At 41.1% G+C, this 70,627-nt stretch overlaps 5 protein-coding genes across 7 annotated transcripts in view; all 5 read left to right on the forward strand.

Annotated features, from left to right (window-relative positions):
* Positions 1 to 2,986: 2,986 nt before the first annotated feature.
* Positions 2,987 to 6,850, forward strand: LOC132765531 (retinol dehydrogenase 7-like). Its single transcript, XM_067465555.1, has 4 exons — positions 2,987 to 3,352; positions 4,795 to 5,053; positions 5,289 to 5,446; positions 6,630 to 6,850. Exons 1-4 carry the CDS (start codon positions 3,040 to 3,042, stop codon positions 6,848 to 6,850), a joined length of 951 nt encoding a protein of 316 aa, XP_067321656.1. The 5' UTR covers positions 2,987 to 3,039.
* A 10,481-nt stretch (positions 6,851 to 17,331) lies between these two features.
* LOC132768366 (retinol dehydrogenase 16-like) lies at positions 17,332 to 29,090 on the forward strand. Its single transcript, XM_060764183.2, has 5 exons — positions 17,332 to 17,436; positions 21,382 to 21,709; positions 23,567 to 23,825; positions 25,103 to 25,260; positions 28,633 to 29,090. The coding sequence occupies exons 2-5, from the start codon at positions 21,397 to 21,399 to the stop codon at positions 28,848 to 28,850; spliced, it is 948 nt and encodes a 315-aa protein (XP_060620166.2). The 5' UTR covers positions 17,332 to 17,436; positions 21,382 to 21,396; the 3' UTR covers positions 28,851 to 29,090.
* Positions 29,091 to 35,902: 6,812 nt separating this feature from the next.
* On the forward strand, positions 35,903 to 48,970 carry LOC132768364 (retinol dehydrogenase 16-like). Its single transcript, XM_060764179.2, has 5 exons — positions 35,903 to 36,074; positions 39,312 to 39,629; positions 42,687 to 42,945; positions 46,054 to 46,211; positions 47,803 to 48,970. The coding sequence occupies exons 2-5, from the start codon at positions 39,317 to 39,319 to the stop codon at positions 48,018 to 48,020; spliced, it is 948 nt and encodes a 315-aa protein (XP_060620162.2). The 5' UTR covers positions 35,903 to 36,074; positions 39,312 to 39,316; the 3' UTR covers positions 48,021 to 48,970.
* A 1,760-nt stretch (positions 48,971 to 50,730) lies between these two features.
* On the forward strand, positions 50,731 to 64,119 carry LOC132768363 (retinol dehydrogenase 7-like). 3 transcript variants are annotated; one of them, XM_060764177.2, is made up of 6 exons: positions 52,566 to 52,653; positions 52,988 to 53,055; positions 53,944 to 54,270; positions 56,772 to 57,030; positions 57,844 to 58,001; positions 62,058 to 64,118. In XM_060764177.2, the coding sequence occupies exons 3-6, from the start codon at positions 53,958 to 53,960 to the stop codon at positions 62,273 to 62,275; spliced, it is 948 nt and encodes a 315-aa protein (XP_060620160.2). In that variant the 5' UTR covers positions 52,566 to 52,653; positions 52,988 to 53,055; positions 53,944 to 53,957; the 3' UTR covers positions 62,276 to 64,118. The 3 variants fall into 3 exon arrangements, with proteins under 3 accessions (XP_060620159.2, XP_060620160.2, XP_060620161.2); XM_060764176.2 differs by lacking the exon at positions 52,988 to 53,055 and having other exon boundaries at positions 50,731 to 52,653; positions 62,058 to 64,119; XM_060764178.2 differs by lacking the exons at positions 52,566 to 52,653; positions 52,988 to 53,055 and adding an exon at positions 53,075 to 53,183 and having other exon boundaries at positions 62,058 to 64,119.
* Positions 64,120 to 68,667: 4,548 nt separating this feature from the next.
* LOC132768365 (retinol dehydrogenase 7-like) overlaps positions 68,668 to 70,627 on the forward strand; it is a 6,784-nt gene continuing 4,824 nt past the window's right edge. The window contains exons 1-2 of the mRNA XM_060764182.2: positions 68,668 to 69,076; positions 70,247 to 70,573. Of these exons, the coding sequence (XP_060620165.2) occupies positions 70,261 to 70,573 (313 nt within the window). The 5' untranslated portion in view covers positions 68,668 to 69,076; positions 70,247 to 70,260. The remainder of the gene's footprint in view (positions 69,077 to 70,246; positions 70,574 to 70,627) is intronic.

Raw genomic sequence — 70,627 nt, forward strand, 5'->3', positions numbered from 1 at the left:
TAGGACACTGCGCCACCAACACAGTAGTCTCCCCATGTTCCATTAGAAAAAAACAGGGCTACTGCAGGATTAAGCCATGTGGTGACACTTCCCCACATGAAATTGGGAAGCGTCAGCTGCCAGTCAGGATGCTGGGATTGCCAGGGAGGCTGGTGAATCGTAACACTGGTCTTCATTCATGTGATGAGGTCCACAGTCTCTTTCAGGCCACAAAGTGGACTGAAACTGGCATCCCGGACATCAGTTCCAGCCCACTTTATTTAGAATCATAGAATCAAAGAGTTGGAAGAGACCTCATGGGACATCCAGTCCAACCCCCTGCCAAGAAGCAGGAATATTGCATTCAAATAACCCCTGACAGATGGCCATCCAGCCTCTGTTTAAAAGCCTCCAAAGAAGGAGCCTCCACCACACTCTGGGGCAGAGAGTTCCACTGCTGAACGGCTCTCACAGTCAGGAAGTTCTTCCTCATGTTCAGATGGAATCTCCTTTCTTGTAGTTTGAAGCCATTGTTTCGTGTCCTAGTCTCCAGGGAAGCAGAAAACAAACTTGCTCCCTCCTCCATGTGGCTTCCTCTCACATATTTATACATGGCTATCATATCCCCTCTCAGCCTTCTCTTCTTCAGGCTAAACATGCCTAGCTCCTTAAGCCACTCCTCATAGGCCTTGTTCTCCAGACCCTTGATCATTTGAGTCGCCCTCCTCTGGACACATTCCAGCTTGTCAATATCTCTCTTGAATTGTGGACACAATATTCCAGATGTGGTCTAACCAAAGCGGAATAGAGGGGTAGCGTTACTTCCCTAGATCTAGACAGTATGCTCTTATTGATACAGGCCAAAATCCCATTGGCTTTTTTTGCCACCACATCACATTGTTGGCTCATGTTTAACTTATTGTCCACGAGGACTCCAAGATCTTTTTCACACGTACTGCTCTCGAGCCAGGCATCGTCCCCGATTCTGTATCTTTGCATTTTGTTTTTGTCTGTGTAGAACTGCCCTCAAGATAGCACTGACCTCCACTCATGACCTCTCTTGTTCTTCCAGTACTTCTTCTTTTGTCTTTCTGCCGAAATCAGAGAAAAGGCCAAATAACTGCTCTGTCCCCTCTAATTGCTAGTACAAGGACAGCTCTGACCAGGAAGATTCCTCACACAGCCTTTTCTTTGGTGCTGGTAGCACAAGAGTTGGTCCCAGCAAAAGAGGTGAAAGAAGCACAGGAACTTCAGAGATACAGGAAAATCTAAAAGGTAAGAAATTAAAGAATCACTAAAAATGAAAGAATCGTAGATAAGTGGCCGGGGCCTTTAAAAGGAGAATGTTGAACTGATCCTGGATAGATGGTCTTCCCTTACCCACTTCACTATTCCACTACCTCTGGGTTCCTTTCCCCTGATCCCACTCACTACACCAAATGTAGATTTTTCTAAATGGCCTCATAGATTCTATATAGGAGACCTCACTTCTTTTAGCCTCAAAACTGGGCTCTGCCATGAGGCACACATACAACCTCGCCATGAGGCACACATACAACATAGATTTGCTGTTTGGGGGTACACCTAGATTCATCTCTGAACCTGGATGCCCAGGCATCAGCAATGTCCAGGACTGCTTTTACACAATTAAAGTTCATGCACCAACTCTGCCTGTTCCTGGAGAAGTCAGATCTGGTCACAACGGTACATGCCTTGGTTGCATCCTGGTTGGACTACTGTAATGTGTTCTACATGCGCTGCCTTTGAAAAGTGCTCAGAAACTTCAGTCAGTCCAAAGAGCTGGAACTGTCTACAGGGAGCATACAACTCCTGCGTTGCAATAGCTCCACTGGATGCCAACATGTTTCTGGACATAATATTGCTAATATTGACCAACAGTGCCCCATATGGCTCTGGTTCAAGTTATCTGAAGGACCGTATCTCTTTCTATGAACCTTGTAGGCATCTATTCTCTTCTCTTGGTCCCACCTCCTGCTCAAGCACATTTGGTGGGAATGTGGGAGAAGGCCTTTTCTGTGATTGCTCCCAGACTGTTAAACTCCCCCAAGACAAATAAGGAGGACCCCATCTCCGCTGACTTTCCACAAGCAAGTCAAGACCTTTCTTTTGCCAGCAGGCCGCTAGGGAAGTGTGGGTGGGATAGGGGGGTAGGTTATGAGCTTTAAATGCTATTTTAAATATATGTATTATATTTTAATCTGTTTTTACCTTTACCCATACTGTATTATTTAATTGCTTTTTAAAAACATTGTATTGCATTTTTAAACTATGAGCAAAGTATGGGATTGTTAGCCACTTTGAGTGCCCACAAGGAGAAAAGCGAGGTATAAATCAAGTAAATAAATAATATAAATCTAAATAAAACTGTATGATTAAATGAGCTCAAAATATAGATATACATATTGAGCTGGAACAATGAGAAAAGGTTTGGACAAAGAGTCTAAAGTTGACTTTGAGTAATGATTTGAAAGGAAAAAAATTATATGATTATGTGCAGGTGGTACTTAATGCCAGAGAGATTTTCTAAGATATACGAAGGCAATTCTAACAAATTTTGGAAATGTGAGAAAAAGTTGGAAATTCTGAATGAAGTCTCACAACCTCTGAGGATGCTTGCCATAGATGCAGGTGAAATGTAAGGAGAGAATGCTTCTAGAACATGGCCATGCAGCCCGAAAAACCTACAACAATCCAGTGCCTCCGGCCATGAAAGCCTTCGACAATACATTTCTTCGTATTGTTTTTGTTTTATTTACTTCTGAATAAAAATATTACTTTAAAAAGAAATCATCTTTAGGAGTGGTCAGTTGTGGTTGGCCCTGTTGTTGTTGTTTGTCTTCCTGTAACCAATATAGCCTTTAGCTGTTCTGTTCTTCCTGGTAGATCCAGTGAAGCCATAACCAGGCGAAATGAGATTTGTTCACAAGAGAATCAAACATTTTCTAAGTCTCATATTATATTTTTTTGAAACTTGATGGAGACAAAATAATGCAACTCTGACTCTCAACTTATATATTTTGTTCCTTGCAGGTTACAGACATGTGGCTCTACCTGGCTGTCCTCGTAGGGTTTTACTTCTTCTGCCGATGGTACCGGGAAAGACAGACTGTGGACAAACTGACAGAGAAATATGTCTTCATCACTGGCTGTGACTCTGGCTTTGGGAACCAGCTTGCCAGGCAGCTGGATACCCAGGGCATGCGAGTATTGGCAGCTTGTCTCACCCAGAAAGGGGCAGAAGAGCTAGACAGGATCTCCTCAGAACGGCTGAAAACCATCATTTTGGATATCACCAAAACAGAAAGTGTGGAAGCAGCAACTGAGTGGGTGAGAGAACAAGTAGAGGGCAAAGGTATAGTACAAATACAGTTTCTACATTCCAGATATTGGCTCTTCCACACAGCCCTATATCCCAGAATATCAAGGCAGAAAATTCCACATTATCTGAGTGTGGTCTCAGACAACCAGTTCAAAGCAGATATTGTGGGATTTTCTGCCCTGATATTCTGTGATATAGGGCTGTGTAGAAGGGCCCTCAGTGGAAATTGCTCACAATGTTTTGAGGCGTTTGGGCAATCTGGCAGATAAATAAAGGACTACGACGACGGCTAGGAATAGAAATGTGGAATGAAATATGGACTCTGAGTTGGTGAACGCTGTGCATGAGATTAGCTTATTGATTGTGATATATATTGTTGTTTTAATTGTTATAACTGTTTAACTGTTGTTTTTATACGTTTATTGTATTATTGTGTAGGCATCGAATTGTGCCATTTTGTAAGCTGCCCTGAGTCCCCCCTCGGGGGTTGAGAAGGGCGGGGTAGAAGTATACGAAATAAATAAATAAACTAGTCATGAGCTTGTGCGACTAACATGTTTATGATGATGTGGGGTGGATAAAGTTTCAACATCTTAACCTGTCATGATCTCATGATCTCAATATTAATGTTTGAAACTATGTGACAAATACAACAACATGTAACACTTTGGGTGACACCATTGCCAATATGTGCCATATGTTGTTGCTGGATGATTCAAAAGTGCTCTTTTAGATGTCTTCTAAACTTGTCATTTTCTAGATCCTTACATATCCCACAATCCCACTGCTGACTGGAGATGGAGGATTTCGAAACCAAAACAGTTGGGAAAGGCTTTTCTTTAATCAAAAATGGGAATTTTGCTGAAGTTAATGCTAAATGAAGAAATGGACAATATTTCCCTGTTTTAAAAAAATCTTTCATTGTTTTAAATCCTACAATTTTAAATGTTTCAGAGATCAAATGAAAGTGTTAACCATCTCCCAGTCTTTTAAAATCTCTCAGAGAGAGTTTTCAGATAGTCCAGACAATTCATTTTAGTCCAAATAGATGTATATGCTGTTGGACATGATCTCTGCAGGAAATGAATCTGTAGCATTCATATTTGAGTGGGGGGGGGGGCTTACAATGTCTGTGGCTTTCCTACTTTCACAAGCATCCTGGGCAACTAACCCCCAGGAATGTGGGGACTCAAGTTATCTGTTATCCATGTATGGTTTTTATATGTATCTTCTACAGAAGGCCTTTAAAGTGTTTGCAAACTGCAATTCACTGGACTTCTTAGCTGAAAAAAAGACTTTTTAAGCAACCTATAAGTGCTAACTTTATAAACAATACAAGGTTGCATGTACCAGGTTACTGGGCTTGGTATTCAGCGGATTCATAAATGAAATGGGTCTCCTTCTCTATGGGGAGCCATAATAGAAATGCCTGAGGAGAAGGTATGCTTAAACATGTCCCGTGTTTTTCTCTGCAGAGCTCTGGGGCTTGGTGAACAATGCAGGAATTGTAAGCCCAATGGCTCCCAATGAGTGGCTGACCAAGGATGACTTTATGAAGGTGCTGGAGGTCAACCTTCTTGGAACGATCGACGTGACTCTGCACATGCTGCCGTTAGTGAGAAAAGCCCAAGGAAGGGTAGTCAATGTGACCAGCACTGCTGGAAGGATTGCTTTTTCTGGAGGAGGCTACAGTCCCTCAAAATTTGCCTTGGAGGCATTCTCTGATAGTCTCAGGTAATTACACAATTCATTTGATACTTGGAGTTGAGGATTAGGGCTAGACAGAACATGTGACAGCCATTGTGTCTTTAGATGACCTTTGGTGCAAATCAGTCTAGAATCTGAGAACAATTTGTGAATGGGAATTATGTAACACGTAGCAGCCAAAGCCCCATCCCCCCCCCCCCCCCCGCGCAAAGAAAGCTCAGGAGAGACTATTCATTCCTTATTTATTCTATTTTCATTCTAGGCGTGAATTACATCCATTTGGTGTCAAAGTGAGCATCATTGAGCCAGGTGCCTTTAATACCGGAATTGGTGATATTATAGTTGAGAACTCCAGAATCCTATGGAGCAGATTGCCTGATGAGGTCAAAAAAATCTATGGAGAGAAGTACATAGAAGAGTGTAAGTTGTTTGTTTGATTGTGGTTTTTTGGTTTGTTGGTGTGTCTGTTTCTTTGTTTGTTTTTTGGGAGAAGGGGAGAGACAGAGTGCTAATAACTGGGACTGATATTGTTGCAACTCAGGATAGATTCACCTTGCTCAGAACAACACCACACACCAAGGCTGTAGGTTTTGTAATTTATTGAAGAAAAAGCAAAATCATAAACATAGAATTAAGGATGCAAACGTTCAATAGCCAAAACAGAGTCTTAAATGCAAAGGCAGAGTTTCCAAGGTCCAAGGCAAATAACATGAAGTATAATCCACAAGCATTGGTCAAACAAGAATCCATGGCAGCATGACAAAGTCCCCAGAAACCAAGGTCAAAACCAAAGTCCCAAAGAGCCAAAAGCTTTCCCCAAAAGCCGAGGCAATTTCAGAGAAGTTAATAGGGTGTAAGCAAAGTTGCACTGACAAAGAGTTGACTTCAATCAGATCGCTAAATATGCTTTCCTAGCATGAAAGCATTACGTTGACCTCGAACTTCCCGTTTGTTAGCAAGCCGAGCACTTCGGTATACCCTTAATTGCAAATGGTCCTCCTTAACTAAAGCCCCATCACCTTCAAGGCCAAATAACTCATTATCCTGGGACTGGCCAGCCTGGGAATCGACAGGCACTGAGCTCACAGATGGAGCAGTCGACTCCTCCACCTGCAGCGGTGAAGTTTCACCCAAATCATGACCATCTTCTAAAACAACATTCCTTTCCCTGGGAAACTGAAACGCCGTCTCGTCTTCAGTATCAACACTGTCTGCCTCAACAACAGGGACATGTTCCGAAATCTGTAACCCATCATCCTCCTCGTCCTAAGGAAACTCAGGCTCCGAAAGCTCAGGCTCAGACTGAGCCACAACAGATATAGTGAAACTAGGAGGACTGCTGTTATTCAATAGGCCCAGCTTTAAAAACACTGCCAAATATAATCTATTCTGCAGCCTAGGAATTGGGCAGAAAAGATATGGGCTTCAGTAAGGAGCAGCTAGTACCCTCAGCACTCAACTACCTGAACTAACTGGCTTTTACAGAGCTTCATGGTATGTCCAGTTTTATAGAAAGGCTTTATTTCTGCCAAAAATGTCATCACTATTACAACCGATTTCTCTTTCTCTCTTTCTCCCTTTCTTTCCCTCTTTCTGCATATAGTTCTCAAATCATTCACTCAATACAAGTACGGCGTGAGCAGCAACTTATATCCAGTGACGGATGCCATGGAGCACGCGCTGACCTCCTGCTATCCCCGCAGTCGCTATGCTGTAGGTTGGGATGCCAAATGCGTCTTCATCCCACTTACATACTTGCCAGCCTCATTGGGGGACTATGTTACAACTCTTCATCTTCCAAAACCATCTGGAACTCTCTATTAATTGCAGATGCCCCGCACAGAAATAAGATCATAGGAAATTATAGATATAAGAATGAGTTCCTATGCTCAGTTAGCTCAAATTGTCAATTTAATATGAGTTCTAAATGATAAAGCAATCAAAGATTTTCTGAAAGATTGGTAACCTTTTTGAACAGTAAAAAAAATCATGATGCAGATATATGGTTAAGGCTATTAGTAGTGATGAAGTATCTCTTATTCAAAATACTTAGGACCAGAAGAATTTTGGATTTTGATTATTTTCCAATTTTGGAAAATCTATATTTGCATATAGATACATGATGAGATATCCTGGAGATGCGGCCCAAGCATGAGCATGACATTCATTTGTTTCATATAGTCCAAATATACATAGCCTGAAGGTAATTTTAAGTACAGTATTTTGGTGCATGAAACAAAGTTTGTGTACACTGAACCATACTAAAGCTAAGGTATCTCACTCACTCATGTGGACAATATTGGATTTTGGAATTCCAGGTATACTACATTTTAGATATGTCTTTTTCTAACATTACTTTCTCTGAATGCACATTAATTTGTTTGTGAATTAAATCTGAAATGTTAAAAATCAAACAAACAAGCAAAGAATAAAAGGCCACAAGGAATTATCAGTGCATCTTAATTTTGTGTTCATTTCTTTAATAGATGGATAAAAATTGTGTCTGTTGCCTTATACTTTTCTCTGATGGTTTGGCAAATATGAGAAAGCTGGACTAACCCCATTGTATCCACTGGAGCCAGAGACCTTCCATATCAAAAACATAAAATATCAGGAGAATACCACCACTTGTACAAGGCCCACTAGCAGGAAAATGTAGAAAGACTTTTTTCCACACATGTACTGTCTTTCAGGTCCCACTCTTATTGTCTTTGAGAAGAATGTAAAGAATCATCCTTTCTATCCAGGATTTTAACATTGCACCTACATGGCAGAATTTATGCAGTTTAACACCACTTTAACTATCCATGGCTCAATGCTGTGGAATCATAAGGATTGCAGTTTTTGTGTGATTTCAGCTTCCTCAAGAACTGTGGGTTTAGAGCCCAGCTTATCAAGCTTCCAGAAGGCCAGAGGAGACACAGATGGATTGAAGACAAAATCAGAGATTTTTTCTCAATGGCCAGAGAGGATGTCAGCAGAAAAAACACTAAAAAAAACCCGACGTGCCACAATTGCAAATACAGAGCATATTTATTACATTTAACAGTTATTCAACAGTACCACGCTAGACTCTGATTGACTCAGAAAATATCTGGCTAGGATCTATCTCATTGTTGGTCCGGGATTCCCTCCAACATAATTGCTGGTTAGTCCTTGTTGTGGCAGGAACTTTAAATAAAATTTCATTGGATTTGAAAAATATATCTGTTTATTGCTCCGCCCTGGAAAGAGATACAATCAGAAAGGAATGTGGTGTGGCAATCGATATTGGGTTTAATATCCTGGCTCCAGTGTATACAATGAAGTTAGTCCAGATTTATATTTTTATATAAATAAAAATGTTCGTTTGTGGGATTAACAGAACTCAGAAACTACTGGACGAACTGACAACAAATTTGAACACAAGACAACAACTACAGCAATCTATGTCCTTCACTCAAAAAAACAAAAAAAAATAACCAGAAAGAACTTAAACCCCCCCACAAGCCTAAATGACTATCAGAGCATGTGTTAAAAGAACATCCTCCCCCACCCCTCCCTCCTGCACGAGGGGAAAACAACTCAACAGCTGAGAGGCAGCTTGAGAGAGGGAGGGAAAGGTGGCCAGTATATCCCTCTTGCTACCCCCTGCCTCTCTCTTCCCAAAGGATTCAGAGAGGGATGGAGGGAAGGAGGGAGAGAGGGAGGGAGAGGGAGAGAGAGAGAGAGAGAGAGAGAGAGAGAGAGAGAACACCCTCCTCCAGATCTACCCCACCTCTATCACAAGTGAGGTTGGCGGGGACAAGCAGCAGGGCCTTCTCGGTGGTGGCCCCCCACCTGTGGAATTCGCTCCCTGGGGAGATTAGATCGGCAACATCACTCCTTTCCTTTAGGAAAAAACTGAAGACATGGATTTGGGACCAGGCATTCGGATAATCGGGCAGATAAAGAAAGGACTTTGACAATGGTCAGGAAATGACTAATGGAATGGAATAATGGAACTCTGAAAGATGAACGCTGAGCATGTGAATAGTTTTTATATGATGTGCTATATACTGATTGTTTTTATTGTTTTAACTGTGATAATTGTTTTAACTATGGTTTTGTACATTATGTGTAATTTGTATAGGCATCAAATTGTGCCTTTTTGTAAACCGCCCTGAGTCCCCCCTCGGGGGTTGAGAAGGGCGGGGTAAAAGTACCCGAAATAAATAAATAAATCTAACCCCTCCCTTTCCTTCTTTTCTTTTCCTTTCCTTTCCTTTTTTTTTTCTTCCCCTCTTGGGTCTTGGCTGTCGGCAGCATTGAGGTACCTGCTGGGAACTCACACAAGAGGGATTCTGTGTGTGTGTGTGTGAGCCGAGAAAGCTAATCCATATTGAGTTATGGGAAGGAATTCTGGGAAATGACGTCCAGTATTCAAAGAAAGGACAAAAAGGCACGCTCTGTGCAGATAAAGGCTGTCCAGGAAGGCACAATCAAAACAATCCCGAAAGATGGCCATCCATTTTTTACTTTATAGCAACTGTGGACTATACTATATCTACAATAATAATATCTATATATCAATAATAATAACAACAATAATAATACCTAGATAATATATTTGAATTGGGTTATATGGCAGTGGACTCAGGTAACCCAAGGCCCTTCCACACATCCATATAACCCTTTGCCTCAAGGAGACTGAAATGGGCCTATATTAGGTTGACAGTAGGACTTCAGTTGTGTATTGATAGCTTAGAAACCAGCTCTTCCTCTTTTCTTTCTTTCCCATTTCTCCACAATGGGCCACAGCAATGCGTGGCCAGGTCCAGCTAGTAAACAATAAAAGCTTTAGAGTGAAGGCTATCTCAAGGAGCATTGCAGGATGAGTCTGGCTTGGGGCACAAGAAAGGACACGTTTCCAGATCATATCAGGTGAAATAGAGAAAAAAGACCCAAGTGTTCTGACGCAAGCCCATTGTGTGTTTCCCCCCTTGTCTCCCAGGTCATTGTAAAAGGATTATGATTTCAGGGATTCTCTCCTGGAGTCTGATGTGTGTTGGGCAATATTCCAAGGTAACTCACGAAAGGTTAATGCAGGACAAAGACAAGATGGGCTCTCTGTCTCAATGGAGCCATGTTTCATAATTCATAATTTAGGGTCCTATTTTACCAAGAACTATAGCTTTCTCTCCAAAGCATGTTGGTGCCTCTCAAAAATACAAGTCCCAGGGTTCCATAGCATTAAGTCATGGCAGTTAAAGTGATGTTAAACTGCATTAATTCTATAGTGTAGAGCTGCCCTAGCTTGACTGGTAATTTTGATAATTGTATTGATTACATTGCCTTTGTATATGAGTTGTATAGTTTAATCTTGGATTTTTGTTAAAAATAGTTTTCCAATCACGTTGTCAGGACCATGAATCTTTAACAATAGAAAGATGGGATAATATTGATTTAAAACATATTGACAAGTATACATGCTTGTTTGTGAGGGAAAAGTGGGATAAAATAAGTAGAAGAAGACCTACCAGAATATTTTCAGGGGAAAAAAAATATTGATTAGGGAGGAGAGAGGGGAAAGAAGGGAGCCAAGCCAAGGAGATTTGCACCAATTTAGATGAGAGAGCCTCTCCTGCTTCCTCCCCAACCCCCCTCAAGTTCACTCTTTGCACTTTAGAAGGTAAGCAAGCCCAGGAAGGGTACAGAAAAGCAGACCTGAAAGAATGGGACTCTTCTTACTCAGCCTCAGCCCCCTCTGCTTTAGGCTGAAGAACTGGGTTTGCATGTATTGTCGAAGGCTTTCATGGCCGGAATCACTGGGTTGTTGTAGGTTTTTTCGGGGTGTATGGCCATAGTCTAGATTGGGTTTGCACTTTTAGAAGGGAAACAAGCCCAGGAATGGTACAGGAAAGCAGGCCTGGAGGAATGGGACTCTTCTTACTCAGGGCCCTTCCAAACAGCCATAAAACCCAGGCAGAAAATCCCACAATATCTGCTTTGAACTGGAATATATGGCAGTGTGGACTCAGATAACACAGTTCAAAGCAGATATTGTGAGATTTTCTGCCTTGATATTCTGGTATACAGGGCTATGTGGAAAGGCCCTCAGCTAGCTCTTCTTTAGGCTTGAAGGAGGAGGGGAATTGGATTTGCATGTTCAGAAGGGAAACAAGCCCAGGGAAGGAACACGAAGCATACATGGGACTCCTCCTCCTCAGTCTCAGTCCGCTTTTCTTTAGGCTGAAGGAGAGAAGGTAATTGGGGAAAGGGGGGGGGGGGGGGTTGTCCTTCTCTCTTTTATTCTTCTACACTGCCATTTAAAATCCAGCATGATCTGCTTTGAACCGGATTGTAGAGCAGTGTGGACTCATTTAATCCGGTTCAAAGCAGATAATCTGGATTATATGACCATGTAGAAGGGGCCTGATATTGTAAAAGCGTGCTGTATTGGACTTCAGAATTTCAGGCCCCTTCCACACAAGTGTATAAAATCCACACTGAACTGGGTTATATGGCAGTGTGGACTCAGATAACCCAGTTCAATGCAGATATTGTGGGATTTTTTTGCCTTGATAATTCTGGGTTATATGGCTGTGTGGAAGGGCCCTGAGTCTGCTTCTACACTGCCATTCAAAATGCAGCATGATCTGCTTTGAACCGGATCATACGGCAGTGTAGACTCATATAATCCTGTTCAAAGCAGATAATCCGGATTATATGGCAGTGTAGAAGGGGCCTGATATTGTAAAAGCGTGCTGTATTGGACTTCAGAATTTCAGGCCTCTTCCACACAAGTGTTTAAAATCCACACTGAACTGGATTATTTGGCAGTGTGGACTCAGATAACACAGTTCAAAGCAGATATTGTGGATTATTTGCCTTGATATTCTGGGTTATATGGTTGCGTGGAAGGGCCCTCAGATTTTTTTAAAAATGTATATATATGTGTGTGTGCACGTATATGTGTGTGTATATGTATGTTTATATATGTGTGTGTGTGTGTGTGTGTGTATATATATATATATATATATATATGAGAGAGAGACTGGTAGTATTCTGCACAACACTTTGAAATAACCTTGTTCTGAAAACTTCAGCCCTCCAGATGTTTTGATTTCAATTCTGGGAGTTGAAGTCCAAAACATCTGGAGGGCCGAAGTTTGCCCATGCTTGCCCTAAACAATAAATAAATAAATAACCTCTTCTCCAAAATTATGGAAACACTTCTTCATATAAAATCCAGATTATCTGCTTTGAGCTGGAGGCCCTTCCACACAGCTCAGAATATTAAAGCAGAAAATCCCAAAATATCTGTTTAGAACTGGGTTATTTGAGTCCACAGTCAGATGTGGGATTTCCTGCCTTAATATTCTGGGATATAGGACCGCATGAAGGGCCCCCAGTTATGAGTCCACATGCAGATAATGTGTTATTTTCTGCTTTGATATTCTGAGATATAGGGCTGTGTGGAAGGGCCCAAATTGTATGGCAGTGTAGACTCACATAATCCAGTTCAAATGTGGATTGGTCTGATAATCTGAATTGTATGGCAGTGTTGAAAGGACCACAATTTTTTTGCAACCAGTTACTTATGACATCTTGTTGGTTTTTCTGTATATTGAAGTCATTTTTGATGTATGGTGACCCCCAAGGTGATTTGAAGAACGTGGCTTCGCTGTCCTTAGGGTTCTTATTCTACGCTGTGGAGTGAATGCAAGTTGGCACCACTTTGACTGCTATCGTTCATGGAATTTGTCCTTTGATATGCGGCACCAGCACTCTTTGGCCCCTTCTACACTGCCATATAACATCCAGATTATCTGCTTTGAATTGTGTTATTTGGCAGTATAGACTCATATAATCCAGTTCAAAGCAGATAGTGTTGATTATCTTTTTTGATAGAAGGGGCTTATGGCCCCTTCCACCCAGCCCTATATCCCAAAATATCAAGGCAGAAAATCCCTCAATATCTGCTTTGCACTGGTTATCTGAGTCCACACTCAGATAATGTGGAATTTTCTGCCTTGAAATGCTGGGATATAGGCTTTTCCATGTTTCCATAACAGTGAGTCGTAGTTAAAATGGAACCAAATCGCTTTGAATGCTCTTTGATGGAAGGGGAACTATGAATCCACACAACTGCAACTCCCAAATACCAGGGTTTATTTTCCCTAAACCCCTCCAGTATTTTCTGTTGATCATGGGAGTACTGTATGCCAAGTTTGGTTCAACTCCATTGCTGTTGAAGTTCAGAATGCTCTTTGATCGAAGGAGAACTATAAATCCACACAACTGCAACTCCCAAATATCAGGGTCTGTTTTCCCCAAACCCCTCCAGTATTTTCTGTTGGTCATGGGAGGAAGCAGGGTTCATTTTTGTTTTCAGTGTTAGGCTGGATCTACACCGCCCTGTATCCTAGGATCTGTTCCCATTGCCAAATAATCCACATTGCCAAATAATGCATTATATGATCAATATAGACCAGGCATGGGCAAACTTCGGCCCTCCAGGTGTTTGGACTTTTAAACCGGATACAAGTCTCCAGTTTTAAACCAGAGTATATGAGTCTCCTCTGTTCTAAATCGGAGTATATGAGTCTCCAGTTTTTATACCAGAGTATATTAGTCTTCATGGTTTTAAACTGGAGTATATGAGTCTAGAGTGCTTTAAACCGGAGTATATGAGTCTCCAGTTTTAAACTAGAGTATATCAGTCTCCACTGTTTTAAACTGGAGTATATTAGTCTCCATTGTTTTAAACTGGAGTATATGAGTCTCCAGTTTTTAAAACCGGAGTATATGAGTCTCCACTGCTTTAAACCAGAGTATATGCATCTTCACTGCTTTAAACCGGAGTATATGAGTCTCCACTGTTTTAAACTGGAGCCTATGCGTCTCCACTGCCAGATAATCTAGGATCAAATTCTGGGAAATAGGGACCATATAAAATCTACGCTGCCATAATAAATCCAGATTATCTGCTTTGCCCCGGATTATATAGCATTACAGTATTATTTCTTCTTCGCCTCTTTCTCTCTCCAATCCATGGAAAGATTTCAGCAAGAGACTCAATGGAATTAAATGGGCTTCCTTCCAATGAAATCAGATTGATTTGGGGTCTTGCCCAATGGAGGTGGAAGCTCAAGTGCTTAGGACTCTCTGCATTTGTCTTTTCACCTGAAAGGCAAATCAGTGGATTTGGAAATCCAATGGGAAGTGCATTCGGGTGCATCTACACTAGTATAAACTCTCCCCCTGCTTCCTTCCCTCCTTCCTCCTTGCCTGGTGACCACCTACTGCTTTATGGTGGCTTTGTTCGAACTATAGAGAGAAGCTTTATTTACCGTTAGGCCTCGCAATTCATCAATGAGATGGGTCCCCTCCTTTCTGTTTCCTGTGCTCCCCCCTCCCTTCACTTTTGGGGAGAATTTGGGAGAATTTGAAGGCAAAGGGATTGAGTTTTGGGAAAGAAAGGAGCTGGTCAAGGTCTGTTGGGGACAACTGAATCCTATTTGACAACAGTGTTGGGGAATCTGAGCTGTTAGGCTCAAAATAACCCTCAGTTGGAGTGGTTCTACCTTAAATATAAATTATATTTATTCAGTGATTGGTTTGGTTTTTTTGGGGGGGGGGCACCAAAATACTGTTTGCTTACACTTGAAAACTACCTAGGGCCGGCCCTGAGGAGAGTACATGGTGAGACCAGATTCATGCATGTAGCAGGAGATGCTAAGAAGGATTATGTAACTTCAGATTGCACACTGTCTGTATTTACAGCAGTTGTTTTCCGAGTTTCCTGAATTGACAGGTAAAAAAAGTCAGTACTACCAATGAGAAAACCTGGCTAACGTGCCTCTCATGAGTCAGTGTACAAGCCCTGCTGAAATGACTGAGACAGAAAATGTAGCTACCAGCAGCAGAGGGCAGCACACACAGAAATATTACACTTAAATACATTTGTTGCTGGGAAATAAAATACTATTAAGGTGAAATTTACAATGAGACCAGAGTTTTATCTGTTGGGGAAGCTGGACAACGATATAGGAGGGGAAATTGGAAGGTTATTACAATATATGTCAATTGCAACAAGAATTACATTGTGTAACAAATTTTGAAAAAAAAGTTCTGTTTCTGGTTTGAATGTGTTATTTCCTATTTAATTGTGTGGTACTTATTTTGAAAGTTGTTGTTATACTTCAGAAACTTGTTTTTTTGTGAGGTTTTTGGGTTTTTTTGTGGCAGAAGGTACTATTATTTTCTTCAGTCTAAGCACTTTGTAATTTTCCTTACTGAAAATGCACTATCTTTCAGTGTGCAGACCGCAAAAACAAAGTTTTTGCAGTTTAATAAACGTTTTTCATGTTTTTATGATACGACCAATAAGAAAATGACATTTATAACCTAGGAACAAAAAATGTGTTACATAGTGTTGTCTATGCTCAGAGTTGAAAGGAACAAGAATAATTGCTGATGAACATTTACGAAATAGCCAAGATAGATAAATTGACTATGATGATTAAGGAGAAACCTTTGACCAACTTTAAGAAAGATCAGGTCTTGTTCATTATCTTTTCAAAACAATTGAGAGATTGGGTTGCTATGAGTTTTCCAGGCTGTATGGCCATGTTCCAGAAGCATTCTCTCCTGACATTTTGCCCACATCTATGGCAGGCATCCTCGGAGGTTATGAGGTCTCTTGGAAACTAGGCAAGTAAGATTTATATATCTGTGGAATGTCCAGGGTGGGAAAAAGAGGCAAGTGTGAATGTTGTAATTGGCCACCTTGATTAGCATTGAATGAATGGCCTTGTAGCTTCAATGCTCAGAGGATTCATGAATCGGTAAAGTGCTACCAAAAATAGAAATATGACTATATAATAAATCTGTCCATCATTATAAAAGTCAAAGTGTGTGTGTGTGTGTGTGTATGTTTCTACCACAAAGACTGTTGTTTGGTAAAGAGGCCCTCTGTGATGTCACTGGATTGATTGTTGCTAGCTGAAGGCCCTCTTTGCTGTCACTGGGAAAGAAAGGTGACTTGTATGAGAAAAAGGAAGGAGGGAAGAAATGAAATGAAAGGAAAGGACAGGACGGAGGGGGGGAGAAAGTAAAAAAAGGGAAGAAAGAGAAAGAATAGGGAAACGGTTATGGAGGAGGAAAGAAAAAGAAAGAAGGGATGAAAAGTGGGGTACAGCAGCCCCTCGAACACTTGGGTAACCATGTTAGTATCATTTAAATGACTAATAAGGGGTAAATAAACATCAGAAAGAGAAAGGGAAATGTGTAGATCTGGATCTTCACATTTTGCATGTATGTGTAGATGTTTCATTTTTGTTTTTCTGTTATTTTCAACAGATGTTTAGTTGCAGCCTTGAAGTAGTTGATAGAACGTAACTGTCTAATTTTAATGTTACATATCCAAATAAACCTCCCTTGTATGAGTGTTTTTCTTGAATAAAAGTGACTTTTTAAAAAAGGGGGACTGTTGAATTGATCATGCTTTAGTTTCTCTTTGCTTTTTTCTAATCCTAAATTTGGTTTGCTTTGAACTTTAAAAAAAACTCACATGAAAATTTGCAAATACTTATGTGTGAATTTTCCTTAATACATTTGCTTTTCTATGTAACTGTGCATAATATGCTATCTTTGCTACCAATTTTCTTAATATTACATGTTTTTAAATCATTGGTCTTTTCTATACACCTTACTCCTCTGTGTGTGTGTGTACGCGCATGCATGCGCATGTACACACTTGTGTTATAATGCATATTTCAAAAGATTACTTAGTTTCAGCAAGTCATGCATTCCTCTGAAAATGTGAAAAAGTAGTTTGGAAACGACATTTTCCTGCATAATCTTGTTTAGTAGGGGGACTAAAAGCTAAGTAATAGCTCCTGCATTTGTCTACGGTGAGTAATGAGGAAATTGGAACTGATGATCTACCTATTGAGCACCTACAAGGCATCTTGGGTGCAGGCTAACTGTGGAGTTGGCATTTTGAATTGTATGGAGGTTGAGTCTTTGAGGCTCAATTTGAACATATTTCTTTCAAGCTCAAGATTTGGCAGTGATTATGGCCAGGGCTGGTGTCATTGGGACCTCTAATTTCATATTTAATCCTTACTAGAAATGCCCCAGTGAAGAATAAGCATTCACAGAAACTGTTAGATTGGATGGTCCTGAGCCAAACCCATCCCTGTGTCCCTCTTCTTGTTTCCCAAGTGAATGTGCCCCTTCTCCTCCTGGCCAAATCTGTTCCCTCTGTTGCAGGATCTCAAAGGTACTGGTAGATAACAAAAGTGAACTCCCTCCATGCCAATAAGCCAATGAAAAAGCACCTTCTCCGAATTGTAACTAGAGTGTCCAAAGTTCATCAAAGTCTTTTGGAAACTGAACCTGCATCAGCTCAGCTGTTGGAATTTTAAACAACTGGAGGAAAGGTAAGAAAGTAATGCATATGGCTGCTGAGTTTTCTTTAACCTTTAAATGGAATATACAAAAGGATATGTTTCTACTGTCGAAGTTGCCTAGCCTTGGAACCTATCAATACAACTATGTCTATTGCTCAGGATTACTTTTAAAACCGTTTTAATAGAAAACCTTTTAAATTTTCACTCTCACTCCCCCTGAGAAGAATGAATGAGACATTTAATTTAAGTTCTTCCTTATTACATCCTTTGCCTGACTTACTGGGTCGGGTACTTGCACAGCAGGCTTTTCTCTCCACTCACTATCTTCCTGGCTAAGCCCTCCTTCCCAGGCTCCTGCACACGTCACGCACCCAGTCTAGGGAGCAGGGGAGTTGCAGCCAATCAGATTGAACCACTGTGGTTTGCTCTGATTGGCTGGAAGGGGCAGATCTGAGGGAAGACCTTTTCCCTCTGGTCAGCCAGCCAGGTGTTTATTCCAGCCTGGCTGCTGCTCCAGCTCTGATACCTTTGAGCTCTCCTCTCTTAGTTTTTTGCTTTCGGTTCTGCATTTGGTTATCTATCACAACTTGGGGCCAGTCTCCATGGGACCTAGATCTGCTTCCACTATCAAGAGGCAGGAGCAAGCTGCACAGGGAGCTGTTGGATGGGTGCCTATGCAGCACCCCTATTGTTGTAATACCATGAGGGTGAGGCAGTGGATTACATGGGTGTTTGTCTCACCCTCTTGGTGTCATTGGCTTAGCAGATGGGCTGACCAATGCCATGATCCAGAACCCATGTTTGGCTGCCAACATTACTTCAGCTATAACTAATAAAAATTATGTTGTGGCCTTCTACCCCTATTTATGTCTGGTTAGTGTTCTTTGAGTTGGCAGGGGGATTTGTCACCCTGCACTCACAAATAATCTACCCATTTCTTATAATGAACACAGTGTCATAACGTACGAGTCACAACCAATTATTCTGCCTGATAATAACATTCTGATTTTAGATTTCCCTGACTTTGAAATAGTGTGAAAGCTGCAATACAATACATAGTTCTGACATGTACAGTAAGGATGCTTAAAAAATCAGTGTGGCAAATATTCAGATTTATTGCTATTACAGAAATTGATGAACTTATCTAACTTCTCCAACTGACCCTTTTACACTTGTCACTCTACACCCCTTGCTTTTATCTTGTAATTCAATTTCATTTTACCAAACAGCATGGTTTCATTATCCTGCCGGAGGCCACAAGAGGGTGCAAAGGAGAGAAGGATAGCTCTGGCCTCAGGGTCTCTCCTGCAGCAGGGCCCAATAAAGCTCTCCCAGGCCTCTAGGTCAGACCTTTTATGTTCTCTCTTGGAGGCTGCTGGGTCAGCTGGTTGGAATGAGGGTATGGCTGCAGGTCTCCTCGTGGATAAGCCCAGGGCCAAGCAAGACAGCAAAGCTGGATAACAAATGCTCTGGCCCCAGGGTCTCTCCTGCAGCAAGGCCCAACAAAGCTCCTATTAGATATTGGTGGTAAGTTTAGGGAGGGAGGTAGTTTTTCTGAGAATGAGGCTTCACTGTTTCCTATAAGTATTCCTATAAGTATTAATAACAATAAACTTTAAAAAGTACTACTTTGATGAAAGAGAGGAGGGAGGAGTGATAAGAGAAGAAGCTAAAGGCTTTAGTAAAGGCTAAAGGGTGACTCAAAACTCAGAGCCACCCTTTTAAAAAGCACACCCACAAATGCCATGCAACACGTTCAAACTCCCAGTGCCACTAAATAAAGAATCCAGAAAATAAAAAAGATTCAATGCTAGAGAGAGGTCAAGCTGAGCCAAAAATTAAAGCTGAGGGCAATTGGTGGCAAGGCAATTAGACTGGAGCACCTCTCTCTAGATCCAGGACGCAACTGAGCAATGGAGGCACTTTCCCCATTAAATAGACACAGCTTGTGTAAGACACATCACAGCTGTTTCTTCTACTCTGATTGGCTCAACAGGCAAAGTCTCACAGGGAAACAAATCCATGCACAAGTCTACTCTCTAGTTCCCCTTTGTGGTCTTCACTCAGATAATGGAACAGTGCCTATTAAACATATTATTTTATCAAGTTTCATTGTGTTTTAATTTGTCTTAGTTAGCTATTACAGGAGTTTTAGCATAGTGATTAGTGTCTATATGTCTGTGTGGTTTTTTTGTCTTTTATTGTCAATATGGTCAGTGGACTAAGCAATAAACAGATCTATCTATTTACAGAAAGTGATATGTCTCGCAACTCAGGGTAGTTTTCACTTTGCTCAAGACACTACCACACACCAAAGCTGTAGGTTTTGTAGTTTATTGAGAAAAAGGAAAAAGCAAAACAGAGAAATAAAGAGGCAAAAGTTCAATAGGCAAAACAGAGTCTTAAATGCAAGGCAAGGTTCCCAAGAACCACAAGCAAATAACATGAACCCTAATCCCTTAGCAATAGTCAAACAATAGTCCATGATAGACAGGTAAAATCAGGATCAGAATGAAGTCTCAAAGAAGCCAGAAGTGTTCCGCAAAAGCCAAGGTAATTCCACAGAAGTTAACGGGTAAGAAGCAACATTGGACTGACAAGAAATGCCTGTCAGCCACATCATTAAATAAGTTTCCCTGACATGAAAGCATTGCGTTGACCTTTGGCTTCCCTCTTGCTGGCAAGGCGTGTGCTTCTGCGAAGCCTTAATTGCAAATGATCCTGTCTGCTCATTAATTCACCATTATCTTCAAGGATATACAACTCCTTATCTTGGCCCAACTGGGCTGGATCACTCTGGGAACCGAAAGGAGTCTCCACTTGCACTTGTGGGATTTCACTATCTCCATCTAAAGGCACATTCCTTTCCCCGGGGAACAGACCTGCTGTTTCTTCTTCAGAAGACACTCTATCAGCCCTGTCTGGAACATGTACAGGAATGTGTAACCCATCAGCCTCCTTGTCATCCTGCAGAAAGTCAGGCTCAGAAGGCCCAGCAGGCCCAAAAGACCCAAACAGTTCAGTTTCAGATTCAGACTGAGCCACACCAATATGTTGTTTGCAAGGTTAGATACTTAAGGGCTTGGAACAGAAAACTTTTATGAACTTCAGCCATCCAAAGAAGAGAAAAAATCATTTCCAAGTAGCTAGGGTTGCAAGGTTTTCAATGCAGGATCAATAATTGGAAAGTCCTGCTACAAGTTGTTTAGCTGTACTCTATTTGCCTATATATTATTTATTGTTCGATTGGCTTGCTTTATATACAATTTTTCTCCCAAATGGAACTCAAAGCAACTACTCAGCTTAATATAATTAAAGTATTAGACTTTAAGATAACTTGATTAGTCATTTATATCTATACAATTGACAATCCACTTAGAATATGCCTCAATGTGGACCTTAGGATTGTAATTCTCTGTTAATTTTATTTTTTAAAGGAGTAAAATATAATTTTAGCTATTATCTTCCACTGCAAGAATACTTTCAAAAATGTCAACTTTCCAAGATAGTTTGTAGTTTGGGACTTATTCTACACAAAACTTATACTTTATTGCAGAAAAAAATATTATTGATGTAGAAAGTTTTCCTTTTTGGAAAAAATGTCATTGCTCAGGACTTGTTTTGTTGTCAAATTTGCATGTTTTTTTTTAAAAAAAGAAAACTACATTTCTTTTGCAGGAAACAGCCTTTTCTAAATAGAAAATAAAAATGCTGGTTCCTATGGAGAAAATGTGAAGATGCTCATCAGTTTAGTAATGCATTGAATTTGATGAATGATGTGGCTTTGTTCTGAATTTGTGGAAAGGGCTCAGATCACAGCATCCAGAGCTTGATAACTTTATTATTGGAATTGCATACCACCACCGTTTCCCAATCTACTCAGATGCCCTGTGAAAGCCCTTAGGAGCCAGTTAGAGAATTAAAAAAAGAAAATATTAAGAAATCTGATCAAACAAATGTTCTTTTTGCTGTTAGTTGTAGGTTTTAGCTATGTGGCTCTACCTGGCTGCCCTCTTGGGGTTTTACTTCCTCCGCCGATGGTACCGGGAAAGACAGACTGTGGACAAACTGACAGAGAAATATGTCTTCATCACTGGCTGTGACTCTGGCTTTGGAAACCAGCTCGCCAGGCAGCTGGATGCCCGTGGCATGCGAGTGTTGGCAGCTTGCTTTACCCAGAAAGGAGCAGAGCTGCTGGAGCGTGCCACATCAGAACGGCTAAAAACCACCATTTTGGATGTCACCAGCACAGAAAGCATAGCAGCAGCGACTGAGTGGGTGAAAGGATGCACTGATAAAAAAGGTACGGTAATTTTCCATTACAAGCCTATATTAAAAAAGGAAAACAAAATACGTTTTCGCACACAAGAGTCAGCCTGGGGTCTTCGATGTCTCTGGTGTCTCCTCCTTTTCTCTCAGTTTTGCTGAGTATGGAATACCAAGGATCTAGTGTTTCCCTGCCTTCTTTGTGTGTCTAAACTTTGTAAAAAAAAGAAGAAATTTTTTTTAGAAGTCTTCCTAATTTAACCTGTTAGAATCGGTGTAGGGAATTTATAAATAATAAAAATCAGGCCAGAAACTATGTAATAGGAAGGAAGAATGGAATAATACATGGATGTCTCCAACCTAAGGGATGGGTTGGAGACATCCATGTATTATTCCATTCTTCCTTCCTAAATTGGTCGGGCGGAAGAAGAGGGGAGAGTATAACCAAGTACAAATATTATATAGATGTTAGGAAGTATTATACTGGTTCATGCATATATACATGTATATAGTTTTCACTGGTTTTTTATGAATATGTAAATTGAAATTAAAAAATAACATTGAAAGAAAAAGTCACGTGCCTACATTTTATCCAAAGGCACAAAATAAATAAAATAAATCCAAAGGCAATGGGGAAAGGCTTAGTATTGCTAGCAGTCTTGGTGGCAGTAGCAGTAACGCTAGCAGTAAATTTAATACAGAAAAAATTGGTAGGTGCAAGATGGCTAGGCAAAACATCCGGTGGTGCTGTAGTGGCTTCAAAAGTAGACATCTATCCAGATTTAGGCAAATTGTAGTATTTTTTCTGCATTTTACTTAACTGGTGTTTATAAAAGGACACACTGGCTCACTTAATCCAACAATGGGAATAGTTTCTTTACCACAGCTATTTTTTAGAAGAGGACTCTGTCTGAATATAGAGCATCTGTGTAGCTATTGTGACTAATAATTATAACTAAGCATAGATCTTGGAAAGTTATTTGGGGAGGGGAGGGATACCATTCTCATAAAGCTCCAACTATCATGACCAGGAGTTATACCAACAGGGGAGCTTGGAAGTATTCAAAAAGCGTAAGTGTTCCAGATTTCATCCAGGATTATGTGCCAGTTAATTAACCCTCACCCAGACAGAGGGTCTCTGCCTAGATCCAGGGCAAACCTTGGTCTGGAGACCAAAGGATGAGATTGCATGCAACCTGTAAATCACACTTTTCCCACACCCGATTCAAACATTTTTCAAAGGTGATTCATCTTTCTTGGAAACTCTTAGCAGAAAAATTTCAGAGTAGTGTGTGGCAGAAAAGGACCTATCCAAAAAGTCTTGTAGAAATCAGTGGCTGCTCTCTTGGCGGCTCTTTCTACTCACCACACAGAAAAGCTCTACTAAGTGGCTGAGGAAAGGATGATGATGACAGAAACATAAAAATATTTTATAAGCTTCACCACTCCAAAATATTTCCAAAATGTGCTTCATTTCCATATATTTATAGGGTTTAAACTGATTGCTTTTTAGTCATTCTTCTTCTCATTTCTTATGTTGCTGGACAGGAAGTTTGGGACTAGCTATCTCAACAACAATTTCCTTCAAACTAGTTCATAGTAAGACCCAAGTTTCATCAAGAAAGTCAGTCAAGTCAACCAGGAAATTCTCCAGACCACTGAATAATCCAACAAATTCCCTAAATCCTTAAGGGCAGGTCAACTTGATATAGCAATCTTGCTCAGAAGAAAGCTAAATTTTGCCAGTATGTGGATTGATAGTGGTGTAACAGATATCTTGGGAACAAATGTCAATGTATTCAGACACAGTAATGGAGACCATTTCAAAATACTGTTATTTGAGAAACATCAACACATAGTCCATTAAAGATAGAAAATTCATTTTTCTCCACAGGGCTCTGGGGCTTGGTGAACAATGCAGGAATCTTGTACCCAATAGGCCCCAACGAATGGATGACCAAGGCTGATTTCGCAAAGGTGTTAGAGGTCAACCTTCTTGGACCAATTGACGTAACACTGCACCTGCTGCCTCTTGTCAGGAAGGCCCAAGGAAGGGTGGTCAATGTAAGCAGCATTGCTGGAAGGTTTGCTTATTGTGGAGGAGGCTATAGCCCTTCAAAATTTGGCTTGGAAGCATTCTCTGACACTCTCAGGTAAATCCTCTTCCTGGATTCCTTCTCCATTCAGCTTCCAGTGCTACCAAGGGGAAAGGCAGATGGGTCTGACAACACTTGGCTATTGAGCATCTTTAGAATATGCCTTCTAACAATTTCCTAAAGCAGACACTGACTATCCTGACCTTTTTATTAGTACCACTTCTGAGCCTGAGTGTGGTCCTCATTGCATAAGCAGCAGGAAAGTAGAGGAAACCGTCTTACCACAGACCCTCACATCTTTCCTAGTCTTTGTCCATCTTCTGGGATGGCTACCTCCTTGTCACATGCATGCCTGCCTTTCCCCAGCCTTTCCCCACTTTCTGCCATTTGGAGTCAGGTGACACCCAACATCTGAAAGTGGCTTCAAGATTCCATTTCCATGCACTGTGGAAACAGAGCCCCAGGAGTCCCCCAGAAGTGCTCTTACATCATAGGATGGCTCCCATGAGATTCTCATGGAGCTTCATTTCCAAAGCACATGGAAACAGAGCCTAGAAACCATGGTATGAAGTCCTAGGTGTTGCATTCTAAATTCAGAATTGTAAATGGGGAAATCCTGTAACACAGGATACTGTCTCTTCCAGGGAGGCTCCTTGTTGTTATTGTGTGCCTTTAAGTAATTTTCAACTGAAGGTGAATCAATCACAGACTCTTCCGGGGCTGACTGTGTGTCACTCCCTCAAGAAGGCCCAAATCTGTTTTCATGACCAAGTGGGGGATTGAATCCTGGTCTCCACAATCACAGTCCAATGATTAAACTGTGCACCATAATTCCAAATGAGGGATTGGCAGTCTTTTCACAAGCTCTAACAGAGGCTTCCCTAAAAATTACCATCAAATATTTTGGATTTTTGGTTTTTCTTAATTTTGTTTTAATTCACAGTTTGTTGTTACAAAAATTATATTGCACTATTCCTATAATTTTATCTATGATAATTACCAATTAGCAATAATTAAAGCAGCAGTGAATAATAAGATCAGAATAATATCACATTGATTCTATTTGTGTTATTTTCACATATTCCATAGTCATTGTGATGATGTTGTTGGCCTCTGCTTTGTGCTCCTGATTCATGCAGCTTTTCTACTAAGAAATCCTATTCCCCTTGACAAGATACAATCTGGACAATGATTCTTACATTCTGTTGCTTTGGCTCATTTATCAGGAAGTCTTAATTGAACAGTCATTACCAGGAGGATGGCAAGAAGGAACCCTAAAGACCCCAGCCCATAAGAAAGGACTCTCTCTCTTTTAACACTGATTTACCTTCTAGGCGTGACTTACGACCTTTTGGAGTCAGCGTCAGCATCATTGAACCAAGTGGCTTTAACACAAAAATAAATGAAGATGCAAGCGGTTCCTTCGGCAATGTATGGAGCAAGTTGCCTGCTGAGATAAGAGAACTCTATGGAGAGAAGTACTTCAGAAACAGTGAGTGAAAAACAGCCAGACTCTCAATGTACTATAGTATTTATTTATTTATTTACAGCTTTTATATTCCACCCTTCTCACCCTGCAGGGGAGTCAGGGCGGATTACAGTGTACACATATATGGCAAACATTCAATGCCAATTTTTGACATACAAACATATACAGACATACACAGAGGCTATTTAACTTTTTCTGGCCACCAGGGGAGCTGTCGCTTTCATCATCCATCTGCGACTCTAATGAAGCACTTCCGCATTCCCCGCATACTTCCCCACTGGAATGCTTTGCTGGAATCTTCTTTATGGCCTCATAAATCAGTTAATTTAGCCTCCCCACACTTTAAGGTGGTACCTAATTTTCTTACCTGACAGATGCAACTGTCTTTCGGGTTGCAATGGTCGACAACAGGCTACACAATTGGTTGGAAACCCACTCCAACCGAGGCTGGCTTCGAACTCATGACCTTTTGGTCAGAGTGATCTTAATGCAGCTGATACTCAGCCAGCTGCACCACAATCCCGGTACTGAAGTCTGGATGAAGATGGGCTAGAAATGAACAAAACTGTGTCTTGTCACATATCATTAATCTGGAAGGGTTTTTTAAAAAAATGAAAAGCAAAAAAACAAGTACATTCTAAATTCTTTAAGGTTCTGCACATTACTTATTGTGTAATACATCCTGGTTGTGCCCTTTGATGGAATCTTTCTGAGCTGGCTCCATTCCAAGTAGATTATACTATGACTTTAATCAAAAGTTGCCAAGTCTAGTAAAGGACCCAACACTGCCAAGCTGCACAGTCTTAAGTTCATTATGCTTGCTTGCTTGGGCGCACACAGGCTAAAGGAAAATGACTCCCAGATCAAAGGGCCTACTCCTTTTCTTCTGGACCTCAAGGCAAGGCGATAAATCTTAGGGCAAGAGTGATGCCTTAAACACTGTTATTTTACTCTGTGCTGCTGCCATTTGCCATGCAAGTCACTTTAAAGATGCCACTATATTATCCAAGGATGTTGCTGCAGCCTGGCCATTTCTCTCTCTCTCTTTCCTCCCCATCATTTTTTTCAAGCTTTAACCAGTATGAGGTTTCAACAGGCGTAATTAGCATGAAGAAATTCCATGTTTCTTCCATATTTACTATCTCCGGCACCACGGAATATAGCATTTCTTCTTACTTTCTTTATCAGGTCTCCATTTCTGTTCTACAAATCGATTAAACACTTTATAGAGTTTGCTCGACCCTGTTGTTCTATCATCATCATCATCGCCACCTCCTCCAAAAAATGTTCTAGTATTGATGGCAGGCTGATTGGACAGCAATTATTTGGGTCCTTTTTCCCCCTTGTTGAAAATAAGGACATGTGCCGTCTTCCACTCTGCTGGGACTTCTCCTGTTTTTCAAGAATTTGCTACAATAATTACCCGGGTTGTGATATTACTTCTACCAGTTCTTTTAATGCCCTTGGATGTAGATCAACTTGCCTTGGAGTCTTGAATTTATTTAGAGCTAGATATTCCTGTACTGCCTCTTTACCTATTATGTGCTGCATTTCCCCTCTGCTCCATCCTTCCCAAACTGAGCACTGAACACTTTTGTGAGAAGATTGTGGCAAAGAAGGTGCCCAGTAGTTCTACCTTTTCTGTCTCCTGTTAACTTTTTGCCAGCAGAGTCATCCACAAGGCTACCTGAACTTTTTCCTCTTTTGAAGTTCTATTCCTGTTCATTTGACACTCTTGGCATTTTTCACTCACGTATGAAATGAATTAAGTTGAATTAACTCGAATAGCTTTTCGGTCACTGTTTCTTCTGAGTTCTGCAATATTCACACCAAATCCTGAGTGCCTTTCTAGCCAGTGATAGAAAGTTGGACCTATGTGTCAAAGTGTCAAGGTAAAGAGAAGTTAATCATACACATGAGTTCAGAATCTGCAGAAGTTTAGCAAGAATGGGGAGGAGCCTAGAGAAATTAATCAATCTCTGCCTGTGTTCTGCTGTCATATAACTTACTTTTTTAAGCTATATAAATAGAAAGCCACCAGACTAATGGGCTATCCAGAGCATAGCCCTTTTGGACATGCAGCTATCAGACTTTTCAGTTCCTGGCCACCAGTGGATGATGCAAGTTCCTTAAAACTGATGTTTTCCAAGTTTCCTGAGTGAAGTTTCCACTTCACATTCTTCGTCATTTGAAGAAATTGTAGTTCTTCTTCAAGTTTGTCTGGGATCCCAGTAACCCCCTTATTCCTAGGAATAGATCCAGTGCAGTAAATAAAATGTGTTCTGATGACAATCTGCAGGGATTCATAAACATATTTGAGTGAATAGCTCAGGCTGTATTGAATAGAATATTTGTTAATTGTCCCTCAGTTCACCAGACTCCCAATACAGCGCCACACACATAAAACAGACTTTAAAATATTTTTAAAATGTTTTTAAAGGGGTTGACAGATACTATCAAGGTCACAGAAGTAGTGATGCATATGTAAGGGCAATCAGTGGGATTGAGCTAAGGTATAGAAGGTAATATACCAAACAGAACCATCAATGTGCGGTTTTGAGTTAGCAAGGGGGATTTCCTTGCTTGAGGGGATAAAAGTCTTACCATTACTAAATCAAAGGGCCTTCCTGCTTACTTTTGGAATATTAGAAGAAATCCAAGGCAAAACTATGATAGCTGGGACCCTGTGCTGGTTGCGCAACGGGGGTCTGAATTAATGAGGGGAACATGTGTGCAAGACAGCTCAGTAAGTGAGAGACGCAGCTGTAACAGAGTTGTGGCAACATCGTTCATCAGAAAGGGGGACAGGTTACATTTCTATCCCATTTACCATCTTCGTAAGCCATTGTTTATCATTTAGCATTAAATAACTCTTACATTGCTTCACTCTTATCCTGTCGCTTCTGAGTTAAATTACTTCACTGCTATCCTGTCACAGCTGCATCTCTCACTCGCTCCACTGTCTCACGAATGTCTTCCCTTCATTAATTCTGACCCGCGTTGCGCAATTAGCATAGCTTAGGGTCCCAACTATCATACTTTTGCCGAAATCCAACTTGTCACATGTTTTATATTCCATATATTGTGAATTTATCTTCTTCAGGGTAGACATTGCTATGGAATGGGGAAATGCAAAGCTCAGTGATGTTGAGAGTCAACAACGTTGCCATTTTCAGGAGCAGCTTCATGTTTCTCCTCATCAGCCTTTTAAATTCAAAAAATGTCAGCTATTCTGTTCAGACAAGAGATTTATGTAGTTCAGAAATCTGTCAGTAATACCCTGAGAACAAAGTAAAAGAAAACCCTGTTTCACAGAAATCATAAAAACTTACAAGGAAATGTGACTAATCTATGCTTCCTTTCTCCCAATTGCAGTTTCCAAGACATTTTTTGGGGCCAAATGGGAGAAGAAAAACCTCTCTCTTGTCACAGACTGTATGGAGCATGCACTGACTGCCTGCTATCCTCGCAGCCGCTATGCTGTTGGTTGGGATGCTAAATTGGTCTACATTCCCCTTTCTTATTTGCCAGCTTCAATTGTGGATTATATTGTAACTTATGGCAGCCCCAAACCGGACAAAGCCCTTTACTGATCTTTGGCACGCAACATTTACAAGTGCCAAGGCATACAACTTGTGAAAAATGTTGGGTGCTACAAAGTCTTCTGATTACTTTTTTTAAAACTGCTGGACAAGCAGAAGGCTGAAGCTGTTTAGTAGTGTCACATCCTTATTTGCATAACACTGAGATTTGAAACTGAGATTCGGAAGTATTGGAAAGGAATTGAAATGTGTATGTCGCACACCCCAAAATAAACTTTATCCTATCCACTTCATATGTCTCCAGGTTGTAATTCCATTTTTTTTCCAAATCCACAACAATTCCCTCCAGATAGAATGATTCTTTTATGCATGATGATCCCAGATGGCAATTATAAAAGAATACTTGGGGGTTGCACTCATCACAAATTCTATACACAAATCTCCAGGAAAATGTATTCTGAGGCACACCCAGCCCTGTGCCTGCCCCAATACTTTGTTTGGTTCATGAGGTAGTCAAACCTAGTACCCAAATCAGCCAATGTAGATTGAAATGAATAAGCAACTGGGTATGAGCCTCATGCCAGATTCTTGGAAGTAGGGCTCTCCTCACAGGGACACCTGAATTTGAATGGCTGAGCTTTGAGTAGGTTCACCAACAAAAACAGCATATAAGTGCTGGCCAGCCACAATCTTGTGTGAGACATTGCTTGTTGATTCTTGTAAACTTGTTTTGCTGGTGCTTGGCCCAAGACTGTATTAACTTTCAATTATTACTGAGTTGTTTTTTTAAAGTACACTTCAACAAAAAAATCTACCATTAGTAAATTGATAATCTGTGGTTGGGAAACCAAGAAAGGAGCAAGGTACATTATGGTTATTTAATGTTTCTTAGGCACTTACAACACTGTCTTCTTTTTGCCCTGAACTTCTTTGAGCAGATAAGGTTTTGTTGTAGTCTTGTAAATATACTTGAAGCAATTTTGTGTTGTGCCTGAGATCTACCTTATACTTTTGTAATTTTATCAGGAACCTATGCGAAATACCTGGATTGTGGCCAAATATAGCAAATTACTACACTCACAAAAAAAGCAAAAACACTACACCAGTGGTTCTCAACCTGTAGGTCCCCAGATATTCTGGCTTTCATCTCCCAGAAATCCTAACAGTTGGTAAACTGGCTGGGATTTCTGGGAGTTGTAGACCAAAACACCTGGGAAACCACAGCTTGAGATCCACTGTACTACACAGTATATATATATTTTTAGTACAGTCTAAAAAGGATTTGTTTTAAGCTGTAAACTGAGTTGTGCTTTTTGTGTGATTTTGGTGAAAATAACTACAGTTCTGTAGAGAAACCCATCTTGGCAACAGAAATTTGTTGACCTAGCAAGAACATGCTTTTCAACATTTCACAGATAAAAACCAGAGTGCAATGACCAAGCAATTTCACAGTTTGGTCAAGAGGGCAAAAGTTATTTATAACAAAGAAGAGGCAAGTGCTGCATAGTGATCAAACCAGCAAAACCAGAGGAAGAAGGGGAATGTTTCCCTTCCCAGTAGACTTTGGTAAAAGCCAAATGCTGCAGCCATTCTTAATTTATAGATGTCATCACATGGAGGTCCTTAAGTCAGGGGGCAGTGGGGCAAATCTGTGGGGCAGAGTTGGAACCCGGCAGTGCCCTGCATCACTCCCCTACCATCACCCATAGTTTTCTCTTTGTCCCCAGCTAGGTCCCACACTGTCCCCAGCTTACTCTATGAGAGCACAGGTAGTAGTCACCTGTGTTCTCAGGGCAGCCTCGTAGCACAGAACTCCATTGGAAGTAGCCCTGTGTCATGTGAAGGGCTCCAGCAGGCTCCATTCTGGCTGTGTCTCCACTGCGTTCTAGGACAGGTGTTTTTGTCTATGTGATGAGGTCCTTAGCATTCTTCCTCATTGATAACTGCCCACTTCGATCGCACTCTTGATGACGCTTGCCCATATATGTATCCAAGTTTTCATATGTGAAATTATAGAGGGTGTTCTATCTTTTTAAAAGAACTCCTTAGTATATTAATTGCAATGCTAGGAGAAGCCTAGGTATAGCCAGAACAAGATAGTTGAAGTTTAGATGATCGCTAGCTAGGACATTCACCAGGCAAAAAAGAACAATCTCCATACATGCGAAAATATAAGAGGATATATGTTGGATGATGCCTCTGAAAGCCAAGCAGTTGCCTGTCAAAACCCACATACATAACACAAAGAACCTAAATGCAATAACTCACTCACTCCTTCCTGCTTTAGCTTTTTTAATCAACAAAAACACATTGAGATTTTGATTCTTGAATATATAATACCATATATATCCAACATGACTAGTACCCATTGATAAGCTTATCCTTCACCAAGCTGCCTAATCTCCTTTTAAAGCAATTGGCAAATATCATCACACCTTCTAATAGCAAATTCCAGTTCAAGTGTGTTTTATTAGCCCTACCATTATGAGAAGGGAGAAAAAAATAGTTTCCTATTTGCTTTTTCCACTTCATGCATAGGTGTATGTGCACTCCCAATGGTCATGTTTTGTCTTTATGTATGTTTAAAAAAACCAAAGTACCCACAGGGCAGGGTTTATTTTGCAGTGTTTATTTTCTATTGCTTCCTGGATAAGGGTGAGGGCACTAGAATTCCTCACAATATCTCAAATGTGATTGTGCTATAGATTTCTAGACATGCAATATGATATAGGCCATTTTATTTTGTATTAGTGACCCCTTGAAACACAGAAGGTATGTTCCCAGACTTTGCATGGATCCACAAAACCGCAGATACTGCCCATCACAGAAACTCCCTTTTGCTCCATTCCAGACAAGTCAACACATTGGGTTTACAACATTTTCAAGGAGCTGCCCACCATAAACCTAAAATTTCTTTCTTAATCAATCATCCCAGCTGAAGATTTCTTCACAATGTGGCTGAAGTTGAGATTAGTTGGCCCCAATATGCCTCTTTCTATACTTGCTCACACTGAACCCAATTTATCATTTTAATCTCCATTTTCCCACAGCTTGGAGAGATCCCTTTAGCACTCCTCACAGTGTGTTTTTAGTTCTACCCACTCCCAATAATTGGATAGGTAAAAGTTTTCTCTTGACATTAAGTCCAGTCGTGTCCGACTCTGGGAGCTGGTGCTCATCTCCATTTCTAAGCCGAAGCGCCAGAGTTGTCTGTAGACACCTCCAAGATCATGTGGCCAGCATGACTGCATGGTGCGCCATTACCTTCCCGCTGGAGTGGCACCTATTGTTCTACTTACATTTGAATGTTTTCGAACTGCTAGGCTGGCAGAAGTTAGGCCTAACAGTGGGAGCTCCCGTTGCTCCCCGGATTCGAACCTGTGACCTTTCGGTAAGCAAATTCAACAGCTCAGCAGTTTAACCCGCTGTGCCACCAGGGGCTCCCAATGATTTGGTGCTCCCACAAAATTGGGCATCTCACTCTTCAAGAAAAACATCATATAATTTATAAACACATTTAAAAAAAATGGTCATAACAAAGTTAGGTTAGGTGTCCAGTACACAAGGAATTCTGTGGGCCATTCAGTTTTTGGGACTCTGGATCTGGATCGCATGCCATGTTGACCTTTATTTTATTTATTATTTATTTAAAGCATTTATATTCCACCCTTCTCACCCCAAAGGAGACTCAGGGCACAGCACAAAATATATATGACAAATATTCAATGCCGGATCATAAAACAAAGTATAAATATACATAAATATTAAAATCAGTTGTTGTTTATTCATTCAGTCGCTTCCAACTCTTTGTGACCTCATGGACCAGCCCATGCCAGAGCTCCCTGTCGGCCGTCACCACCCCCAGCTCCTTCAGGATCAAGCCAGTCACTTCAAGGATACCGTCCAACTAGGCCTGTCAGTTTTGTATCGTTAATTCGTTTTTCGTATTTTATTCGTTATTTTTTTTAAAAACGAAGCGATATCAAAACATATTTTCAAACCCGGAAGGGTTTGAAAATATCGAAACAGCAGCCCCATTTTTTTTACGAGCTTCAGCTCATCTCGTAAATGCAATGGCGGCTGCTGTGCTGACTTCAGTGCTGTGGTTGTGCTGGTGCCTGGGAACCAATCAGGCGCTCCCAAGCACCCCAGCAGCACCGTGGCAGGAGCTGATTGGATGGCGCGCGCGCGCGCGCTCACCCGCGCTCACCTCCTCCTCCTCCTCCTACCAGCTGTGTTGCAGGAAGTGCTACGAGGAGGAGGAGGAGGGCGCAGGAGCCCGAGCCGGATGGCGCGCGGGGCTAACAGCAGGAGCGGAGGCCGGTTGTAAAGGTGAGCAGAGCGCGCGCGCGCCATCCGGCTCGGGCTCCTGCGTCCTCCTCCTCCTCCTCCTCGTAGCACTTCCTGCAACACAGCTGGTAGGAGGAGGAGGAGGAGGGGGGCGCAGGAGCCCGAGCCGGATGGCGCGCGCAGCGCTCCGCTCACCTTTACAACCGGCCTCCGCTCCTGCTGTTAGCCCCGCGCGCCATCCGGCTCGGGCTCCTGCGCCCCCCTCCTCCTCCTCCTCCTCCTCCTCCCAGCTGTGTTGCAGGAAGTGCTACGAGGAGGAGGAGGAGGAGGACGCAGGAGCCCGAGCCGGATGGCGCGCGGGGCTAACAGCAGGAGCGGAGGCCGGTTGTAAAGGTGAGCGGAGCGCGCGCGCGCCATCCGGCTCGGGCTCCTGCGTCCTCCTCCTCCTCCTCCTCCTCCTCCTACCAGCTGTTTGCAGGAAGTGCTACGAGGAGGAGGAGGAGGAGGAGGAGGAGGGGGGCGCAGGAGCCCGAGCCGGATGGCGCGCGGGGCCGATTGGATGGCGCGGGAGGCCGGTTGTGTGAGTTTACTTCAGGGCTGTATGTATGACCAATCCAGAAGCATTCTCTCCTGACATTTTGCCCACATCTATGGCAGGCATCCTCAGAGGTCTGTTGGAAACTAGGCCTGTTTGATCAAGAAAAAATTTCGATATTTAAAATACTAGGCAAATGGAGTTTAAAAAATGTTTTGTAAATATTTACGAAATTTACGAAATTTCGTAAATAACAAAACATTTTTTTGGAAAGTTTTGTAAATATTTTAAATATCGAAACAAAAAAACACCCCAATTAAGAATCGAATTTAGAAACAAATTTTTTCTTGATCAAACAGGCCTACGTCCAACTAAAAACCTGGATGTTCCGGTGCACTTTTGACTAAGCAGCTCACCAGTAACTTTCTTGTCCCTACTTGAAGTTCTGCACTTTCCGGCCCGCATTTTACACTGGCATACGTTCTACCTCAACATGTGTTATGACAGTATTTCCTGCCCAGTTTACTGTATTGTTGCACTTTCCTGCGCTCCTGTAAAAAAGTATTGTACTCATTGAATCTTTACTTCAGTTATGTTTCTTTCAGCCGTATTGTTTTTATATTGCTTTCAATTGTGTTGTTATTTGTTCTATCTGACGTTTTAATTGGTTAAAGTGTTTTACATGTGTGTTTTAATTGTAATCTTGGGCATGTCCCTTGTAAGCAGCTACATCTGAGCAGGGAGCCGCCCAGCACCAGCAACATCTGTGCAGGGAGCCCCCATGGCCCCCACTGCCTGGCCCCTTTAAGGGCCCAAGTCTCCTCACCGCCCAGCAGTGGCTACATCTGAGCAGGGAGCTGCCCAGCACTAGCAACATCTGTGCAGGGAGCCCCCATGGCCCCCACTGCCTTGCCTCCTTGCTGCCCGGCACCTGTAACATCTGTTGATGTGTGAGGACTACTTACCTGGATTAGCTAAACTGAGGCTTTCCCATCAATTCCTTACTGATTGTTTTGGGCAGCCTTGGTGGCTCTGGTCCTCATCACAAACTTTCATTATAATTACACTGATCGGTAATTGAAAACTAGACACATTGGCAAACAATCATGTCTGACAATTTTAATGATTTTAATTTACAGTTATATGTTATTGTTTTTGATATGTAATGTATTGTTTTTATTAGTATGTGAGGCATTGGATTTTTGCCAATTATTATGCTGTACACCGCTTTGAGTCCCCCTAGGGATGAGAAAAGTGGTATAGAAATGCAGTAAATAAAAATAAATAAATAAGCCTCCCCGAGTTCCCTAGGGGAGATGGTTGGCGGGGTATAAAAATAAAGTTATTATTATTATATTATTATCCATCCATCTTGCCCTTGGTCGGCCCCTCTTCCTTTTTCCTTCCATTTTCCCCAGCATCATTGTCTTCTCTAAGCTTTCCTGTCTTCTCGTGATGTGGCCAAAGTACTTCTTTTGTGCCTCTAAATATCCTTCCCCCCAGTGAGCAGTCAGGCTTTATTTCCTGGAGTATGGACTGGTTGGATCTTCTCGCAGTCCAAGGCACTCTCAGAATTTTCCTCCAACACCACAATTCAAAAGCGTCTATCTTCCTTCACTCAGCCTTCCTTATGGTCCAGCTCTCGCATCCATAGGTTACTACAGGGAATACCATTGCTTTAACTGTGTGGATCTTCGTTGCCAGTGTGATGCCTCTAGTCTTCACTATTTTATCAAGATTGGTCATTGCACTCCTCCCAAATCAGTTGCATCCACTTTTAAATCAATTGTTAAAAATCATCTCAAAATAGCCATTTACAGCTATAATGCATTAAAAGTTTTGGCTGTGTCCTGCCAAGCTCATGTTGTGTGGTGGTTGGTCAGTCTTTTGCTTCTACTAGCCTGTATCAGCCTATACCTGCAAGCGACCATGGCATTTATTCCCACTCAAACCTTCCTGGATTATTTTTAATGAAATACCAGTCACAAAATTCAATCCGCCATATTCTGTTGCATGGGCATACTATTGCATAAAAAGGGAAAAGAGTTTAGTTGAGATAATATTCTTGCTGACAGAGGAGGAGACCATTTGGAATTGTTCTTGAAAACGTCTGATGAAATCTTATCATCACTGGGTTTTAGTTTGCTCACTTCTTGTGCCAAGACAAAGGGTCAAAGGTCTGTCATTCCAGGTCTTGATATATTTATGCATGGGAAGAAAACCTGTGTGTGTGTGTGTGGCCAAATCCCTGCCTTACAAAATAAATTAATCCAGCCATGATCAGGAGGGAGGAGCTGCTTGCTTTCTGTTGTGCAGTTCAAGGTTCGGCAGCAGTGCCTTCACACACAAAGTGAAGCAGAGGAAGAACACGGGGGACTAGAAGAGAAGACCACGGCTTTGTCCATAACCACAAACAGGAACCAGGAGGCTTTCAATCAATCTATCCACAGGTTAGTCCCTAACCCAAGCCAGGTCTGTTCTCTGCAAATGTGTATTTTCCTTAATGCTTGTAAGCTAGGGTGTGAGCATGGTCCTTTCAAACAGGGGCTCATGAGTCTGGGGGTTTGCTTCTTTTTTTTAAAGCCAAAAGATGATCAGAAATTCAACAGCAATGCTTATCTCATATTGGCACATTCATGCCAGGGAAAATGCTCCCCTGCTGAATTCCTCATTCTTGTCAGTTCTTCAGAGAGAGAGAGAGAAAACTGACAAGGTAAAAGAGAGGGAAACATTCATTTAAAAGACTAATTTATTCATCTCATAAGTTCTTTTTAGACCTTGAAATTGAATAAAAGTGCCTGGTGAATGCTTCCAAGCAAGTTTGCTTTGAGAAGTGTCATAAACAAAACTAAGAGTGAGTGGGGTGTGGGCTGACCAGGCGTGGGTGTGGGCTGACCAGGAATCCCAGCCAAACAGCCTTGCTCTGGTGCGCACACAATGTGATTGCCAAAATCAACAAGTTAAACTTTTCAAGACCTCGATGAAAACGTTGATATTTTGTATGCTGGTCTGCAAAAGAGTTACGGATGGTGGATGCCTGGAACAAAATAAACCTTTTATTTTTATTTTTAATCTTGACAAAATATATTATCAAAACACAAAAAAGAAAAGGAAAAAAATCAGCAAAACTACTATAGAGATTACATAACCACCCATTTAAAAGCTGAATCATATTTCCTTTTAGGAAGCATAGAAAACCTTATATTGACAAAACTGGCTGAGAGTCTGGTCATCTTTCCACAGACTTGAGCACAGGTTTTGTTTTTATATAAAGTGTAAGACAGATTCCGTGAGATAGGAATAGCTAAGGAGAAGAAGGACTAAAGCTGGAGAAAATGCATCTGTTAACGCTAGTTCTAGGCAACAGAAGTCATTAGGAAAACAGTTGGAAAAACTGAAGAACTGTGATTAGGAAACAAATGGCTGTTTTGCTCTCTTTCTCTTATGCCCTGGTGTACTTTTCATCCATCTTCAATTCAGTTGGCAACATATTTATAGAGGCTTGTTGAAGTTAGAGCTAGAATTTTGAAAGAAAAATCATTTATAAAAATCTATACCATCTCCGAGCCCCCTGGTGGCACAGCGGCTTAAACCAATGAGCTGCTGAACTTGTTGACCGAACGGTTGGTGGTTCAAATCTGTGCAGCTCAAAAACATGCAAATGTGAGTAGATCAAAAGGTACCGCTTCTGTAGGAAGGTAACGGCAGTCCATGCAGTCATGCTGGCCACATGACCTTGGAGGTGTCTGTGGACAAAGCCAGTTCTTTGGCTTACAAATGGAGATGAGCACCACCGTCTAGAGTAAGACATGACTAGACTTAATGTCAGGCGAAATCTTTCCCTTTACCTTACTATGCCATTTCTATCTGAACTAATAAACAAATATTAGACAGATAACCACTAGGCTCAATCTATGAACCTCATACTTGTGACCTTGTCACATGGCTGCTGGAGTCGTTCTGTGTCATCGGGGTGTGGGGAACCCTGCATCCCACTCCTCTCATTGCTTGGCTCCAGTAAAGGGCGATCCCATAGGGGAAAGCATCAATTGCGTAGCTTCCCCCATGGCAAAACTGGAAGCCTCTTGTGTTGCCAAGGCAGTGGCATGCACTGGCTCCACCTTACTTCACTCATGGAGACCTGCCGGCGTCTGATGGGAGGCGGCAGGCTCTGTTGGTGACCTGGGCTAAACTGGCATACGCCACTGATTTTAGCCAATTGTGATGAGGCTGTTGTCTGTTGATTGTTAGTCCCTTTTTTACTACTCCCTTAAATAACTCTGTATGTCCATGCTTCTACTTTTAATAATACCATCTCCACTTTTTATGGGGGTGAATACTATATGGTCTCAAGTAGCACTGAAAGGGGAATTAAACTTCTTTGGTCCAAGAGATATGTACCGTATATACTCAAGTATCAGCCGACCCGAATATAAGACGAGGCACCTAATTTTACCACAAAAAACCTGGAAAAACCTATTGACTGAAATATAAGCCAAGGGTGAGAAATGCAGCAGCTACTGGTAAATTTCAAAATAAAAATAGATACCAATAAAATTACCTTAACTGAGGCATCAGTATAGAATCATAGAATCATAGAGTTGGAAGAGACCTCATGGGCCATCCAGTCCAACCCCCTGCCAAGAAGCAGGAATATTGCATTCAAAGCACCCCTGACAGATCGCCATCTATCCTCTGTTTAAAAGCTTCCAAAGAAGGAGCCTCCACCACACTCCAGGGCAGAGAGTTCCACTGCTGAACTGCTCTCACAGTCAGGAAGTTCTTCCTCATGTTCAGATGGAATCTCCTTTCTTGTAGTTTGAAGCCATTGTTCCGCGTCCTAGTCTCCAGGGAAGCAGAAAACAAGCTTGCTCCCTCCTCCCTGTGACTTCTTCTCATATATTTATACATGGCTATCATATCTCCTCTCAGCCTTCTCTTCTTCAAGCTAAACATGCCCAGCTCTTTAAGCCGCTCCTCATAGGGCTTGTTCTCCAGACCCTTGATCATTTGAGTTGCCCTCCTCCGGACACATTCCAGCTTCTCAATATCTCTCTTGAATTGTGGTGCCCAGAATTGGACACAATATTCCAGGTGTGGTCTAACCAAAGCGGAATAGAGGGGTAGCATTACTTTCCTAGATCTAGACACTATGCTCCTATTGATGCAGGCCAAAATCCCATTGGATTTTTTTGCTGCCACATCACATTGTTGGCTCATGTTTATGAATATATACATAAAACTGTAATTTAAGATAAGACTGTCCAACTCTGATTAAACCATTATTCTAACCTTATTCAATGTAAATGTGCTCACGTATCCTTACAATAATAGAGTAAAATAATAAATATAATAATAACAATAATAATAGAGTAAAATAATAAATAAATTAATAACAATAATAAATAGAGTAAAATAATAAATAGAATAATAATAATAATAATAAATAGAGTAAGATAATAAATGTAATAATAACTAATAATAATGTTAAAATAATAAATGTAATAATAATAATAAATAGAGTTAAAATAAATGTAATAATCATAACAGTAAAATAATAAATAACCTTGACTCAAGTATAAGCGAAGGGGGTCTGTTTCAGTCTAAAAAAGGGCTGAAAAACTAGGCTTATACTCGAGTATATACAGTATCTTATTCCTCTTGTTTTATTTTCCCCCCTTTCAAAGCAACTATGTGGCTCTACCTGGCTCTTCTGGTGGGGCTTTACTTCCTCCTCCGATGGTACCGGGAAGGACAGACTGTGGAGAACCTCAGGGAGAAATACATCTTCATCACCGGCTGTGACTCTGGCTTTGGGAATAAGCTGGCCAAGCAGCTGGATGCTCAGGGCCTGCGGGTATTGGCAGCCTGTTTCACCCAGAAAGGGGCAGAAGAGCTGGAGCGGCTGACGTCCGACCAGCTGAAAACCACCATCTTGGACATCAGCAGCACAGAGAGTGTTGCGGCAGCAACAGAGTGGGTGAAAGGAATTGTGAAGAACAAAGGTAACAGTCTCCCTGTACTTCTTTTGTGTTTTCTCTATATTGCCTATCAATTAAGTGAATAGCACAACTGATGATCTTCAAACATTCCCAACTGGAGGCAGAGTCACCAACAGTTCAGAAGCAAAGACCCTGGTCTACTCTTAGGCTTTTTTAGACAGCAGCTCAATATGCAAAATGAGCAGAATAAGTTTTGTATGGCCCGAAATAAAACAGGACCACCTGCTAAACCATGCTGCCAGTCTGAAATAAAATTAGACTATCTGATGAATCTTGGGAAATGGTTCAGAATGAAGGAGCTACCCCCCTCCCTGATCCTTTTCTGCCACTCAATCTGCCAGTCCCTGCAGGTACAGTATATGCCTGCTCGTAGTAAATGCTTAGCAGTCTTACCTATTCCAGTTCCTTCACAACAAGCAATTTCATAAAGAAGAAGGCAAAAAGTGCAGCTTTGAAAACAAAAGCTGTGGTTCGAATAGCTTGATAGCGGTTTATGTCTACCTGATCTAACCCAGTACTGAAAATATACATAAAGATCCCAATCCTACTAAAATAATTCTGCTAAAATAAGAGAAGCATTTGCTTTATTCTATCAAATATTATCTAAGGAAGATAATAAAGGTCATCTGGAGGAAATTTTAGGTACAATGTTAGGAGAGGAGGAAAAACAAAGATTAAATTCTGAGCTCACAGAACAGGAAATAAAGGAAGTGGTAAAGAAAGTTTAAAAATCTAAAACTCCAGGATTGAATGGTTTCTCAGCAGAATTTTATAAGGAATGTATAGAAATATTAGACCCAGAAATGCAAAGGTTATTTAGCAATATAATGAGAGGAGAGAAAGCCCTTAACACAGTACGGAAGAGTCATTTTGAAACCACAGAGAAACCCGAAAGGCTCATATGGACCAATCAGCTTATTAAACCAAGACCACAAAAAAATTGCAAAAATTCTAGCAAATAGTGATAAAGGGATAAAAGAGGATCGATATGGATTTGTGAAAGGAAGGTACATTGGACATTAAGTATCAGAAATATAATAAATATAATGGAGTACAGACAAGGAACGAAATTAGCATTATTAAATTTAGATATATACAAAGCATAATAAATCATGAATTTCTATGGGAGACAATGAACAAATTTGGAATAGGAGACCCATTTATAAAGATAAAGTAAAGGTAAAGGTTTTCCCCTGACATTAAGTCCAGCCGGGTCAGCCTCTGGGGTGTGGTGCTCATCTCCATTTCTAAGCTGAAGAGCCAGTGTTGTCCGTAGACACCTCCAAGGTCATGTGGCTGGCATGACTGCATGGAGCGCTGTTACCTTCCCGCCAGAGTGGTACCTATTGATCTACTCACAATTGCGTATTTTCGAACTGCTAGGTTGGCAGAAGCTGCAGCTGACAGCGGAAGTTCACGCCGCTCCCTGGATTCAAACCTGTGACCTTTCAGTAAACAAGCTCAGCAGTTCAGCGCTTTAACCCACTGCGCCACTGGTTAAGGCACTATAAAGAGAAAGCAAAGCCATTTTTTGTGGGGGAGTAAACGAGTTTCCCATTCAAAGGAGAGTCAGGCAAGGCTGCCCCCTATCACCACATCTAGTTATAATGAGAATTGAAACATTGACAGACAGAATAAGAAACAGTGTAAAGACAGAAGGCTATAAATGCGATTGTAAGGAAATTATAATTGACTCTTTATGCTGATGACATCATGATGGTATTATCTAACCCTTAAATAGGAATAAGATAATTAAAAATTATATTGACAGATTTTGGAAAAAAAAAACAAAATTGGGAGTGAATAAAAAGAAATCAGAAATCATGTATTTTGAGGTAAATGAAACAGAAAAAAGAGAAATAGATAATATAACAGAAATAGGTATGGGAAAGGCGAAATAAAATATTTAGGAGTGACTATACAAAAGAACATAAAAAAGGATGGTAGGCAAAATAAATGTTTCTGATAACAAAATTATTGTATTTACTCTAAGTTCTCTCAATGGAAATTAAACAAAGACAATGTAATATCTGGAACAGGACTATAAAGAAATGAATCTTAGGAGAAAGGAAATCCAAATCCAAAATGCTAAATAAAGTACACTTTACACTCCAGGAAAGATTGGGTTGGGGAATTCCAAACATGGAACTATATTATGAAGTGCTTCAGTTTGAACCATTATTTGAAAATATGAAAGAGAAAAGAGATAAATGGTTTCAGGTAGAAGGAGGAGTCAATAAGGGAGAGGCAAGCTTTGGAATCTTCACAAGGAATTTGGGAACAAGCATTAAAAGGACAAGAGGCCTCGGAAAATTGGCATTAAAATATGGAAATAAATGGGAAGCTAATTGGATGCCAGGAACATCAACATTGACCCCTTTTGAGAGTCTTTATGAGAAGGAGTTTGATTCTAGCATGAGGCAAAAAGCTCAGTCCTGGGAACCACAGTCAGAACATGAACCCCAGCTGTATTTTAACTATGAGTATTTTGTGACCTAGGAGGCATTTACAGACAACACCAGCTCTTCGGCTTAAAAGTGAATATGAGCACCACCCCACAGAGCTGGAGGCAACTAGACTTAATGTCAAGGGGAAACCTTTATCATTACCTTTTATCTTGTATTAAAATAGTGTTTGATCTTTTTTGCTTTAATGATGCTTTACCCTGCTTCAAGTCGCAAGGAAAAGTCAGTAAAAATGTGTTATCATTATATTATTATAATAATATAATTAAGACCAATATTTTGGCACCAGTGTGTATATATGTGCATGTGCCTTGCTCTGATGCCAACAGAGTGGGATGTCAGGTCTGTTGACTTTTAGGTGGTTAGACCAATAAAGAGTATTTCTAATAAATAGCAGTACAATATGCATTCCCAGACAACACCGAGCACATCAGATAGTTTTATATAAAGGACACCATTTTACCATACCACTGTATAAAATGGGATTGGAGCATCCAAGGATTTTTGTATCCTCAAGAATCAAACCACAGTGGACAATACATGGAAATGGGACATGGAAAGGGCAGCTCTAAATATGTACATTCTCTTCCCACAGGGCTCTGGGGCTTGGTCAACAACGCTGGTATAGGTTTTCCTACAGCACCCAATGGGTGGCTGACCAAGGATGACTTTGCCAAGGTGATCAATGTCAACCTGCTTGGTCTGATTGACGTGACATTGCACATGCTGCCCCTGGTGAGAGAAGCCAGAGGAAGGATCGTCAATGTGGCCAGTGTTATGGGAAGAGTGGCGGGCTTTGGAGGAGGATACTGTCCTTCCAAGTATGGTGTGGAAGCCTTTTCAGACTGCCTAAGGTAAGACTGTTGGTGCTTTTCCTTAGCCAAGTAACATGGTGTTTTCCTCATTCCATTTGTTATCGAAGAAAGATGCAGGCTTCTTGAGTTACAGTGATTTATTGCAGATATCTAGATAGCTTGTGTCCAGGCAATCTAACAAACCATATTTTCCCACTGGATAGGCCTCACTTTCAGGCCAGATAAACTGCTTCCCAAAGTACTAAAGGAACAGACTAATGTTCCCCATTTTGTTAGTTTTTTTGAGAAATCTTAGAGAATAGGTGTCAGTTCCAAAAGTCTGCAGAAGGGCTTCAAAAAGGGTTTAAAGAAGAAGAAGAAGAAGAAGAAGAAGAAGAAACACCATTATTATTATTATTATTATTATTATTATTATTATTATTATTATTCAATCCGGTCATTGTTAAGACATGGTTGAAATGCTGTGGGCATCATTTATCTGAAGTTCAGCAAAGCATTTGATGAAGTCCTTTAGGATATTGTGATTGGCAAACTACCTGTATTTGCTCGAATCTAGAGCACCATCAAATGTAATGCGCACCTCAATTTTCAAAACCCTGAAACCAAAGAGCATTTTTGCTGGCACATGTTATCTCAGAACCATCCACATTTTAGAAACGTGGATGTTCCTGGGGGCCTGTTCACACACACACCAGAAAGCACACACTGGCCTGCGGGAACATCTGCCCCCCCCCCTCCCCCAAAGGCCCCAAACCCCTTTTAAAAGTAAAGAAAACTTACCCGGCCTTCAGTACAGTGTTGCAGCAGCTCTCCCGTTGTATAGAAATGACGCGCCAGGAGAGCGGCGGGGGGGGGGGGCGGATCAATTTTTATGCACCAGGAAAGCTGCTGCAACACTGTATCTGGTAGAGTGGGTGGGTATTCCCACAGTTTTCCGGACTAATTTCGGACTTGCTGGAAGGAATTATGGGGACTAAATAGTCCAAAGGCAATTACTTCATAGGATTTAGAATCTGTGCCCACAGGAATCTGGGAATTGTAGTTTAGAGTTTCCCATTCTCAGCATGAGAAGTCCTGGGCTCACTGAACTACAAGCCCAAGAACTCTGCAGGTTTTAAAGTGGGACAGGAAAGTCCTATCTGATCTTGGAAAGTAAGCAAGGTCAGTGTTGGTTAATGTTTGAAAGGGAGACCCTCAATGGTAGGTTATATTTCTGGGCAAAGGGTTGAAGAAATCACCTTGTGAGGGTCCCTTGGGCAACAGCTTCTGCCTCTCCTCGCTCTCCCTGCCTCCCAGCTGGAAAAGACTGGTCTTGGAAGTTTCCCCAAGTCTTCCCTTTGGCTTCACCTTCTGACTCTCTTCTTCTTCTTCTTCTTCTTCTTCTTCTTCTTCTTCTTCTTCTTCTTCTTCCCCTCCCTTCCTAGCCTGGCTTCAGAAGCAGTCTATATTCAAGCAGGGAGGCAGAAAAGCTTTCATCTCAAGTCTTTTCCTTTCCTTTTCCCAATGACTGTTGCATGTTTGCAGATGGTGCTCTGGAGAAACTTCCTCTTTGACTTTGCCCAGCACCATAATACTCAATACTAATGTACACCCCAGTTTTGGCCATGTGTTTTAACCCAAAAAGATGTGCATTAGACTCGAGTAAATATGGCAATTGAAATATGTATAACAGGCAATTGAGTTGAAATTTTTTTATAGCTCAGTGTCAGCCAATATTCCTGCAGAAAAAAAGTTTGCCTGTGCCTTTCTCTGAGGCAGAGTGTGACAACCATTTATTAATAACTTGGTTATGTACCCTGCGTTGTCCGGGTATGTACTTTTTAATACTAATTATTAGAAATACTAATTGGTAGTGTTATCATTTTATGATTGCTAAGCGGCATAAGCTTGAGTGCATTTTTCAGGTTTTCTGAGTGTTCACATTTAGTTAATTAGCAAAGTAATTTTTTCACATTAATGTGGTTTCTTAATAAGTCATCTTAAATAAGAAGTTTAATTAATTGATATTAATTGAGACTACTCTTTTCTATAATATGATTTATGTGTACAACTGTTTGTTCAATAATTATACTGTTGCTTGGAAGATGGGGCGCTAAAAATCTATGACCCAAAGAGATTTCACCTATTTTAATTTCGGCCTCTTACTACTGCTGCATTCTTCAAGCCTGCTTTAAAGCAATCCAGCCCAAAGAGGAATGACAGAGTTATCTCTGCCAGCTTTCAATGAGCTGAGCAGAGGGACCAAAGGTGATTTTTGTGCATTACTTGGCTGCTTGCTCTCCCTCTTTGCCTTCCTCTTTCCCAACACGCACAATTGGTGTCACCCCTCTAGTGATGCTACTTGGTGCTGCATGCACCCTCCATAGCCTGTAGTGATGTCACTGCTACCACATTGTCAATAGAGGCATCCCCATATGAGGAACTCCACCCTGTTTTAGTTTTCAGATATTCTCAGTCAATCAGCTGCTTTCGTACTTTAGAAACTGTAAGGACCTGTTTGTTCTTCATGACAGAGGGTTTCTAAGAGAACTTGAAGTCCTGAGTTGCCCTTCAAAAACAGCCTTTAGACAATATTGAAAGTAAAAGAAAAATGCTTTACTTCAGTAAACACAAAGGATAAGCAAATGCAATTGAAAAGTGCAAAAGAAAGCAAGGAAATCTTCATCCAGACACAAATTAAAGTCTCTTACGAAGTCCCAAAAGAAACACCAGTCTTCCATCAGACAACGGATGATGAACTAAGATCTTAGCAGCAGACACAAAGCAGATTCCATTGGAGTGAAAACATCAGTATCAGGGTTGTTGTTACCAGTGGAATCTGACTGCTCTTGCTATTGATTTGTAGCCCTGAATTCCCCACGCAGGAGGTGCTAGGGCGTGTCCCAATTAGCTCAGTGTTTTTAGCAGCTATCCTAGCTGAATGCTGCCTGTGCTCTGTCTTTTTTCGTCTCTCTAGAAATATGGGCCCTTTCAAACCCTCATCATCTGATTTTTCTTCTCCCTCCAATTCCTGAGCTCTTTTCTGCCCCCTTTCCTCCTCCAAAGATGAGGAATCCTCAACACTTTGTAAAACAATCTAAAGTTTTTATATTGTTGCTGTGGGTCTAAAGAAAAGGCTGTTTCTCTCTCTCTAAATTCCCAATTCAGGCGAGAACTCCTTCCTTTTCAAGTCCGAGTCAGCATTATTGAGCCTGGTGCTTTTGCTAATCCAATTGTCACTACAGTACAAGAATACATGAAGGGTACATGGGACCGGATACCTTCTGACATCAAAGACGCCTATGGGAAACAATACTTTGAATTCTGTAAGTCAACATTCTGCAAGTCCTTTTCCTATCTCAATATTGTGGTAGGACACTGAATGGGGAGAAGATGTGAAGCAACTAAAATGGGGCTTGCTGTCAGGAAAAGGTGAAGCAAGCAAGCCAGAAAAGAAATGTATTATATCATCACATTTAATTCTGCTATGTATTGGATTGTGGTGAATTGGAATGCAATGAATTGGAATCGAAAACAACAATTCCTGGTCAATCATTTCTCCTTCATTTCTTCAAAATCACACGAGATTCAAGTGTGGAAAAGCCACAACACACACACACATCACCATGACCTGTTAACCCAATGTGGACTGATCAGACAGAAAGAGGAATTATCTGCAGCTCAGTTCTACTGTAAGTGTTAATAGAAAGGACTCTCACTTATATAGGGGTATCTGTTTACATAATTCCTACTTGTTTTTGTCACCTTTGTCCAACAGTCATGTTGGACATACCTTCTTGTTTTCAACATTTCTTGTTGTTTTCAACATTCCAGTCCTATCTCAGGTCACTTTTGCCCAACATTGCTGTGTTTATTCCAAAAGGATCCCTTAATACATTTCCTCATGTTGTGGTGACCCCCAACCATAAAATTATTTTCGTTGCTACTTCATAACTGTAATTTTGCTACTGTTATGAATCGTAATGTAAATATCTGATATGCAGGGTGTATTTTCATTCATTGGACCAAATGTGGCACAAATACCCGATACGCCCAAATTTGAATACTGGTAGGGTTGGGGAGATTGATTTTGTAATTTGGGAGTTGTAGTTGCTGGGATTTATAGTTCACCTACAATCAAAGGGCACTCTGAACTCCACCAATGATGGAATTGAACCAATCTTGCCACATGACCAACAGAAAACACTGGAAGGGTTTGGTGGGCATTGACCTTGAGTTTTGGAGTTGTAGTTCACCTACATTCAGAGAGTACTGTGGACTCAAACAATGATGGATCTGGAGAAAACTTGGCACAAATACTCAATATGCCCAAATGTGAACATTGGTGAAGCTTGGGGAAAATAGACCTTGACATTTGGGAGTTTTCGTTGCTTGGATTTATAGTTTACCTACAATCAAAGCACATTCTGAACTCCACCGGTAAAATTGGGCCTAACTTCCCTCATAGAACCCCCATGACCAACAGAAAATACTGTTTTTTGATAGTGTTTGGCTACCCCTATGGCACCCCCTCACAACACCCCCCCATGGGGTCCTAGACCCCAGGTTGAGAAACGCTGTTCTATTTTTTTTCCAGCCTTTCCAGGTCCATTCATGCCAAACACATTTGATACAGATTTGCTCTCTAGCCTCTCCCTTCCGTCTAGCCAGCTTTCCCTCCTTAAAAGGAAGTTCAGCATCATTGGTTTTTCAAGTATCTCCTTAGCACAGCCTTTCACAAACCATGCTGTCCAGATGTTCTGAATGACATCCTCCATGGATCCTACCCTACATAGCCCATGGTCAAGGATTACAGGAGTTGTCAGACCAAGGCATCAAGATTGCTGGTCTGCAACGCAAATAACAGTCATCAGAGAGCAAGACTAATTTTCCCTTTGTTTCATTTTTCTCACACAGATTGTAAAGCTTTTCAAGATCTCATTAAAGATGCCAGCTCCAACCTCTACCTGGTCACTGACTGCATGGAACATGCCCTAACGTCCCGGTATCCACGTACACGCTACTCTGCAGGCTGGGATGCAAAGTTCTTCTACATTCCTCTGTCTTACATGCCAACCTTTGTGATAGACTATGTGATGGGCCGCCTTTCCCCAAAGCCAGCACAGGCAATATAGCTTTGAATGTGCTTTAATGGATTTTAACTATGACATTTTAATACTATCATTTTAAATGCTAGTTTGATGTTTGCATATTGTATATTTTAAATTATGTGATCATACTTTTAATGTAAGCTGCCTTGAGTCTCCTTTGGGAGAGATAAAGTGAGGTATTAATAAACATAATAATAATAATAATAATAATAATAATAATAATAATAATTTTTCCTGGAAAGTTTTTAGAGCAAAATTGACCAAAAAAAAAAAAACCATGAATGTGGCTCAAAAATGTAACTTTGAAAAAGGAGATGGAGGGCCTGATTTTTGCAGCCCAAGAACAAGCCATTAGAACAAATGCCAACAAAACCAGAACTGAAAAGTCAACGACAGATCCCAAGTGTAGACTCTGCAAGGAAGCAGACAAAATGATAGATCACATCCTCAGCTGCTGCAAGAAGATCGTGCAGACAGACTACAAGCAGAGGCATAATACCATTGCTCAGATCATCTATTGGAACTTGTGCCACAAATACCATCTGCCTGCTACAAAGAACTGGTGGGATCACAAGCCTGAAAAGGTTACAGAAAATGAACATGGCAAACTACTCTGGGACTTCCGAATTCAGACAGACAGAGTTTTGGAGCACAATATTCCTGATCTCACGATCAGGTTTAAAAAACCAAGTATGGATCATCAAAGTTGCAATCCCAGGTGATAGCAGGATTGAAGAGAAACAACTAGAAAAGCTGATACAATACGAGGATTTAAAGACTGAACTGCAAAGACTCTGGTAAAAGCCAGTAAAGGTGGTCCCAGTGGTGATCGGCACACTGAGTGCAGTGCCTAAAGACCTTGGCCTGCACTTAAACACAATCGCCGCTGACAAAATTACTGTCAGCTGCAAAAGGCCATGTGCCGTCAAACCCATACGCTATAACGTTAAAACTAAGATGTGCTTCTCTCTTTATCTGGGTGAACTGCTGGGGGTCTTTCTTTGAAGCAATAACTCAATACTTTCAGCAACTGATGCCAGTCAAGATATGAACATCAACAAAATATTTATTTTCAAGGTCCTTGGCAGACTTTGCACAGCTTGATAAAGTTACAACACAAACAGTCAATTTGGGAAACCATAGAGATGTTCTTTCTTTCCCTTTTTCTTCAATTACTGAGGTAACTTTTCTCCAAAATCCTGGAGTATTTCACCGTAACCCTAAGCTGCTATGGTTAGAAAGAACAGGTCTTCCCCTATCTAAGCACAAGGTTAGTTTTGGAGATGAAATAATGCTCAATAGTACTCAATAACTATTTCTCTCTATTTCTCAATAAGCTTCTCTTTATCTCTATATCTATCTATAACTCAATCAGCTTCTCTGTCTAAATAACCCAATAACTCAATTACTCAATTCCTATTCTATCTATCTATCTATCTATCTATCTATCTATCTATCTATCTATCTCAGTATCTCAATTGCTATTCTATCTATCTATCTCAACTGTACTCAATTGTACTCACAATGACTTTTCAGAGCTTTGTACTCAATAGCTCAATTCCTATTTTATCTATCTATAACTCAATAGTACTCACAATGGGTTTTTCAGAGCTCCCTGCCTGACCAACAGCACATCTGAGGTTCTTTTTCTCTACTGAAGGAGGCAGGGGAGATTCCAAAATGGAGATCTCAACCCCAGGAAAAAGGGTGGACTCCTAACCCAAAGAGATACTTTCTGAACCAATAACTGCAGAGAGAGCCTGCAGTCTGGCTTTCCAGACTCTGATACTGTTTAACTTCCAGGGTGCTGCTGGGTCTATAGCAACCCTGGGGAAATGCAAAAGAATGCTATCCCATGCAGCTAAAAGGCAACATAAACCATGCTCCTGGAAGACGGAACAGGCCACTCTCCTTGGATCTGCATGCATTATTCGCCGATACATCACAGAGTCCTAGACACTTGGGAAGTGTCTGGTGTGTGATCCAATACAACAACCAGCACAATGATCTTCTTTGCTTGTTCCAATCTTGTTGTGTTTCAAATAATAATAATAATAAGCTTTGTGGTCATACAAGCAAGTCAACAAGCTATGTGAATGAGACTCAATTCGGGTTGCATTCTTCATGGTCCTTCCAAGATGTAGCCATAATCACTGGGTATTTACCAGGAAAATTGTATTATTCTTCATTGATTTAAGACTATGAGGCATAAACCTAACCTCCTGTTCTAGACAGAATGAAGCAGAGGGGACTTCTCTGTAGACTAGGTTGCTTTTTGGCCCAACCTCCTCAAATGACTTTGGCATGCTTAGGCAAGCAGAAGATTCGAGCAATAAAAAACTAACTTTTCCAAGCTGTATACCTGTTTTGATTAGATTTTGTTCCTATTCTTTAATTATCTGGTATAATTAGACTTTTTAAATGGAAATCTGAAGCTTGACAATTTTATGCTTTTTTATGTCAAAAGCAACTTGAGAAACTGCAAGTCACTTCTGGTGTGAGAGAATTGGCCATCTGCAAGGGCATTGCCCTGTCTCGTGGATTTGAACCATCGACCTTGTATTCTTTATTACTAGCAATCAGTTTGCTGGTAAATGTTCTCTAAATTGCTTGCAGATGAGGGAGGAATAAAGCAAGACATTTTTATTGGTGGGGTAGAGATTGAATTTTTTTTTATCATGTCAGAAGCAACTTGAGAAACTGCAAGTCGGTTCTAGTGTGAGAGAATTTGTTGTTTGCAGGGACGTTGCCCAGGGGATGCCATGAATGTTTTACCATCCTGTGGGAGGCTTCTCTCATGTCCCCACATGGGAAGCTGGAGCTAACAGATGGGAGCTCACTGCTACTCACAGAACCATCACCCAAGTCAAAAAAGAAGCACAATTACATCCCTGGCAGACTGTACAAAAAGAATCTTCCAGGATGACCTGAACCACCTCAACTGGCCTTCATAGGCAGTGGATACTCCAGCACAGACACTAGAAGAGCTGCAAGACTGAGAACAAGCCATGAGAGTAAAGATAAAGATCCACCCAGGAAAAGTGTTCTTGCCATACATCAAGGGAACCACTGACCACATAGGGAAACTGATGAGGAAACACAACCTATAAACAACCTACAGAAGAAAATCCAACAAATGCTCCATTCAGCAAAGGACAAGAGGGATCCTCTCGCCTCTGCAGGAGTCTACCATATATCATGCAGCTGTGGACAAGTCTACATAGGGACCACCAAGCGCAGCATTGCCCAGACATGAATCAAGGAACATGAAAGGCAGTGCAGACTAAGTCAACCAGAGAAGTCAGCCATAGCAGAGAACCTGGTGAACCAACCTGGACATAGCATATTATTTCAGAACACATAAATGCTGAACTACTCTAACAACCACCATGTCAGGCTACACAGAGAAACCATTTAAATCCACAAGCATGTGGAAAATTTCAACAGAAAGGAGAAACCATGAAAATGAACAAAATCTGGCTACCAGTATTAACAAAAACTCTAAAATCATATGAGTAAATAAAGAACAACACTCAAAAACAGGGAAACTCCAGTCAAGAAACAATCAGGGACAGCTAATCACCTCTCAACAAAGTATTCCCCCCAGGCAGTAAGAAGCCAACACCTTGAAGCTTCTAGGCCATTAAATGCTAATCAAGGTAACCAATGGAAACATTCACACCTACCTCCAGCAGACAAGAGGTCTTTCTCCTACCCTGTACACTCCACAGATATATAAACCCCATTTTCCTAGTTTTCAACAGACCTCACAACCTCTGAGAATATCTGCCATAGATGCAGGTGAAATGTCAGGAGAGAATGTTTCTCGAACATGGCCTTACAGCCTGAAAAACATCAACAACCCATTGATTCCGGCCATGAAAGCTTTCGAAAATACATATCTCAGTATGTTTACATGACACACCTACAAACTGCAGTTGACACAGTAATGTGTCATAACACATAGTTTGGAACTTAGGTAAAGCTGATAGTTTCAAATTGTCAACGCTGCATGCCAGGAATTTTGAAAGTCCCTTATTGATATTTTGAATGCTACCTTAAAGGATGAGCTAGAGGCATATCTTGAAAGAAATAACTCTTTTAAAAACTAATAGATTGGAAATAGTGGAATTCTGCTTTTGTTTCATGTCTCCCTTACAATTTAAATTACAACTATAATTAAACAGTGTTAAAAGGTCTCTGGCTTTCTCTGCCAAACAAAGGCTAAACTACAACATCCATAATTCCATAGCAAGGAACCATTGCCATTAAAGTGTTGTTAAACTGCATTAAATAATTGCCTTTCGTCTGGAAAGAAGTTTTATGGGCTTCACTTTTATGGTAGCGTGAAGCCTATGGCAATTCATCTTCCAATGTGACCTACAGAAGCAAAAGGACGGGCATCCCTGATTATTTACTTGTTCTTCTAGCATGATATCATTTCTCACATGAGCACTCAACATATTTACAAAATATTCCTTCAGTTAGTTTATGCCAATTCTGTTTAAAAGGATGAGCTATCTGCACTCAATAGTAGAGCTCCAAGTCCAGCTGCCCCTCAGCACAAAACTTCAAGAAGAGGAACAGAAGAAAAGAAGTTATCTACTCTCTCCACCCAAAGCTGGTGCTTGGAAGATTTCAATCATCCCAATCACAGGTTTGTCACTAATGCAAGCAAGCTCTAGTCTCTGTAAATGCATGCTTGTTTAATGTGTGCAAGTCAGGGTCTGAGCATATTCCTTCAAGAAAAAGAGTTATGGGTGGAAGTTGCTTGTTTTGCAATCTGAAAGACAACCAGAAACTCAATTGCATCACTTTCCTCATACCTCATATTTCCTGTTCATCTGTTGAATTTCTGGTTCTTGGCATTTCTTTTCAGATGCTTTTGGAGAAAACAAGGTAAAAGGGGGGAAGAACATTGGTTATAATGACTTTTTTGCATGTTAATACTGGGTTTATGGGCTTCATGAGCTGCTTTTGGGTCTGGACAGGTAGTTGCACCAAGAGTGAATATATCCCACCAAGTTAACTCGGAGGAGAACAACTAACAGGATTAGAAGTAAGTCTGGTTCAACAACAATATTTCTCTCATTCTTGTATCTTTTTGCCAGGGGAAAAGTCTATCTGGATTTCAGGTTCAGATAGACTGGCATTTTTCCGATGCTTTTGGAGAAAGAAGCTTACAAGGTAAAAGGAAAAAGAACATCATTTAAAAAGTCCTTTGGCATTTAATGCTGGGATTATATATTTCATGGAGCTGTTTTTGGCTCTAGAAATGCGGGTATCTCTCAGAAAAGATCACTTGGAGAAAAGCAACTAATGGAAATATGGTAGAAATAAGGAGGAGGGAGAGCAGTCATCAATGATTGTAGGTGAACCAGGAAGGCCAGCAAACAAGCATTGTTCTTGTGCATAAATGTTAACAGTTTGATTACCCCAAAAACAAAAAACCCAAGTAAAATTAAACTGCCAAATATCACCTTCACCTTTTACTGGTGGTGACTACTCTGTGGTCTCTAACGACCTCATGATACTGGCAACTGGGATCGCCACATATTGTGGCAAATCTGGTGTTGCCCCCCCCCCACTCCCTGCATTGCTCAACTCATCTGTCGCTCTATCCCACAGGGGGAAGCATCAGGCACCCAGCTTCCCCCCATCGTAGCTGATGCAACACGGGAAGTCTCTCATGTTGCCACAACAGCAGCATACACAGGTTCCGCAATAGTTTATCCACAGAACCCCACTGGAAGTAGTATTACATCATGGGAAGGGAGTCAGCAGGCTCCATGGCTAGACTATTACTGAACTGGCGTATGCCACCAAAACAAGCCCTATCTGATGAGATCAAAAATAGCACTGGTGTCTGAAAGGGGAATTAAATTCCCTTGGTCCAAGAAATATCTACATCACTCCTCTTAAAGCGTTCCTTTCATCTTTTTCAAAGCCTTGCCTGCAACCATGTGGCTCTACCTGGCTGTTCTAGTGGGACTTTACTTACTCCTCCGATGGTACTGGGAGGGACAGACGGTAGAGAACCTCAGAGAGAAATATGTCTTCATCACCGGCTGTGACTCTGGATTTGGGAACAAGCTTGCCAAGCAGCTGGATGCCCAAGGCTTGCAGGTGTTGGCTGCTTGTTTCACTCAGGAAGGGGCAGAAGAACTAGAAAGGCTGACATCTGACCGGCTGAAAGTCACCATCTTGGACGTCACCAGCACAGAGAGTGTGAAGGCAGCAACCGAATGGGTGAAAGGAATCGTGGGGAGCAAAGGTGACTTCTTTTGTATTTTTTCTGTGTAATCACAGATAGGGTCAATAGCAGGCTACAGGAAACATCTTGGTCTATATGTGTCCTTTTTTTGACAGCTGCTCAAAGATGAGCAAATGAAATATGTGTGACCAGAAATAAAACAGAATTAACTCTTAAACTTTTCTGCTCGGGGTTGTTAGCAGTAGAAAATGGTTCAAGATGACAGAGCTACACCTCTCTCTTTCTTATATGCCACTTACTGTATATATTTGAGTATAAGCCAACACAAATATAAGCCGAGGCACCTAATTTTACCACAAAAAACTGGGGAAATGGATTGACTCGAGTATAATCCAATGGTGGGAAATGCAGCTGCTACTGGTAAATTTCAAAATAAAAATAGATATGAATAAAATTACATTAATTGAGGCATCCATAGGTTAAACATTTTTGAATATTTACATAAAACTGCCCAACTCTGATTAAACCATTATTCTAACTTTCTTCAATGTAAATGTGCTTATGTATCCTTCCAATAATAATAAAGAGAATAAAATAATAAATGTAATGATGATGATGATGATGACGATGACGACGACGACGACGACGACGATGATGATAGAGTAAATCAATGGAAATGTAATAATAATGGTAAATGGTAATAGAGTAAAATGGTAAATGTAATAAAAATAATAATAATAACAGAGTAAAATAATAAATAACTTTGACTCGAGTATAAGCCAAGGGGGGATTTTTCAGCCTAAAAACTGCAGAAAAACTAGGCTTATACTCGGGTATATACAGTCATCCAACAGATGTCTGCCAGTTCATATTCAATGGTTAGCATCCTGACCCATGTTATCTTCTTCACAACAAGTACTTTGACAAAGAGGTAGGCAGGTTTAGAGTTAGGTTTAGCTCCTTCTGTGCTCAGGAGCATTTCATCATCAATTACTCAAAAACCATGATCATGGAGTTTGGAAAAGAACTAAGGAAATATAAGTGGAACATGTACAGCCATGTCATTGAGTGATGTAATTATAAAAATAAATATAATAAAACTTTATTTATATACCACTCTATCTCCCCTAGAGGACTCAGCATAACACATATACATTAAAACCAATCCCACCTTATTCTTTGTGTCAAGATTAGCTGTTAGGGCTGGAATTTCAGAAAGGACCTAGGCAATTTCGGTAACTGGGCCAGGGCTAGTGCCAAGTAAGACATAGGGGGCCCGGAGAATGGGTAAAGTGAAATAACCAGGCTCAACAATAACAATAATGAGGCCTGTGGCTGCTCATTTCCTGAGCCTATTGGGGAACTGACTGGGGTAAAAGGTGGGGGTGAAGGGCCAAATTCTAACTAGTGGCCACAGGCTGGAGCTCGTACTAGTCATTCTTGAAGACCTGGTATAACCATCAAGTCTTCAAGCTCTTACAAAAAGAGGAGAGGGTTGGGGCCTGCCTTATTTCCCTGGGGAGGGCATTCCAGAGACGGGGGGCCACAACCAAGAAGGTCCTCTCGCTGGTCCCCACCAACTGTACTAGTTACAGTGGTGGGCGTGAGAGAGGGGCCTCCCCGGTGGATCGTAGAGTTTGCACTGGTTCATAGAGGGAGATGTGATCACAAATACAGGTGGGGACTGAACCGTATCTCTTACATATATCTTAGCAGCCATTTCAATGAAATTTTGAATTGGAAAAATCACTATGCAGCAATTAATCTGTTGAACTTAACATTTGATTCTCAGATTTCTTTCCAGTGGTTATGAATTGGTGGCACTTGGCTTTAAAAACCTTATTCAGAAGACGGTTGCTGAAATTGGATAAGTAGCACAGACATGGGAAGAAGCCAACATTGTTCCATTAGAACAGGGGTCCACAAACTTTTTAAGCACATTGCCAGGTCACAGTCCCTCAAACTGTTGGAGGGCTGGATTATAATTTGAAAAATTAAACATGAATTCCTGTGTACGCTGCACATATCTTATTTGTAGTGTAATAAACACTTAAAAACATACAATAATTAAAATGAGGAACAATGTTAACAAATATAAACTTATTAGTATTTCAATGGGAAATGTGGGCCTGCTTTTGGCTGATGAGATAGGATTGTTGTTGTTGTTATGTGCTTTCAAGTTGTTTCAGACTTAGGTTGACCCTGAGCGAGGGCCGGGTAAATGACCTTGGAGGGCTGCATCCGGCCCCCGGGCCTTAGTTTGAGGACCCCTGCATTAGAATCACTCCAGAATGGGTTTATTGAAATACTTGCCCTATCTCCAAGAATACCAGTTGCACAACTGAAACCGCACCTAAATAATAATCATCATCATCATCATCATCTTTATTTATAACATACCACCATCTCCCCAAAGGGGACTCGGGCCAGCTAACATGAGGCCAAGCACAAAATAATAAATCTAGTGTGTATATATAATATAAAAATGGTAAAAGTGTTAAAATATGTGGAAACAGTGCATAAAAGGGACTGCTCTGAATATGTCTCTTCTCTTCCCAAAGGGCTCTGGGGCTTGGTCAACAATGCTGGCATAGGTTTGCCTACAGCACCCAACGGATGGCTGACCAAGGATGACTTTGCAAATGTAATCAATGTCAACCTGCTTGGGCTGATTGACGTGACATTGCACATGCTGCCCCTGGTGAGAGCAGCCAGAGGAAGGGTTGTCAATGTGTCCAGTTGCTCAGGAAGAGTGTCAATTATTGGAGGAGGTTACAATCCATCCAAGTATGGTGTGGAAGCCTTCTCAGACAGCCTGAGGTAAAACAACTGTTCTGCTGTTTTCATTTTTCTGTAGCCAAAGGGCATGGTGTTTTTCCCACCCATTTGTGTCTCTAGACCAGTGGTTCTCAAACTGTGGGTCCCCAGATTTTTTTGGCCTACAACTCCCAGAAATCCCAGCCAGTTTACCAGCTGTTAGGATTTCTGCATGTTGAAGGCAAAAACATCTGAGTACCCACAGCTTGTGAACCACTGCTCTAGATGTACATAGGTACAGGTGTCTTGAGCTAAAATGACTGATAAGACATTGGTCCAGGTTTTCTAACCTAAGGCAGTGCTGCATATGAGCCTCTGCTGAGCCTTGAAATCCACGGCAGAGGCCTTTTCCTTCAGCACCACAGTTTTCAGAAGCCTGATTGGTGGGATGCTTGAGAGGACTTCCTCCAGAGCTGCCCTGTATTCCAGAACTCCCTCCTTAAGGTAACTAGCCTGCTGATCTCTCTATCTTCAGCAGCCCATCCTCCAAAATACTTTTGAGAGCAGAAGACTTTTAAAGAACTTTTATGAGCATGCTAAAATATTTTAAAGATACTCTTTAAAAATATTTATTATTATTTTTTTATTTTTTATTATTATTATTACTATTATTTAACATATACATCTTAGACAACATTGAGCAACAATCAGACTGTACAGAAACAGAGGAAGTAACAAGGATACATTTTTGCACAATTAACAATTCTTCATGGCAGAGAGTTTGTAAGAGAGCGTTGTAAAACAATCTGAAGTTTTGCATTGCCACTTTGGGTCTAAAGAAAAGGCTGTTTCTTTCTCTCTTAATTCCCATTTCAGGCGAGAGCTCCTTCCTTTTAGAGTCCGAGTCAGCATTATTGAGCCTGGTGCTTTCGCTAATGCAATGGCCGATATAATACAAGAAAACATGAAGGTTACATGGGACCGGACACCTTCTGACATCAAAGACGCCTACGGGGAGCAATACTTTGAATTCTGTAAGTCAACATTCTGCTAGTCCTCTTCTTACCTCAATATGGTGGTAGGAAACTGAATGGGGAGAAGCTGTAAAACAACTAAAATAAGACTTGCTGTCAGGAAAGGGTGAAGCAAGCAAGCCAGAAAAGAAATGCATGGTATCTCAGTAAAACAAACAGAAGTATTGAGGGAGGGGAGCGTTCAGTGCCCATTTCAACATAAAGTTTCTTAATGCCATCATAAGTCTGAACCATATGGGAATCAAAAACCAGTCATCGTATGAAACCTGTGTTTTCCTGAATTTTGTAATGGAATTCTCCCCTCCAAAAAGATGCATATAAACATAGACATATTTATGAAATTATGTTTAATATACATTTTGTAGCGAGACTATTTATTTATTTATTTGTCATGTCAGGGCAGCCAGTCAATTATATTACATTTCTAACAGCACAAAGCAAACAAACAGACAAATACAAAACTTGTGAGTTTGGTAGTTGATTAAATGTCCTGTGACCAGTATCTGGCCACTTGGAGTGCTTCTGGTGTTGCTACAAGAAGGTCCTCCGTTGTGTATGTGGCAGAGCTCAGGGTGCATTGCAGCAGGTGGTCAGTGGTTTGCTCCTCTCCACCCTCGCATGTCGAGGTTTCCACTTTGTAGCCCCATTTCTGAAGGTTGGCTCTGCATCTTATGGTGCCAGAGCACAGTCTGTTCAGCGCCTTCCAAGTCACCCAGTCCTCTGTGTGCCCAGGGGGGAGTCTCTCATCTGCTATCAGCCATTGGTTGAGGTTCTGGGTTGAGCCTGCCTTTTTTGGACTCTCGCTTGCTGAGGTGTTGCAGTGAGTGTCTCTGTAGATCTTAGAAAACTATTTCTTGATTTAAGTCGTTGACGTGCTGGCTGATACCCAAACAGGGGATGAGCTGGAGATGTCTCTGCCTTGGTCCTTTCACTATTGGCTGCTACTTCCCGGCGGATGTCAGGTGGTGCAATACTGGCTAAGCAGTGTAATTTCTCCAGTGGTGTAGGGCGCAGACACCCTGTGATAATGTGGCATGTCTCATTAAGAGCCACATCCACTGTTTTAGTGTGGTGAGATGTGTTCCACACTGGGCATGCATACTCAGCAGCAGATTAGCACAGCGCAAGGGCAGATCTCTTCACTGTATCTGGTTGTGATCCCCAGGTTGTGCCAGTCGGCTTTCGTATGATATTGTTTCTAGCACCCACTTTTTGCTTGATGTTCAGGCAGTGCTTCTTGTAGGTAAGAGCACGGTCCAGAGTGACTCCCAGGTATTTGGGTGCGCTGCAATGTTCCAGTGGGATTCCTTCTCAGGTGATCTTCAGAGCTCGGGATGCTTCTCTGTTCTTGAGATGAAAGGCACATGTCTGTGTTTTAGATGGGTTAGGGATCAGCTGGTTTTCCCTGTAATAGGCAGTAAGTGCACCTAGAGCTTCGGAAAGCTTCTGTTCAACCATCTCAAAGCTCCCTACTTGAGCGGTGATGGCACGATCATCAGCATAGAAGAAACTCTCTGTCCCTTCTGGCAGTGGCTGGTCATTTGTGTAGATGTTGAACATGGATAGAGCAAGCATTCTCCCCTGAGGCAGGCCGTTCTTCTGTTTCCGCCATCTGCTTCTCTGGCCCTCGAACTCAACAAAAAAAGCTCCTGTTTTGTAGCAGGTTTCCTATGAGGTGGGTGAGGTGGTAGTCTTTTGTGATATTATACATTTTTCTCAGGAGGAGGCGGTGGTTCACAGTATCATAGGCTGCTGACAGGTCTATGAAAATGATAATATCATATTTCATTACAAAATATTCGCCATTGCATAATAGCTTCTCTCTCACACACATCCACATCCACACACACCTTTTGAGATACTTTGTGCTCCCCCCCCCCCCATAGAAACTGCATCCTTAGTGAATTAAGGGTGCTCTTGCCTTTTTGGCACTATGGGGCTTGAGTTGGCTCTCAAGTCAAGCCAAGTGTGGGAGTGAATTCACTCCTCCGTCTGTCTGCCCTCATTCCCTTTTGGCTCTGCAGTACATGAGTGAAGTGTCAATTGCCACCAAGGCGTTCCCCTTTGGAGCTTGTAGGGAGAGGTGGGTGGATGTGTGACAAAATGATCCTTTTTAATTCCTTTATGTATTGGATTATGGTGAATTGGAATACACTGAATTCAAATCGAAAACAGTCGTTCCTGGTCAATCATTTCTCCTTTATTTCTTCAAAATCATACAATATTCAAATGTGGAAACACCACAACACAACACAAACTCACCATGACCTGCTAACCAAATGCGGATTGATCTGACAGAAAGAGGTATTATCTGCAACTCAGTTCTGCTATAAGTCTCAATTGGAAAGACTGTTAGGGCCCTTCCACACAGCCCTATATCCCAGAATATCAAGCCAGAAAATCCTACAACATCTGCTTTGAACTGGGTTATCTGAGTCCACACTCAGATAACCCAGTTCAAAGCAGATACTGTGGGATTTTCTACCTTGATATTCTGGGATATAGGGCTATGTGGAAGGGCCCTCACTTATATAGGATACTTGCTTACAGAGTTCCTTCTTATTTTTGTCACCTTTATCCAACAGTCCTGTATTTACAACATCCCTTCCTGTTTTCAATATTGCTGTCCTATCTCAGGTCACTTTTGCCCAACATTGCTGTGTTTATGCCAAAAGGATCCAAACTTAGCAGTTTTCTTTGTTTCACTTGCCAAGTCTTCACTTGTTTAACTCCATCTTCTATGGGTTTCGTCAGCTTTTCCAGGTCCATTCAAACTAAACGCATTGGTTACAGGTGGATGAGTTCATCTGCTCTCTAGCCTCTCCCTTCTGAGCTCAGGAAGGGAGAGGCCAGCGGGTGAGTGCTTTGAGGGCACAGCGGCATGGACAGGTGAAGCTTCACCCACCCACACATCTGTGCCCTCAAAGGGAGGCTTTCTTCACCATGGAATAGACACTACCGCATAACCAACCTCCTCCCCCCCCCCCCCCCAAAAAAAAGTGGGGAAGGTCTGACTATTTTACAGTGAAATACCATATACTACAATTATATTTACCAAATACAGGAGTAATACATATTAAAATGACAATGCTTTCCATGATTAAAAAAAAATCAAAGTTCAAGATAACTGAAGAGTTTTAAACATCCATTTTTAAATTACCGACATCTTGGTATTCTTAACTCTCAGTGTGACACCATTCATACATTTGCTCACATAGGAGCTCCAGATCAATAATGTTTAAAGACATCTAGCTAGCTTTCCCTCCTTAAAAGGAAATACTCGATACGCCCAAATTTGAATACTGGTGGGGTTGATTTTGTCATTTGGGAGTTGTAGTTGCTGGGATTTATAGTTCACCTACTATCAAAGAGCATTCTGAACTCCACCAATGATAGAATTGAACCAAATTTGGCACACAGAACTCCCATGACCAAAAGAAAACATGGCAAGGGGGCATTGGTGGGCATTGACCTTGAGTTTGGGAGTTGTAGTTCATCTACATCCAGGGAGCACTGTGGACTCAAACAATGATGGATGTGGACCAAACTTGGCATGAATATTCAATATGCCCAAATGTGAACACTGGTGGAGTTTGGGGAAACCCCCCATGACTAACAGGAAATACTGTGTTTTCTGATGGTCTTTGGCAACCCCTATGACATCCCCCCTCAACCCCCCCCCCCCCCGGGGTCCCAACCCGCAGGTTGAGAAACTCTGTTCTATGGGTTTCTTCAGCCTTTCCAGGTCCATTCATAGTAAACTGATTTGAAACAGGTGGACGGGTTCATCTGCTCTTCCGTCTAACTAGCTTTCCCTCCTTAAAGGGAAGTTCAGCCTCAATGGTTTTTCAAGTATCTCCTTAGCACAGCCTTCCACAAACCACTGCTGTCCAGATGTTTTGAACAACATCCTCCATGGATTCTACCCTACATAGCCCATGGTCAAGAATTACGGGAGTTGTCTGATCAAGATATCAAGATTGCTGGTCTGCAACACAAATGACAATTATCAGAGAGCAAGACTAATTTTCCCTTTGTTTCATTTTTCTCACACAGATTGTAAAACTTTACAAGATCTCATTAAAAATAGCAACCCCAACCTCTACCTGGTCACTGACTGCATGGAGCATGCCCTGACCTCCCGGTATCCACGCACACGCTACTCTGCAGGCTGGGATGCAAAGCTCTTCTACATTCCTCTGTCTTACATGCCAACCTTTGTGGCAGACTATGTGTTGGCCCTTTTTTTCCCAAAGCCAGCACAGGCAGTGTAGCTGTGAAGATATTTTAATGGATTTTAACTATGACATTTTAATACTGTTATGTTTAATTCTGTTTAATGTTTGCATATTTGTATATTCTAAATTATGTGGTCATACTTTTAATGTAAGCTGCTTTGAGTTTCCTTTGGGAGAGATAAAGTGGGGTATAAATAAGCATAATAATAATAATAATAATAATAATAATAATAATAATTAGAAAGAGCTTTGCGGATATACAAGCCAGTCAACAAGCTACATGAATGAGACTCAATTCGGTTTGCATTTTTCATGGTCCTTCCAAGATATGGCCACAATCACTGTGTATTTACCAGAAAAATTGGATTATTCTTCATTGATTTAAGACTATGAGGCATAAGCCTGAGTTCCTGTTCTAGACAGAATAAAGCAGAGGGGACTTCTCTCTGGACTAGGTTGCTTTTTGGCCCAACCTCCCCAAAGGACTTTGGCATGCTTAGGCAAGCAGAGGATTCGAGCAATAAAAAACTAACTTTTCCAAGCTGTATGCCAGATATGGATAGATATGGATACGCTTTTTTTTCATATCAGAAGCAACTTGAGAAGCTGCAAGTCACTTCTGGTGTGAGAGAATTGGTCGTCTGTACGGATGTTGCCCAAGGGATAGGATACCCAGATGTTTTACCATTCTGTGGGAGGCTTATCTCATGTCCATACATGGGAAGCTGGAGTTGACAGACAGGAGCTCACCCAGTCTTATCGATTCGAACTACCGACCTTCAGGTCAGCAGTTCAGCTGGCGCAAAGGTTTAACCCATTGTGCCGCTGCAGCCCCTAGTTTTATGCTGAGGAAGAGGAAGTCAAGAAGGAAATATTTGTCAAGAATATTGAGGTAAATCACCTTCCTTATCTCAGCTGCTTTGATCTTCCAAGTTCTACTTGAAGGCACAAAGAGGTAAAAACACCGGACTTCTTAATTTAGCTTTCACCGAAAGCAGCACTTTATCTTTATTTACACAAAATATATACACTCCATCCCTCCATTCTCCGGTCATGTCTGATCACATCTTAACACACTGCAAGGAGGACGTTACACTGCTCAGGGCTCCTTTTCCGGTCTGCACGGGAAACTCCAAAAGTGTCACTCTACCAATTCTCCACATTTCTATAGTTTTAACCCATACATTTCTGAAATCATACAGTTTATAAGCAATTTTCACATCAGAAAACATTTCATATTGACAGCATTGTTCTTTAATGCAGAGTGTCTGTTTACTTGGAAGAAACAACCTCCCCCCCTCTAAAGTCAAGAGTATGCATTCCTAGGAAATGTGTGTCAGATTTCAGCCAGACAGAACAGTCCTAGGGCGAGTATAATGTTTTCATTCCACAAAGTTGGATCAATAATATAAAATGCTATATAGTAAATGCAATAATTTCACCTTAAATGCCATGGTATATTTTCTACCAATACTAGAGGGAGTGTGTATTAATTGCTAGGGAATAGAAGTGGGGAGATTGCTGTTTCGGTTCTGCTTTATCCATCCCAGGAATTTTCTGATACCTCCCCATATTATCATATGCTTTTTACACCAGCTCTCTAGGTCTGTTTATTTTTACACAGTATAAAACAGGGGTCCTCAAACTAAGGCCTGGGGGCCGGATACAGCCCTCCAAGGTCATTTACTCGGCCCACGCTCAGGGTCAAGGCTTAAATGACTTGACAGCACACAACAACAACAACAACCAAAAGCAGGCCCACACTTCCCATTGAAATACGAATAAGTTTATATTTGTTAAAATTGTTCTTCATTTTAATTATTGTATGGTTTTAAAGTGTTTTTTGCACTACAAATAAGATATGTGCAGTGTGCATAGGAATTCATTCATGGTTTTGTTTTTTTTAAATTATAATCCGGCCCTCTAACAGTTTCAGGCACAGTGACCTGGCCCTCTGTTTAAAAAGTTTGAGGACCTCTGGTATAAAATGTGAAAGAACTGGAGCAAAATCAGAATTTTTCAACCGGTTTGGATGCACCTTTACTGCTGTCTCCCAGCTTCATCATTTAAAAACAACCCTAAAACTGCTCGTACTTACCATAACCTATAAGTTCGGACTTTGGTTCCCAACTTATAGGTCATGAAGCCCTTCAGGAGACATTTATTTTCTGTGGAACCATAATATGTTTAGTGAAAATATATATAATAGAATCATAGACTCATGACTTCATGGGTCATCCAGTCCAACCAGGGGGTTGGCCTGGATGACCCATGAAGTCATGAGTCTATGATTCATGACTTCACCAAGAAGCAGGAAAATAGCGTTCAAAGCACCCCTGAGAGATGGCCATCCAGCCTCTGTTTAAAAGCCTCCAAAGAAGGAGCCTCCATCACACTGGGGCAGAGAGTTCCACTGCTGAACAGCTCTCACTGTCAGGAAGTTCTTCCTAATGTTCAGGTGGAATCTTCTTTCCTGTAGTTTGGATCATTCTATGCTAATTCTATTCTGGATCATTCTGTGCTAATTTAGATACATTTCCCATTTTCCTATACTACATCTAGTTTTTGAATAAATGTTACTCTTGATACATTTTGAATAATATCACAGGGCTATACCAAAGGTCTTTCATCTTTCAACTGTACAAGAAAGTAAACATTTAAAAAAGAAATGAGAAATCAATGTGAAAAATGACATATGAATCACTCTTGTTCAAGTGGCAAATAAAATGTAGCCAGTAGCTACATGCTTGATAGCAATAGTTGAATATAAAATAGCTATTGCAGAGACTGTAATTTAAATAGCTGGCTTTATTTTAAAATTTATTTCAATTTTGATTTTTAAGATCTTTCACAGAACTTCTGTGATGTTTTTGCAAACCCGCCGAGATCCATGGAATCCCAGAGAACCACTGAGTTGGGGTTCTAATAAGGCAGTTTTGCAGTGATCCTGTGTCTGCTTTAAATTGTTACATCTCATTTTTAGAGCTGGTTTTATTTTGTTTGTTGTTTAGGCTTTGAGCTTGAAAGATTGTTGCTCCGGGTTGTGGTAGGTTTTTTCGGGCTATATGGCCATGGTCTAGAGGCATTCTCTCCTGACGTTTCACCTGCATCTATGGCAAGCATCCTCAGAGGTAGTGAGGTGACCTCACTACCTCTGAGGATGCTTGCCATAGATGCAGGCAAAACGTCAGGAGAGAATGCCTCTAAACCATGGCCATATAGCCTGAAAAAACCTACCACAACCCAGTGATTCCGGCCATGAAAGCCTTCGACAATAGATTGTTGATCCCATAGCTTAGAAAATGCCAAATGAATAAACCAATGAATTCACACACATTCCCTTTGGAAAACTTGAAACGGATGTATGTGTTTTTCCCATGTTACTTGTATTTTTTTTTTGCTAGCAATGAAATTGCTGGTAAATCTCTACATTGCTTGCAGGGGGGCAGGAATACAGCAAGACATTTTCATTGGTGGGACAGAAATTGAATTTTTTTTATCATGTCAGAAGCACCTTGAGAAGCTGCAAGTCACTTCTGGTGTGAGATAATTGGCTGTCTGCAGGGACGTTGCCCAGGGTACACCCTAAATGTTTTACTATCTTGTGGGAGACTTCTCTCATGTCCAAGCATGTGAAGCTGGAGCTGACAGATGGGAGCTCACTCCGTCTCGCAGATTCAGGTCAGCAGTCCAGCCGGCACAAGGGTTTAATCCATTGCATCACTGCGAGTCTTATAGAGATTTAAATGAGTCTGAAAGGATGGAGCACTGGCCACCATAAAATAGGTTTCCTTGGCCGGGGGAAAGGGAATCATGAGTAATGGCAAAATAGTCCCCGCTTAAGGTGTTTTAATTCAAGACCATGTTGTGAAACTTTAAAAAAGCAAACAATTTCAGATGCAACTTTTTAGAAATAACAAAAACTTGGTCTGTAAGAAAAATGAATATTCTGAAAATCCTACAATAATCGTCTAAATGGTCCATAATCTCTAATGTGCTGTGATTTCTGCATAAAGTTGTGTTGAAACTTCAACTATGTCACATTCAAAAGCCAGGTTTACTAAATTTGCTTTTTCCTGATAAACCATTGAATTCCTTTCTGTATTGTCAGCACATGTGGCTATGTTGAAAGGTCTTATCTTACTTGGCACAATAAATACCATTCTTGTCACATCTCATTGTAGGGGCTTCTTAGTTTGGTGGTTCTCAAGCTGTGGGTCCCCAGATGTTTTGGCCTTCAGTCATAACAGCTGGTAAATTGGCTGGGATTTCTGGGAGTTGTAGGCCAAAACACCTGGGGACCCACAGGTTGAGAACCACTGTCTTAGGAGAAAGAATGTCCTGTTTTTCCATCTGTCTAGGAAAGGCATTTTAACCTTAAAAAAATATCATTCCAACTGTTCCGTCTTCCAGGAGCTTGGTTTGCATTGCCTTTTAGCTGCATGGGATAGCATTCCTTTGCATTTCCCCAGGGTCGCTATAGACCTAGCAGCACCCTGGAAGTTAAACAGTATCAGAGTGTAGAAAGCCAGGCTGCAGGCCCTCTGCTGTTATTGGTTTAGAAAGTATCTCTTTGAGTTAGGAGTCCACCCTTTTTCCTGGGTTTGAGATCTCCATTTTGGAATCTCCCCTGCCTTCTTCAGTAGAGAAAAAGAACCTCAGATGTGCTGTCGGTCAGGCAGGGAGCTCTGAAAAACTCAATTATGAGTACTATTGAGTTATAGATAGATAAAATAGGAATTGAGCTATTGAGTTATAGATAGATAGAACAGGAATTGAGCTATTGAGTTATAGATAGATAGAACAGGAATTGAGCTATTGAGTTATAGATAGATAAAATAGGAATTGAGCTATTGAGTTATAGATAGATAGAACAGGAATTGAGCTATTGAGTTATAGATAGATAAAATAGGAATTGAGCTATTGAGTTATAGATAGATAGAACAGGAATTGAGCTATTGAGTTATGGATAGATATTGAGTTATAGATAGATATTAAGTTATTAAGAAAAGCAACTGAGATAAAGAGAAGCTTATTCAGATACTATAGTTCTTGAAGAAATCTATTGAGTTATAGAGAGATCTATTAAGATATTGAGATAGTAATTGAGTTATTGAGAAATAGAGAGAAATAGCTATTGAGTACTATTGAGCATACTTCATCTCCAAAACTGACCTTGTGCTTAGATAGGGAAAGACCTGTTTTTTTCTAACCATAGCAGCTCAGGGTTAGGGTGAAATATCTCAGGATTTTTGTCTACCATTTGGAGAAAGGTTACCTCAGTAATTGAAGAAAGGGGGAAAGAAAGAACATATCTATGGTTTCTCAAATTGACTGTGTTGTAACTTTATCAAGCTGTGCCAAGTCTGCCAAGGACTTTGGAAATAAACATTTTGTTGATATTCGTATCTTGACTGGCATCAGTTGCTGAAAGTATTGTGTTATTGCTTCAAAGAAAGACCCCCAGCGGTTCACCCAGATAAAGAGAGAAGCACATCTTAGTTTTAATGTTATAGGGTCTGGGTGTGACGGCACACCAACTGTCCCTTATCATAAGACATGTCCTTTAATTAAAGTTAGAAAGGTTACGTGCCTGGCAGCTGACCCTCATTAGATGAAATGTTCCCAATTGAAGGACTGGAAGAATTTGCCATTTATATAGTCTGAATCAGAGCCTCCTCCCCCAACCACATTTTGTGGTGTAGACCCCTGACAAGGACAGAAATGTGTGCAACAGGCAATTTATGAATGTGGAGAGTGTTAATTTTACAGGTTTCATGCTTGGATTAACTCAAATCATTTAGTACAGGTCTTTCCAAACATTTCACGCTTTTTTTTTTTTTTTGGTGACACAATAATTCAATTTAACCAGCAAACTGAATAAACCAACAAATTATAAGGCACACAGACAGTCAGGCACATACATAGCTTGTAATAGTTATATGTGTGGAAGTACAACATATCTTATGAAAATCTGTCATTTACAGTATATTTTTTAAAATATATGGTTTATTGATTATTTCACATAGATCCAAAGGTTTTTCAATATGTTTACATGATACACGTACAAACTGCAGCTGACACACTAATGTGTCTTAACACATAGTTTGGAAAGCTCAGATTTAGTATTTAAGTAGAACATCAACTTAGTTAAAAGCTGATAGTTTCAAATTGTCAACCCTGCATGCCAGGAATTTCGATAGTCCCTTATTGGTATTTTGAATGCTCCTTTAAAGGATGAGCTAGAGACATATCTTGAAAGAAGTAACTCTTTTAAATATGAATAGATTGAAAAATAGTGGAACTCTACTTTTGTTTCATGTCTCCTTACAATTTAAATTACATCTATAATTAAACAGTGTTACAAGGTCTCTGGCCTTCTCTGCCAAAGAAAGGCTAAACTACGACACCTATAATTCCATAGCAAAGAACCATTGCCATTAAAGTAGTACTAAACTGCATTAATTAATTGCCTTTCGTCTGAAAAGGAGTTTTATGGGCTTCACTTTTATGGTAGCGTGAAGCCTATGGCAATTCTTCTTCTTCCAATGTGACCTACAGAAGCAAAAGGATGGGCATCCCTGATTATTTACTTGTCCTTCTAGCATGAGATCATTTCTCCCATGAGCACTCTACTTAACAAATTTACAAAATATTCCTTCAGTTAGTTTATGCTAATTCTGTTTAAAAGGAGGAGCTTTCTGCACTCAATAGTAGAGCTCAAAGTCCAGCTGCCCCTCGACACAAAACTCCAAGAAGAGGAACAGAAGAAAAGAAGTTATCTACTCTCTCCACCCCAAGCTGGTCCGTAGAGGATTTCAATTATCCTGATCACAGGTTTGTCACAAAAGCAAGCAAGCTCTAGTCTCTGTAAATGCATGCTTGTTTAATGGCTGCAAGTCAGGGTCTGAGCATATTCCTTCAAGAAAAGGATTTAAGGGGATGGGGGTGGGGGGAGAGATTGCTTGTTTTGCAATCTGAAAGACAATCAGAGAATGAATCCATTTTAAACCTGGTTTCCGCTTCCTGCAGAATTCTGGGGTTTGTATTTTAATGAGGCTGTTAAAGGCTCCTCCCTAAACCACAAACCCCAGAATTCTGCAGGAGGCAAAACCGGATTTAAAGTGGATTGATTCTCTAGTAGTGTGATGAAGTAGCAGAAATTCAACTAGAACACTTTTCTCATCCTTGCACTTTCCTGCTAAGACTAAGGTTCATCTGCTGAATTTCTGGTTCTTGGCATTTCTTTTCAGATGCTTTTGGAGAAAAGCTTACAAGGTAAAAGGAAAAATAACATCATTTAAAAAGACCTTTGGCGTGTTAATGCTGGGATTATATATTTCATGGAGCTGTTTTTGGCTCTAGAAATGTGGGTATCTCTCAGCAAAGATCACTTGGAGAAAAGCAACTAAAAGAAATATGGTAGGAGGGAGAGCAGTCATCAGGGAGTGTAGATGAACCAGGAAGGCCAGCAAACTGGCATTGTTCTTGTGCATAAATGTTAACAGTTTGATTACCAAAAAAACCCAAGTGAAATTAAATTAACAAAATCTATATCACCTTCACCTTTCACTGGTGGTAACCACTCTGTGGTCTCAAAGGACCTCATCATACTGGCATCTGGGATTACCACACATCATGGCAAATCCGGCGGTGCCCCTCACTCCCCGCATTGCCCAACTCATCTGTCGACTTATTCTATGGGAGGGGAAGCGTCAGCCACCCAGCATGCCCACAATTGAAGCCTCCCGTGTGGCCACCATAGCAGCATACACAGGTTCCACAATAGTTTGGCCACGGCACCCCACCAGAAGTAGTATTATGTCATGTGATGGGAGTCGGCAGGCTGCGTAGTTAGACTATCTTGAACTGGCATATGCCACCAAAACAAGCCTTATATGATGAGCTCAAAAGTAGCACTGGTGCCTGAAAGGGGAATTAAACTCCCTTGGCCCAAGAAATATCTACATCACCCCTCTTAGAGTGTCCCTTTCTTCCTTTTCAAAGCCTTGCCTGCAACCATGTGGCCCTACCTGGCTCTTCTAATGGGACTTTACTTACTCCTCCGATGGTACTGGGAGGGACAGACGGTAGAGAACCTCAGAGAGAAATATGTCTTCATCACTGGCTGTGACTCTGGATTTGGGAAGAAGCTAGCCAGGCAACTGGATGCCCAGGGCATGCGGGTCTTGGCAGCTTGCCTCACCCAGGAAGGGGCAAAAGAGTTGGAGAGGCTGACATCTGACCAGCTGAAAGTCACCATCTTGGACGTCACCAGTACAGAAAGTGTGAAGGCAGCAACCGAATGGGTGAAAGGAATCGTGGGGAGCAAAGGTGACTTCTCTTGTATTTTTTCTGTGTAATAACAGATAGGGTCGACAGCAGGCT

The sequence above is a fragment of the Anolis sagrei genome, chromosome 2 (genome assembly GCF_037176765.1).
Source record: "Anolis sagrei isolate rAnoSag1 chromosome 2, rAnoSag1.mat, whole genome shotgun sequence".
In the NCBI taxonomy this organism is placed as follows: Eukaryota; Metazoa; Chordata; class Lepidosauria; order Squamata; family Dactyloidae; genus Anolis; species Anolis sagrei.

What these genes read in the sequence shown, in the direction of transcription:
- LOC132768363 (XM_060764176.2), top strand. Translation starts at nt 52,488, where the DNA reads ATGCCAATTCTGTTTAAAAGGATGAGCTATCTGCACTCAATAGTAGAG. An exon ending in AGGAATCGTGGGGAGCAAAG is followed by an intron (nt 54,271 to 56,771) that starts GTGACTTCTTTT and finishes CTCTTCCCAAAG; the next exon opens with GGCTCTGGGGCTTGGTCAAC. An exon ending in GCCTTCTCAGACAGCCTGAG is followed by an intron (nt 57,031 to 57,843) that starts GTAAAACAACTG and finishes TTCCCATTTCAG; the next exon opens with GCGAGAGCTCCTTCCTTTTA.
- LOC132768366 (XM_060764183.2), top strand. Translation starts at nt 21,397, where the DNA reads ATGTGGCTCTACCTGGCTGCCCTCTTGGGGTTTTACTTCCTCCGCCGA. An exon ending in AGGATGCACTGATAAAAAAG is followed by an intron (nt 21,710 to 23,566) that starts GTACGGTAATTT and finishes TTTTCTCCACAG; the next exon opens with GGCTCTGGGGCTTGGTGAAC. An exon ending in GCATTCTCTGACACTCTCAG is followed by an intron (nt 23,826 to 25,102) that starts GTAAATCCTCTT and finishes TTTACCTTCTAG; the next exon opens with GCGTGACTTACGACCTTTTG.
- LOC132765531 (XM_067465555.1), top strand. Translation starts at nt 3,040, where the DNA reads ATGTGGCTCTACCTGGCTGTCCTCGTAGGGTTTTACTTCTTCTGCCGA. An exon ending in AGAACAAGTAGAGGGCAAAG is followed by an intron (nt 3,353 to 4,794) that starts GTATAGTACAAA and finishes TTTTCTCTGCAG; the next exon opens with AGCTCTGGGGCTTGGTGAAC. An exon ending in GCATTCTCTGATAGTCTCAG is followed by an intron (nt 5,054 to 5,288) that starts GTAATTACACAA and finishes TTTTCATTCTAG; the next exon opens with GCGTGAATTACATCCATTTG.
- LOC132768364 (XM_060764179.2), top strand. Translation starts at nt 39,317, where the DNA reads ATGTGGCTCTACCTGGCTCTTCTGGTGGGGCTTTACTTCCTCCTCCGA. An exon ending in AGGAATTGTGAAGAACAAAG is followed by an intron (nt 39,630 to 42,686) that starts GTAACAGTCTCC and finishes CTCTTCCCACAG; the next exon opens with GGCTCTGGGGCTTGGTCAAC. An exon ending in GCCTTTTCAGACTGCCTAAG is followed by an intron (nt 42,946 to 46,053) that starts GTAAGACTGTTG and finishes TTCCCAATTCAG; the next exon opens with GCGAGAACTCCTTCCTTTTC.